At 35.1% G+C, this 72089-nt stretch overlaps 1 protein-coding gene and 1 long non-coding RNA gene across 2 annotated transcripts; one reads left to right on the top strand and one right to left on the bottom strand.

The window, feature by feature from the left end:
• Positions 1-18181: 18181 nt before the first annotated feature.
• On the top strand, positions 18182-46874 carry LOC142232773 (uncharacterized). The gene is made up of 3 exons (XM_075303443.1): positions 18182-18640; positions 37830-39887; positions 41378-46874. The coding sequence occupies exons 1-3, from the start codon at positions 18556-18558 to the stop codon at positions 43330-43332; spliced, it is 4098 nt and encodes a 1365-aa protein (XP_075159558.1). The 5' UTR covers positions 18182-18555; the 3' UTR covers positions 43333-46874.
• A 4390-nt stretch (positions 46875-51264) lies between these two features.
• LOC142232772 (uncharacterized) lies at positions 51265-51981 on the bottom strand. Its single transcript, XR_012721205.1, has 2 exons — positions 51776-51981; positions 51265-51720 (listed from the first exon to the last, which is right to left on the bottom strand). It is a non-coding gene; the product is annotated as an uncharacterized LOC142232772 (long non-coding RNA).
• Between the last annotated feature and the right edge of the window lie 20108 nt (positions 51982-72089).

The following is a 72089-nucleotide window of genomic DNA, read 5'->3' as shown; positions in this document are numbered from 1 at the left end:
GAGCTCCGCCCAATTGAGAAATACTGGGCTATTGTCAAGCGGAACCTAAAGAAGACCAAAAAAACTGCTAAGGACGAGCAACAGTTCAAGGCAAACTGGCTTTCTGCGGCGAAGAGGGTGGACAAAGTGGCTGTACAAAATCTGATGCCAAGTGTCAAGCGTAAGGCCCGGCAATTCGGATTTGGAAAAGCGAAAGCCTAACTGAATATTTTTCTTGAATTTTATACTAATTGAACTTGAAAAATAAATTTAATTTGATTTTTTAAATAAACGATTTCAACGATTTTCCCTTGACCAAATTTTGACCGTATCACCCTTTATGTTATTTAATGAACTAACAGCTTTCTAGATAGGATTTTTTTACTGACAGAAATGTGGCATAATAAAGATGGTATACATTTTTATACCCTCCACCATAGGATGGGGGTATATTAACTTTGTCATTCCGTTTGTAACACATCGAAATATTGCTCTAAGACCCCATAAAGTATATATATTCTGGGTCGTGGTGAAATTCTGAGTCGATCTGAGCATATCCGTCCGTCCGTCTGTTGAAATCACGCTAACTTCCGAACGAAACAAGCTATCGACTTGAAACTTGGCACAAGTAGTTGTTATTGATGTAGGTCGAATGGTATTGCAAATGGGCCATATCGGTCCACTTTAACGTATAGCCCCCATATAAAGGGACCCCCAAATTTGGCCTGTGATTGCTCTAAGACAAGCAAATTTCATCCGATCCGGCTGAAATTTGGTACATGGTGTTAGTATATGGTCTCTAACAACCATGCAAAAATTGGTCCATATCGGTCCACTTTTACGTATAGCCCCCATATAAACGGACCCCCAAATTTGGCTTGCGATTGCTTTGAAAGAAGCAAATTTTATCCGATCCGGCTGAAATTTGGTACATGGTGTTATTATATGGTCTCTAACAACCATGCAAAAATTGGTCCATATAGGTCCACTTTTACGTATAGCTCGAAGAAATAGGAACGAAGAAATGCTTTGTTTATCCTAAAGAAATTAGGATCAGTCGACCCAAACACGTTGTCGGCTAAGCAAAGCGATTCCTTAAAATGGGCTCAAGGAATTCTTGAAGCTGGAAAAAGGGAACGATCACCGGATGAGCTACCATCCTCTAAACGGGATCAAAGATCGTTTGCCTCAGTTGCAAAAGACAGCCTTGTGATGGCTATTATTAATAAAGGAGCATTGGACGGTATGATTCCAAGGCAAAAATGGGGGGAAATTGAGAACGCAATGTCTGGTGTCTACTCAGAGGTGCGAAAAAAGTTGCCCGGACCAAGTCCTCGACAGCAAGATGCTGGATGGTATCAAGGACGATATAAGTTAATAGCTTTTGCAGACCAGAGGTCTATGGATTGCTTTAAAGCTGCATTGATGCTAATTGGTGAAGTTTGGGAAGGAGCCGCTTTGGAGTTAGTCGATAAAAAAGACATACCGGCTAAACCTAGAGCACATGCATGGATACCGGCAAACCCTCCTGATCCTGAGTCAATATTAGAGAGACTAAAAGAATGTAACCCAGATCTTCCAACCGCCGATTGGAAGGTTGGTCGTTTGGATGAGGTGGATGGACCAAGACGACATGCGGTGTTTATATTAAACATAGAGTCGCTGCCACATCTAGCCCAGACCCAAGGACGCGTAAGTTATGGCTTTCATGATATCCATATGAAGGTATACAAAAGCGATCAGCCAAAGGATACCGAAACGGACAAGCCTCCGGTAGAGTCAGCAGTGAAAAAATCTCCTAGCGAAGCCGAAGGAGACATAAAACCTGCAGACTATGGCGAAATTCATATGCGGGAAGTTTCTACAGGCTCAAGCCTCACCAAAGCTGAACCGCGGATTGTTGCGAGAGTTACCGAGATCTGTGAAGAGGAAGCCCTTGATGACTCAATTGAAGCGGCTGATGTGACGGTGGTTGAAAATTTGGATGGTTCTACGGTTCCTCCAGATAAATCTTCACCATTGTAAGGCCGCTTGTGCTGCCTTAAAAGTTCTCCTGATGAAAGGAGACATAGATATAGTTCTTATTCAAGAACCATACATATATAAGAACAAGCTCTGTGAATTAAGCACTCCGGGTTTCAAACTTTTGCATAATACCGGTAACGATATAAATCGAGCATGTATAATTGCTAAAAACGAACTAAACTTGTTTCTGCTTCCTTCATTGAGCAATGCAGACACTGTCGTAGCCAGTCTAGAGATATCCACATGCAAATATTGGGTATCTTCGGTCTACATGGGACATGATAGGGATATGCCACCCTGTGCCGTTAAGACCTTAGTTGAGGAGTCACTAAAAACAAAGACAAAACTCATTATGGGATGCGATGCAAATACACATCATAGTATTTGGGGAAGTAGTGATACTAATGCAAGGGCAGAGTCGCTAATAGAGTTTATTTTGCGTAGTAACCTGGTAGTTTGCAATAAGGGAGATGCACCAACCTTCGTCACCAGGAACAGACAAGAGGGTTTGGACGTAACGTTGACCTCTCCGGAACTGAATGATAAGATATCTGAGTGGCAAGTTTTGAGGGAACATAGCTTCTCAGATCATCGCTACATCAGTTTCAGATTGGCTGTTCGTACTTCAAAGACCATATTTCCGCCAAATGTTAGGAAAGCTGATTGGAATAGGTATAGGGAATCGTTCAATATGATGATACCGGAAATAACAGAGACAAATATGAGAAATGTGCAAGATATCGAACACGCAGTGGAGCGGATTACGAAGGCCTTCAACATTTCACTGAAAGCTGCTTGCCCTAGAGGAAAGCCAAGGGGAAAAAATCGGCCGCCATGGTGGACTACGGAGTTAAGTAATATGAGAAAAATTCTGCAGGAAGCTCTTTAACAAAGCAAAGTCCACAAGAGCTCCGGAGGATTGGGACACTTAAAAGATGAATCTGAGAGAATATAAACGAGAACTGAGAAGGTCTCAACAAAACTCTTGGGATGATTACTGTAGCAGTATTGAGAATACGTCAGAGGCTTCCAGACTACGGAAGGTACTAGCATCCACTAACACCGCTCCAGGTTTCATTAAAACATCGGAGGGAATTTGGACAACGTCCAGTGAGGAGACGTTGGAGGTACTTTTGGACACACACTTCCCTGGAAATCAGACGGTTGAACCATGTTCCGGCGGTGTAACAGAGGCTCGGCGATCATTTCCTATCGAGGAAATTGTGTCGGAATCTAGAATAAAATGGGCTTTAAATAGCTTTGGACCATTCAAATCCCCCGGACCTGATGGAATTACTCCGGCGGAGTTACAGGCAGTGGTTGAAAGAATTATCCCCTGGTTGACGGTGATATATAAACAATGTGTAAACTTAGCATATATTCCAGAAAAGTGGAGGGAAACAAAAGTCGTCTTCATACCTAAAGCAGGAAAAGCCTCTCACTCGAGTGCGAAGGATTTCCGACCAATCAGCTTATCCTCATTCCTACTTAAGACCCTGGAGAGGATGATAGACATGTATCTTAGAACTAGCGTGGATTCAAGTTTGCTCTCGAAACGACAGCATGCATACTCGAAGGGCAGGTCTACTGAGACCGCATTGCATGAACTGGTCAGCTTTATTGAAAGCTCACTATCTGTCAAAGAATACACAATCGTGGCGTTTCTAGACATCGAAGGGGCGTTCAATAATGTCCATCCGAGCTCGATATTAAATGGACTGACAACTCTGAATGTTGATCCAGGTATACTTAGGCTGTTAGACGAACTTCTAATAAAGAGACGTATTTCAGCCACACTAGGGCAAGCAAACATACAAAGGTATGTGAACAGAGGCACTCCCCAAGGAGGAGTTCTATCACCTCTTCTTTGGAATGTTGCTATAAACAACCTTCTGGTTTCTCTAGAAAAAGAAAGGATAAAAGTGGTGGCATACGCAGATGATGTGGCGCTAGCAGTCAGGGGAAAATTCCCATCCACAATCAGAGATATTATACAGAGAGCTCTCCGGATGACTGAGAAATGGGCGAAAGATAATGGTCTTGGTGTAAATCCAGCAAAGACAGAAATAGTCATGTACTGCAAAGATCGCAAAACTCCCACGATTAGGCCCATTTCCTTAGGGGGTACTGAAATTCCCTTTGGTGAGTGTGCAAAATACCTTGGCGTTATTTTGGACAGGAAGCTGAATTTTAGGCTTAATATTGAAGAGAGGGCGAGAAAAGCCACGGTAGGTTTGTATTCGTGCAAAAAGGCAATAGGGAAAAAGTGGGGACTAAGACCAAAAATTGTGCATTGGCTATACACGGCAGTGGTTAGACCTATAATGCTATATGGTGTTGTAGTCTGGTGGCCGGCACTTCAGAAACCGACTTGTTTAGATAAAGTTCAGCGTATGGCGAGCTTATGTATCTCAGGCGCATTTAGTAAGACAGGAACAGACACCCTTAATGTCATGCTACATCTATTTCCTTTAGACATTTTGGCCAAGCAGTCAGCTGCAACAACGGCTGTGCGGTTGCGCGAGCTATCGCTGTGTCATAGTTCGGTCCTCAAAGTAATGCCAGATGTGCCTAACGTAGTGGATTACACCCTGGCAAAACCACTTTTCGACAAAAAGTTTGAAACTCTAATTCCCAACAGTGAGGCGTGGTGTACACAGACCCCGGGGAATAAAAGATATATAGATTTCTATACTGATGGCTCCAAATTGAATGGACAAGTGGGGTTCGGAGTATATTCTAAAGATCTGGAAATTCGAATAGCGAAAAGATTACCTAATCACTGTAGTGTTTTTCAGGCTGAAATATTGGCAATAAGAGAGGTGGTGAATTGGCTGAGAAGTAATGTTCCAACAAATATTGGCATTAATATATACTCAGACAGTCAACCTGCAATAAAATCCTTGGACTCTGTGTTCCTTAACTAAAAAACGGCCATAGACTGCCGCAAATCTCTCAACGAGATGGCTGAGCAGTACAATATTCACCTAATATGGGTGCCTGGTCATAGGAACATACCGGGGAACTGTGAAGCAGATGTGTTAGCAAGGCTAGGAACTACCTTACATATTCCAGGGGAACTAGAATCTGTTGGTATGCCTCTGGCCACCTGCAAGCTCTTACTGCGTGAGAAGGCTGTTATGATGGCCAATATTCGATGGGAAAATTGCAAGGGTTGTAACGACACCAAGCAAATATGGCCCCATTTAAACTTAAACCGCACACTAGATATGCTAGTGTTTTCAAGGCGTCAGATAGCACTCCTAATATCTGCTATAACGGGTCGCTGCCTGATAGGCGAATTTGCAAAAACTATAGGTGCGAAGTATAATGACTATTGTATAAGCTGTCATGACGTGGAGGAAAAAGAATCAATTAAACACCTCTTGTGTGAGTGTCCTGCTTTTTGTGTAAGGCGTAAGCGAATTTTAGGAGCATATAGCTTTAGATTACTGGCTGACCTGGAAAACGTTAACTTAAGCAGTTTGTTAATGTTTTTGGAGCAATCTGGTTGGTTCCACAAAAGTAAATAATAGAGAAGGTTCAGTGGTTAAGACTAGAAGTGCCCATATGTAATAGGTACTTTTAGTTAAATGTGGTATCACAATGGACTGAATAGTCTAAGTGAGCCTGAAATTTAGTCGGGCTGCCACTTTAACCTAACCTAACCTAACCTACGTATAGCTCCCATATAAACGGACCCCCAAATTTGGCTTGCGATTGCTCTAAGAGAGGCAAATTTCATCCGATCCGGCTGAAATTTGGTACATGATGTTAGTATATGGTCTCTAACAACCATGCAAAAATTGGTCCACATCGGTCCATAATTATATATAGCTCCCATATAAACCGATCTCCCGATTTGGCATGGGGAGCCTCTAAGAGAAGCAAATTTCATCCGATGTGGCTGAAATTAGTACATGGTGTTGGTATATGTTCTCTAATGACCATGCAAAAATTGGTCCACATCGACCCATAATTATATATAGCCCCCATATATGCCGATCCCCAGATTTGACCTCCGGAGCCTCTTGGAGGAGTAAAATTCATCCGATCCGGTTGAATTTTGGAACATGGTATTAGAATTTGGTCTCTAACAAACACGCAAGAATTGGTCCATATCGGTCCATAATTATATATAGCCCCCATATAAACCGTTCCCCAGATTTGATCTCCGGAGCCTCTTGGAGGAGTAAAATTCATCCGATCCGGTTGAAATTTGCAACGTGGTGTTAGTATAAGGCCGCTAATAACCATGCCAAAATTGGTCCATATCGGTCTATAGTTATATATAGCCGATCCCCAATCACACAAAAATTGGTCCATATCGGTTCATAATCATGGTTGCCACTCGAGCCAAAAATAATCTACCAAAATTTTATTTTTATAGAAAACATTGTCAAAATGTTATTTCTATAGAAAATTTTGTCAAAATTTTATTTTTATAGAAAATTTTGTCAAAATTTTATTTGTATAGAAAATTTTGACAAAATTTTATTTCTATAGAAAATTTTGTCAAAATTTTATTTCTATAGAAAATTTTTTCCAAATTTTATTTCTATAGAAAATTTTGTCAAAATTTTACTTCTATAGAAAATGTTGTCAAAATTTTATTTCTATAGAAACTTTAAACTTAATTATATACGTATTTAATCGGCCCTTTTGTAGTTTAATATATACCACGTATGGACTATGTGGTATATATTACGTTGTTAGGAAGTTTTATGATACCTTGCCATCGGCTTCAGTAGACGTTTCTACGCAATCCATGGTGGAGGGTACATAAGCTTCGGCCTGGCCGAACTTACGGCCGTATATACTTGTTTTTAGTTTTTATGTTGATTTTATCATATTTGGATTGTTAAATCAGTGTTTTAAATAATTAAAGCCATTTCCCGGCGTTCTTTAGCGGCTCCATACATAAACTCAACTTAACTTGAAACATCATCTTCAATACATGTTTAAATTGTATGCGAATTGATTCCAAATCGCCAAAATGTTGACAAAATCTTTCAAAATGTGTTGAAAATAATTGGAGGAAACTTTGAAAAAACACTACCCTTAAATAAAACGAAAAATTACATGGTTTTCAACACTTCTTTGTGTAATGAAATCCGTGAAAGAAATACAAATATACGAGACAATTTCTCGGTTTTTATTTGGTTATGGAAGTCATCAATAACCATAAGCGTAGGAAGGCCTCTTGCCTTAGACCCCCCAGTTTAATAACTAAAGCTCCTTTATTATTGTGTTTAGTTTGATTTTTAGTCAATTTAATTACAAAATAGTAATTGTTATTAAAATTATTCTTTCATAAATGCATATATTAATAATGCTGCAAAAAGCCGTCACCAAAAAATTAGCAAAAAAGTTATTTTTGGGTCCGGGAGTAGTGCAAAAAATTATTGATTTTTATAGAATGGATTTAGGATTTTTCCGGCAAAATTTGAATAATTTTACCATTTTATTAATTCTTTTTAACCTATTTATGAAAAAATTACACATTAAAATATGAAAAACGAGTTTTAAATAACTGAATTAAAAAATTTCCTGTGTAGTTAAAATAATTACCTTCTTTGTGAGGACATTTTTGGAAGTGATTTTAAAGTTGTGCCTTTAGAACAACTCCCAATTTTTTTTTGTAGTTCCCAAAAAGAGTGGAACTACTTTTAGTGGATTTATTAAAAATGAATTGCCTAGTTATGTTGATGTCAAATTTTTTATAAAATAAAACATTAATTAAACCTAATAAGTTCAGTCTATTAATTTTTAGCTAGGGGCCTAAGTAGTCTCGCCAAAGTGTAATCCACTACGTTAGGCACATATGGCATTATTTTGAGGACCGAACTGAGACCGTAACTTTTTTCCGACCACAGCGATGGCGCAACCGCACATCCGTTGTTGCAGCTGACTGTTTGGCAAAATGTCTAAAGGCAATAGATGCAGTATGACATTAAGGGAATTTGTTCCTGTCTTGCTGAATGCACCTGAGATACACAAGCACGCCATACGCTGAACTTTGTCTAAACTTGTCGGCTGGTGAAGTGCCGGCCACCAGACTACAATAGCATTATAGGTCTAAACACTGCCGTGTATAGCCAATGCACAATTTTTGGTTTTATTTCCCACTTTTTCCCTATTGCCTTTTTCACGAGTATAAAGCTACCGTTGATTTTCTCGCCCTTTCTTCAATATTAAGCTTAAAGTTCAGCTTCCTGTCCAAAATAACGCCAAGGTATTTTGCACACTCGCCAAAGGGAATTTCAATACGCAAAACTCCCATTTAGGCCAATTTCCTTAGGAATGGGCCTAAATGGGAGTTTTGCGATCCTTGCAGTACATCACTAGTTCTGTCTTTGCAGGATTTACCCCAAGACCAGTATCTTTCGCCCATTTCTCAGTCATCCGGAGGGCTCTCTGTATAACATCTCTAACTGTATAACATCTCTAACTGTTGATGACTGCTAGCGCCACATCATCTACGTATGCCACCACTTTTATCCTTTCTTTTTCTAGGGAAACCAGAAGGTTGTTTATAGCAACATTCCAAAGAAGAAGTGATAGAACTCCTCCTTGAGGAGTGCCTCTGTTCACATACCTTTGTATGTTTACTTGTCCTAGTGTGGCTGAAATGCGTCTCTTCCTTAGAAATTCGTTTAACAGCCTAAGTATACCTGGATCAACATTCAGAGTTGTCAGTCCATTTAATATCGAGCTCGGATGGACGTTATTGAACGCCACGATTGTGTATTCTTTGACAGATAGTAAGCTTTCAATAAAGCTGACTAGTTCATATAATGCGGTCTCAGTAGACCTTCCCTTCGAGTATGCATGTTGTCGTTTCGAGAGCAAACTTGAATCGATGATAGTTCTACGATAAATATCTATCATCCTCTCCAGAGTCTTAAGTAGGAATGATGATAAGCCCATTGGTCGGAAATTCTTCGCATTCGAGTGAGAGGCTTTTCCCGCTTAAAGTCTAGTACTAGGATCACGTTTTCGCACGAAAAACTGTTATACTCCATATAAAAAAACGTTAGCGCGGAATAAATGCGAAATCTTTGTTTTGAGCATTTTCAGACACATATTTATACAACCCTGGATTTTTCGCACGAAAAAATAGGCAGGCATATTATTTCGCATAAATAAGTTAACATTCCTGGTATTGAGACCCTATTTACGGAGATATACGAAGATATTCATTTTTCGCAGTATCGAACCTAGTACTAAGCATTAGGTATGAAAACGACTTTTGTTTCCCTCCACTTTCCTGGAATATATGCCAAGTTGATACATCCTATATATATCGCCGACAACCAGGGGATTATTCTGTCAGCCACCGCTTGTAACTCCGCCGGAGTAATTCCATCTGTTCCGGGGATTTGAATGGTCCAAAGCTATTTAACGCCCATTTATTCTAGATTCCGATACAATTTCCTCAATAGGAAACGACCGCTGAGCCACTGTGGCACCGCCAGTACATGGTTCAACCGTCTGATTTCCGGGAAAATGTGTGTCCAATAGTACCTCCAGCGTATCCTCACTGGACGTTGTTCAATTGCCCTCCGATGTTTTAATGAAACCTGGAGCGGAGTTGGTGGATGCTAGAACCTTCCGTAGTCTGGAAGCCTCGGACGTATTCTCAATACTGCTGCAGTAATCATTCCAAGAGTTAAGCTGAGCCTTTCTCAGTTCTCGCTTGTATCCTCTCAGATTCTTCTTGTAAGCGTCCCAATCCACAGGAACTCTGGTGGAATTTGTTTTGTTAAAGAGCTTTCTGGAGGATCCGTATGACCATCGAGATTTTCAACAACCGTCACATCAGCCGTTTCAATCGAGTCATCAAGAATGTCCTCTTCGGAGATCTCGGTGACTCTCGCAATAACCATAGGTTCAACTTTGGTGAGTTTTGAGGCAGTAGAAACCTCTTGTCGCATACGGTGTCTATCAATGTCTGCATCTTTGGTATCTCCCGCAGACTCGCAAGAGGATCCGCTTACTTCTGATTCAGACAGAGGTTTGTCCATTTCTGAATCCTTTACACCCTCAAAAAAAATCGCTTCTTTAACATATGTTCCAAACATATTTTGCAGGAAGCACATATATTATTGCATACTGCCGAAACATTAATATGTTTGTTTTATGTGAACATATTATATGTTTGGAAGCATTTTGAGCCAAAAATATTATATGCTTGGAAGAATTTGTCCCAAACACGATTGTGCTCATTCCCTAACATACTCGTAATTTTCACTTCCACGAAATTTTTTAGTTATTGGAACCTTTCTCTGTAATACAAATAATGTTGAAGAAATTATTCACTTTTATAAATTTTTTAAATTTTACCTTTCGCCTGCACGGAGAATCGAACCGAGGACCATACAGTTTGTAAGCCAACACACTATCCACTGGGCTACGTAGCTGTTATAGTCACCAGTAGATAATTATCGTTTTAAGTTACATTTATATAGCATAGTTTGCAGCGCCCACGAGCCCATGCAAACATAACATTATTTAACAGAAACATACATTTGTTTGCCACGTGGAGCAGTGGTTAGCATGTCTGCCTTGCATGCAAAGGGTCGTGGGTTCAATCCCTGCTCCGACCGAACATTTTTTTTTGTTTTTTTTGTTTTTTTTTTTAATTTACACATTTATATTTATACTATATTAATTTTTTTTAATGAAACTTCGAAATGTGCGTTATTAAAGATTTATAGTCAGTAACAGTGCTTGATATAAACGAAATTGATTGATTTTTGGATAAAATATTATTTTTTATTGCAAAAATAACAATCTTGTAATAAAAAACTGTTTTTGTACAAAACTTTAAAATGTGGAAGGAATTCAAAAACTAACAAAAGAAGAACGTGGAGTCGGGTATAAACATACATACATAATTTTATAATATAAACATAAATTTATTTAGAAGTGAACAGTTTTTTACTAGCATTTAACACCATCGCTCTAAAATTCCTTTTATTTTTCTTTAATAATTCATTTTAAAGAAAATAAACTTTTTAAATTGTTTTAGCTGTAAAACTCGAACTTAATGCCCGCTTTTATATTTGATGGTGTCCGTCAACTCCTCGTGGACTACTTTTTAATAAAGAGGAACTAAAGTTTGTTTCTTTACATTTTACTGTGTAATTTTTCACTATTTCCTCCTTATTTCATTTTACTGTCCCAACTCTAAAAAAAGTATAGTGCCCTTTCGTTATTTTTATGAAGACCCCTGATTTCTTTTAACGAACCAAGAAAAAAATTGTGCCCATAATGCCAAAATGATAAACAAAACACATGTCCACACATACATAAAATGCTGCTCTCAAGGCGAAAACATATGCTGTTTGTTTTTCAAATGTCTATTCTCTTGGTTCAGAATGTATATTCTCTTTATTCAAATTAAATAATATTTAGACTTCAACATATCAAATTTTTGGCCTTATCATAAAACAGTTTTCCGAAACAACATGCAAGCGGTTTCACAGAAATTGTTCTCTTTTGACTCTTTTGCTGTGTTATATTGATATCTTTCGTCAACTCTCCCGGTTTCCATCTCTATTTCTCTCTATATTCTCTCTGTCGCTTTGAATAAAATATCACAACATATGTATGTTTAGTCGAAATTTGTAAATTTTTATATGTTTGTATTCACACATATGATTTTTATGAAACATTGATGCCCCAAACATAATATATTCTAACATATTAACATAGATGTCCCAAACATTTAGTGTTAGTTTAGGAACATTACATGTTCGCACTTAAATATATTGTGGTTTAAAATCGTGCCCGAAACACATTTTGTTTATATCGGAACATATGAAAAACATATTTTTCTAACAGTGTAGCTGATCGCTTTTATATACCTTCGTTTGGATATAATGAAAGCCATAACATACACGGCCCTGAGACTTTGCTAGATGTGGCAAAGACTGAGTGTTCAATATAAACACAGCATGCCGCCTTGGTCCATCCACTTCATCCAAACGGCCAACCTTCCAATCAGCTGTTGGAAGACCTGGATTGCATCGTTTCAGTCTATTTAAAATAGATTCAGGGTCAGGAGGGTTTGCAAGTACCCACGCATGTGCTCTAGGTCTAGCCGGTATGTCTTTCTTCTCGACTAACTCTAGAGCAGCTCCTTCCCAAAATTCACCAATTAGTATCAGAGCAGCTTTAAAACATTCTATAGACCTCCGGTCCTCAAATGCGACTAACTTAAATCGTCCTTGATACCAATCAGCCTCTTGGTGTTGAGGATCTGGGCCTGGAAACTTTTCCAGCACCTGTGAGTAGACGCCAGACAAAGCATTCTCAATTTCCCCCCATTTTTGCTTTGGAACCATACCGCCCAATGCTCCTTTAGTAATGATAGCCATCACAAGGCTGTCTTTAGCAACTTTTTCCAGCCTCAAGAATTCCTCGAGCACATTTTAAGGAATCGCTTTGTTTAGCCTACAACGTGCTTGGATAGACTGATTCTAATTTCTTTAGGATAAACAAAGCATTTCTGCGTTCCTTGAATCTCTTTCGTGAGGGATTACCTCCCTTTGATGCCGTTACATTGGAAAAGGTTCGACTAGTCAAAGGGTCTCCACTTGTCGACCCGTCTACAGGTCGGCTAATTGGGCCTAACTTTGTGTCATTTACCAAATTTATAACTCCAGTCGATACCCGTCCACTGGGCTCTGAAGTTAGCAACCCAGTGGATGTCTTTGAATTTCGCTGCATGGTGGCTTAATATACCACCACACTTGAAATTCGTAGTAGGTACTTATTACGATGAGTTTATCCGCTATTAAAAAACACGTCCGTTCCGTTCGACGGTTGAATGAATCATGTAAGAGATCAACATTATATATATATATATATATATATATATATATATATATATATATATATATATATATATATATATATATATATATATATATATATATATATATATATATATATATATATATATATATATATATATATATATATATATATATATATATATAGACGATTTCTAATTTATTCAACTGTCTAAATGTATGCCACATCAAAGTTGGTTTCAGTTTGACCGAGATCCCAAGAAATTCGAAAAAAAATCCCGCTTTCCCGGGAATGGAAAAAGTCCGGGAAAAGGAAAACCCTAATTCCTAATTCCTTTTCCTTTTTCCCGATTATTGACTAATAATATGAGAAATTATTCCAAATCCAAATAAAATGAATGAAACGAAAAATTCTTACATTTACATTATAGCCAATGTTTGTCGTATTTAAGAAACATCCCGGCAAAAATAATTATAAATTAAAGTGTCCGTGCTGTAGGCACTACTATTCAGCGCAAAGTTGTAAGTGCAGAAACCAGCGCTACTCAAGGTAAGTTCTTTGGTTATAGCGGTCGACGCAATTAATAGTTTTTTTATTTAACGCCCGACAAAAATTAGTTAGAATATGGAAGTTCTGAAATTAGCGCAATTTCGTAGTAATGTTTTTTGTGTTTTTTTATCACGATTTCTTACGAACGATTTTGTACGAAGAGATTAGTAAAAATAATTTAGTTGTCGTCTTGTGTTTGAACGGTAAAAGACGTATTTTGCGGATGATTCAACTTTTTTTTCTATATTTTCTTGTTGTTTATTGTTTAATTTTATTCAAGATAAGAATAACTCTTGGGGCCAGCGGGTCCAGTTAGTATAATTGTAAAAAGGAAGACAGTTAAAAAATGAGTTCATTTAATAATTTTTAAAGGCAGTATTTTACCGCTATCTGACAGTACTTTACTTCCATGGTCCCAATATTCCATGCTATTATTTGCATTTTTAAACGCACTGAAGTTGCAATGATTTCCTCATGTTTATTTACTGCTTCTGAAATTGATACAAAGAAAAAGCGCATTGAAGTGGGACATTTCCTTATAAAATCATCAGTGAATTCCTTGCAAAGCTGCTGCAAATTCAGCAAGCTTTTTGCTGGGATTTAAATTCTTATTATCACTGCTTCTCACAAAGTCTTGTATTTGGCTTTTGCGACAATTAGGTACTGTAAAAAAGAATTGATTTCAAATTCGTTTTTCAAAAAACGTAAAATGTTTGATAACATATACACTATTGTGCAAACATAAAAAGAAACACCAGGTAGTGAATAGTCTACCACGAGTATCACACAATTCACACTTGGGTTATGTGCTATACACATTTAGTTCTCCAATCCATTTCTTTGTATTGGCTTGCTGCATCTTTTCCATAACTTCAGGTTTGTTGCTGCGGACCATAGCCGCATAACATCTGTAACCACAACCGAGTGACATTGCAACACAAATGCATTATAGGCATGCATAGGAATGCGAAATTAATAAATAAAGAAATGTTTAAATCCGAAAATTTATAAATAAAAAAAAAAAAATATAATCAATTTATGTAAGCAAAATCGATGATACATTTAAATAAAAAGAAAGAATATCTATTAACTGTTGAGTACTTATACCAATTTGAGATGCACACTTCTTTTTCGAGGTAATATAAATACTTGAATAGACAAGGCACAGCAGACAGACAGTCTATAAACTACCTCTCCTGGGTCCTGTTCGCTCCTGCTTTCGAAGGAAGTATATAAAAAAAAACTATGGGTCATGTGCATAAAATCACAAAATCTATTATATTTTTATTGTTAACATGTTTTATGCCGCGAATAAATGGAGTATCTCTAGGTAAGTTAAGAACAATGCTTGCGATTCTACTAACACAGCTATCTGGGAGAGCGGTATTTTATCTAACCATAATTTGGTATATGCTTGTATGGTAAAATGCATTCTTCTTGGTATTTCCCACTCTATCTCTATAAAAGTCATCTATGTAAGGCACATATCTACATGTTAGTTTGAAACAACAAAACTCGTAGACGATTTAAGCTGTGAATTGCATAACTCTTCCCTAGTACAACAATGGTACAATTTCAAAATAATTTTAGCTCTTTTTGAGTATTTGAATAGCCTTCTCAATTTGTGCGTACAAAACAGGCACCTTACCTTGCCTAATACAAAACTCAAAAAACCTACACTCTCTTCTACTGGACCAATTGTAAGAAAAAAAGAAGTAGGTGAGTCACAACATTATGGATAAAACTGGTGTGATGTGAAGGTCAAAGCAATATGGAAATAAAATCAAAACAAAAAACAAAGACAAGGCATTTTCAACGTCACATCTTCCGAAATGGAACAGGGCTTCTGCCGAAAATGCGCACGCAAAAAAAAAGAACAAACATTTTTTGCACAAACCTATCTTAAATTGTGGAAAACAGTCCTTTTTAACCAGCTTTTGGTGTATCTATGCAAAAAAAAAAAACAAAAAGTTGTTTGGCATGCCTGTTTAGCAAGTTGAAGAAATGAACAGTTGAAATCAAGGCAATAAAATGTTAATGCACTCAACGTTTGGCATATGAAGAAGTTAGCTTTAAAACGCAATTGCTAAACTATGGTTAACACAGACTAGAGACAAAGCAGAACTATTGCTAGAGCTCTGTTCAATATATAAAACCAAAGGGTTTTGAGATAAATTTGTTAATTTGGGAAATTATTATAAGATCTATACAAACTTGTTTTTATATGTTGGTTTTCACAAAAATATGTAATTGCAACAAATCACGATGTAATATATTAAAAGGGTGGTCCAACCAAATGCATGATGGGGAAAAAAGAGTTGTTTTTGCACGAAATATTTTAATATTTATATATACAGCCCCACGTAGTCAGAGAATCGTAACCATGATCTGTTTCAAAATATACCTATAGATTCTACGAAGAAGAAAAGGTTAAAGATTTTGTCTTTAACGATTTTGGTATCGATTCCAAAGTACAGAGTACATCTGAGGAAAATTCTAAAGCTGAAAACGAATTTTTTTGTTTGCAGTTTCACTTTGTTGCCATCTTTTGTAGTAATTATTATAGAATTGGAAAAACTGTATACCCTATTATTAGACCCAGATGGAAAATTTGCAATTGCAATTTTCTTGTGTGCGTTTCCTTCTTGAATTTGTCGAAAAATATGTATTTTCTTTTGTGATATAGGAGCTATAATACAGTTTAGTTAAAGTTTTTTTTTTTTGTTTTAAATTAACCTACACTTTACTGCCTGGAGTGTTAATGTTTTTTAGCGTGAATTTCAATATGTCGTACACATCGCTTCGTCTTTTTAATAATAGCCCTCTAATGTGGTGGTGTACGAGGGCAGTTCGGAAACTTCTTAGCCTAGCACAAAAAGAGCGGTATAAACAGAAAAAAGTTAAGTGTTTTGGAAACTTCCAACTCTGCTATGAACACATGCTAAATTTTGTTTCGATCTGCCAACTCCTTCATATAGAAACATGTGTTCAAAACAGACGCATCCACAATTTTTTTACAATGGAAAAATTAGAAATGCATTAAATACTTACATAAAATGGTTTATCGGGACAAGAAATTCATAATGATATAGTGAATATGTTAGGTGAAAGTGCTCCTTCATATGCAACAGTAAAAAAATTGGGTTGCTGAATTTAAACGTGGTCGTACAAGCATTGAAGATGAACACGTAGTGGACGTCCAAAAACAGCAACAACAACAGAAATTGTAGCCAAAGTGCATGATATGGTATTAAATGATCGACGAATAAAAGTGCCTGAAATTGCTAATATCATGGGTATCTCAAATGATGAGTCCATTTAATTTTGCATGAAGAACTACAGATGAAAAAGCTTTCTGCAAGATGCAAGATTTGTTAACAGTCGATCAAAAAAGCATAAGAATGAACATTTCTCAAGCTTGTTTGGATCGTTTTAAGCGAAATAAAATGGATTTTAAGCGTCGTTTCATAACTGTTGATGAGACATGGATCCACCACTATACTTCATATATATATATATATATATATATATATATATATATATATATATATATATATATATATTATATAGACGATTTCTAATTTATTCAACTGTCTAAATGTATGCCACATCAAAGTTGGTTTCAGTTTGACCGAGATCCCAAGAAATTCGAAAAAAAATCCCGCTTTCCCGGGAATGGAAAAAGTCCGGGAAAAGGAAAACCCTAATTCCTAATTCCTTTTCCTTTTTCCCGATTATTGACTAATAATATGAGAAATTATTCCAAATCCAAATAAAATGAATGAAACGAAAAATTCTTACATTTACATTATAGCCAATGTTTGTCGTATTTAAGAAACATCCCGGCAAAAATAATTATAAATTAAAGTGTCCGTGCTGTAGGCACTACTATTCAGCGCAAAGTTGTAAGTGCAGAAACCAGCGCTACTCAAGGTAAGTTCTTTGGTTATAGCGGTCGACGCAATTAATAGTTTTTTTATTTAACGCCCGACAAAAATTAGTTAGAATATGGAAGTTCTGAAATTAGCGCAATTTCGTAGTAATGTTTTTTGTGTTTTTTTATCACGATTTCTTACGAACGATTTTGTACGAAGAGATTAGTAAAAATAATTTAGTTGTCGTCTTGTGTTTGAACGGTAAAAGACGTATTTTGCGGATGATTCAACTTTTTTTTCTATATTTTCTTGTTGTTTATTGTTTAATTTTATTCAAGATAAGAATAACTCTTGGGGCCAGCGGGTCCAGTTAGTATAATTGTAAAAAGGAAGACAGTTAAAAAATGAGTTCATTTAATAATTTTTAAAGGCAGTATTTTACCGCTATCTGACAGTACTTTACTTCCATGGTCCCAATATTCCATGCTATTATTTGCATTTTTAAACGCACTGAAGTTGCAATGATTTCCTCATGTTTATTTACTGCTTCTGAAATTGATACAAAGAAAAAGCGCATTGAAGTGGGACATTTCCTTATAAAATCATCAGTGAATTCCTTGCAAAGCTGCTGCAAATTCAGCAAGCTTTTTGCTGGGATTTAAATTCTTATTATCACTGCTTCTCACAAAGTCTTGTATTTGGCTTTTGCGACAATTAGGTACTGTAAAAAAGAATTGATTTCAAATTCGTTTTTCAAAAAACGTAAAATGTTTGATAACATATACACTATTGTGCAAACATAAAAAGAAACACCAGGTAGTGAATAGTCTACCACGAGTATCACACAATTCACACTTGGGTTATGTGCTATACACATTTAGTTCTCCAATCCATTTCTTTGTATTGGCTTGCTGCATCTTTTCCATAACTTCAGGTTTGTTGCTGCGGACCATAGCCGCATAACATCTGTAACCACAACCGAGTGACATTGCAACACAAATGCATTATAGGCATGCATAGGAATGCGAAATTAATAAATAAAGAAATGTTTAAATCCGAAAATTTATAAATAAAAAAAAAAAAATATAATCAATTTATGTAAGCAAAATCGATGATACATTTAAATAAAAAGAAAGAATATCTATTAACTGTTGAGTACTTATACCAATTTGAGATGCACACTTCTTTTTCGAGGTAATATAAATACTTGAATAGACAAGGCACAGCAGACAGACAGTCTATAAACTACCTCTCCTGGGTCCTGTTCGCTCCTGCTTTCGAAGGAAGTATATAAAAAAAAACTATGGGTCATGTGCATAAAATCACAAAATCTATTATATTTTTATTGTTAACATGTTTTATGCCGCGAATAAATGGAGTATCTCTAGGTAAGTTAAGAACAATGCTTGCGATTCTACTAACACAGCTATCTGGGAGAGCGGTATTTTATCTAACCATAATTTGGTATATGCTTGTATGGTAAAATGCATTCTTCTTGGTATTTCCCACTCTATCTCTATAAAAGTCATCTATGTAAGGCACATATCTACATGTTAGTTTGAAACAACAAAACTCGTAGACGATTTAAGCTGTGAATTGCATAACTCTTCCCTAGTACAACAATGGTACAATTTCAAAATAATTTTAGCTCTTTTTGAGTATTTGAATAGCCTTCTCAATTTGTGCGTACAAAACAGGCACCTTACCTTGCCTAATACAAAACTCAAAAAACCTACACTCTCTTCTACTGGACCAATTGTAAGAAAAAAAGAAGTAGGTGAGTCACAACATTATGGATAAAACTGGTGTGATGTGAAGGTCAAAGCAATATGGAAATAAAATCAAAACAAAAAACAAAGACAAGGCATTTTCAACGTCACATCTTCCGAAATGGAACAGGGCTTCTGCCGAAAATGCGCACGCAAAAAAAAAGAACAAACATTTTTTGCACAAACCTATCTTAAATTGTGGAAAACAGTCCTTTTTAACCAGCTTTTGGTGTATCTATGCAAAAAAAAAAAACAAAAAGTTGTTTGGCATGCCTGTTTAGCAAGTTGAAGAAATGAACAGTTGAAATCAAGGCAATAAAATGTTAATGCACTCAACGTTTGGCATATGAAGAAGTTAGCTTTAAAACGCAATTGCTAAACTATGGTTAACACAGACTAGAGACAAAGCAGAACTATTGCTAGAGCTCTGTTCAATATATAAAACCAAAGGGTTTTGAGATAAATTTGTTAATTTGGGAAATTATTATAAGATCTATACAAACTTGTTTTTATATGTTGGTTTTCACAAAAATATGTAATTGCAACAAATCACGATGTAATATATTAAAAGGGTGGTCCAACCAAATGCATGATGGGGAAAAAAGAGTTGTTTTTGCACGAAATATTTTAATATTTATATATACAGCCCCACGTAGTCAGAGAATCGTAACCATGATCTGTTTCAAAATATACCTATAGATTCTACGAAGAAGAAAAGGTTAAAGATTTTGTCTTTAACGATTTTGGTATCGATTCCAAAGTACAGAGTACATCTGAGGAAAATTCTAAAGCTGAAAACGAATTTTTTTGTTTGCAGTTTCACTTTGTTGCCATCTTTTGTAGTAATTATTATAGAATTGGAAAAACTGTATACCCTATTATTAGACCCAGATGGAAAATTTGCAATTGCAATTTTCTTGTGTGCGTTTCCTTCTTGAATTTGTCGAAAAATATGTATTTTCTTTTGTGATATAGGAGCTATAATACAGTTTAGTTAAAGTTTTTTTTTTTTGTTTTAAATTAACCTACACTTTACTGCCTGGAGTGTTAATGTTTTTTAGCGTGAATTTCAATATGTCGTACACATCGCTTCGTCTTTTTAATAATAGCCCTCTAATGTGGTGGTGTACGAGGGCAGTTCGGAAACTTCTTAGCCTAGCACAAAAAGAGCGGTATAAACAGAAAAAAGTTAAGTGTTTTGGAAACTTCCAACTCTGCTATGAACACATGCTAAATTTTGTTTCGATCTGCCAACTCCTTCATATAGAAACATGTGTTCAAAACAGACGCATCCACAATTTTTTTACAATGGAAAAATTAGAAATGCATTAAATACTTACATAAAATGGTTTATCGGGACAAGAAATTCATAATGATATAGTGAATATGTTAGGTGAAAGTGCTCCTTCATATGCAACAGTAAAAAAATTGGGTTGCTGAATTTAAACGTGGTCGTACAAGCATTGAAGATGAACACGTAGTGGACGTCCAAAAACAGCAACAACAACAGAAATTGTAGCCAAAGTGCATGATATGGTATTAAATGATCGACGAATAAAAGTGCCTGAAATTGCTAATATCATGGGTATCTCAAATGATGAGTCCATTTAATTTTGCATGAAGAACTACAGATGAAAAAGCTTTCTGCAAGATGCAAGATTTGTTAACAGTCGATCAAAAAAGCATAAGAATGAACATTTCTCAAGCTTGTTTGGATCGTTTTAAGCGAAATAAAATGGATTTTAAGCGTCGTTTCATAACTGTTGATGAGACATGGATCCACCACTATACTTCAGAGACAAAAGAACAATCCAAACAATGAACTGAAGCTGGAGGAAGTGCTCCCAAAGAAGACAAAAACAATTCAAGCGGCTAGTAATGTTATGGCAACGGTTTTTTGGGACTTCAAAGGTATTTTATTGATTGACTATCTGCAAAAGGGTAAAACAATAAATTCAGAGTACTATTGCAACATTTTGGATCAATTAAATGTACAAATTCGAGAAAAACGTCGTGGCTTACAACACAAAAAAATTATTTTTTATCAAGACAACGCACCAGCGCACAATAGTGTTTTAACAATGGCCAAAATCAACGAATTAAAGTACGAGTTGCTTGACCACCCACCTTATTCTCCTGATTTAGCTCCCTGTGACTTACTTGTCCCCAAATCTAAACAATTCCTTGCTGGCAAGCGTTTTACCTCAAATGAAGATGCAATTACAGTTGTAAACCACTATTTTGAAGACTTTGAGGAAAACTATTTTAATTAAGGGATAGAATTGAAAGATTTCTTAGTACACCTAGTAACCTAACCTAACCTAAATTTTAGGATTTTATTTACAAAATATTAATAATGAGGTAGTATAATCCATTTCTGAGAGTTACAAAGCTTCTCTAAGTGGTTACACTGCAATGTGGAACGCCGTTCGGATTCGGCTATGAAAAGGAGGTCCCTTTGTCATTGAGCTTAACATAGAATCGGGCAGCAGTCAGTGATAAGAGAGAAGTACACCAATGTGGTATCACAATGGACTGAATAGTCTAAGTGAGCCTGCTACATCGGGCTGCCACCTAACCTAACCTAACCTTGGCTCGGAATCAATACCAAAATCTTTAAGGGAAGGTCAAGATCTTTGGATCCAAGTAAACTTTTTTTGAGTGTAGGTATTGCTTTAAGGATCAGTAGTTTCATGCCCTGTTCCTGTATATCGAACGAAAACCCATTCGAAAGATAGACAGTCACTCGAATCCGAATGAGTTTGGGTTTTTTTAATTTTGAAAGTTCGATTCGTTTGTATGAGAATACATTGATTATCAAAAATGAGCATATTAAAATTTTTGGCCTGAGAATTCATTCAAATGTTAACAATGTTTTAACTTTTTTATTGGCACATATTTTATATGCTCGTTTGTTACTCGACAACAAAATATGAAGTGACTTGCCTTTCGAAATATAGGAACCAACATCAATTTTCGTTTAGAATACGAATGAAAGCTTTCGTTCGATATACAGGAACAGAGCATCAATATTTTTAATTTTTTTTAATACAGTTCAACACTTTTTGTGCATATGTACAAATGAAAACGAAATAATAGAAAACAATACAGTGCAGATAAAATTTTATTTTATTTCATAACATTGTTTAGGCAATATTCCCTTAGCTAAATATCCCCTCAACATCGCGAATTAAGCTAATAAATGGCAGGATTAACACCTGAGGGAGCCACCGTGGTGCAATGGTTAGCATGCCCGCCTTGCATACACAAGGTCGTGGGTTCGATTCCTGCTTCGACCGAACACCAAAAATTTTTCAGCGGTGGATTATCCCACCTCAGTAATGCTGGTGCCAATTCTGAGGGTTTCAAAGCTTCTCTAAGTGGTTTCACTGCAATGTGGAACGCCGTTCGGACTCGGCTATAAAAAGGAGGTCCCTTGTCATTGAGCTTAACATGGAATCGGGCAGCGCTCAGTGATAAGAGAGAAGTTCACCAATGTGTTATCACAATGGACTGAATAGACTAAGTGAGCCTGATACATCGGGCTGCCACCTAACCGAACACCTGAGGAGTGTTTGTATTTTACATTTTCTGATCGTAATGCTCTATTGTCGCCCACGTTAACACCCTGAGTTTCAATCGGGTCGAATGAAATATGGGGTTCAAGTATGAACATTATATGTTTGCACTTAAAAATGTGACTTCCAAACATATAATTTTTACACTCAAACATATGAACAACAGTATTTTTCGTCCGTGTACATTCATAGAAAAAAATATGGCGAAATCAAAAATTTTAGATTTTATATTACCCAAGTATTGTTAAGAATCAATAAAAGTTGTTACCCAATATCCTTAAATCTTCTAAATGCGATCACCAAAATTTTGTTTGCCGTTATGCTTTATTACGTTGGGTAAATATAAGACATGTTCTTTCTTTCCTTTCACCCAAACTAAAACACATTGGAGTATAATAGAGTCGAAAAAATTAGCAGACAACGTTTGCCATTTCAACAAACAGAGACGGATTCCCAATCTTCAGCAGATTTATACATCTCCTATGGTGGAGGTATTATTAAAAATCAAGTACGTTTCTGCCCTAATTATCTACATGTATGCAAATGTTATTTCACATTATACACATAATATTTCATATACACGCAAAGAAAAAAAAAACGTGTACCGAAAACGTTTTTCTTTTGTTAGAGTTTTTTGAATTGCTTCGAAAAGTATACACTTTTATTACCAAAAAATTCGTTTGTTACAAAAATTTTCATTTTTTCGATTAAAAAAGTTATTTTTGAACCAACAAAACAGTCCATTTCGTTTATATCAAACACTGTTCTTTTCTGACTTTAGGTCTTTAATAAGACACATTTTACAGTTCATAGTACAAATTCTATATATAGCAGAATGTAATGTTGAACATTTTTTCGGAATCTTCCGACCATATCTGGAATATATGTAAAAAAAACTGTGGTCGAAGCAGGGATCGAACCCACGACCCTTGGCATGCAAGTCGGACGTAGCAACCACTGCTCCACGGTGCCCAACTAAATGTATTTTTCTGTTAAATAAACTTTGTTTATTCGGTTCGTGGGCTTTATGAAATTGTTTTTACATCCTGGAAAATAATAAACGTTTATCACAAAAAGTATATACTTTTCTTCCAAATACACTTCTTTACAGCGAAAAGAAAATGAGAAACGAACTTTGTCTAAATTTTGTTTGGGAGGAAATAATTATTTTTTTGCGTGTATGGACTGACAAATTAGACGGCATGTTAAGAAATAAAACTATGCCTTGTTATGGTCAACTGTTACCCATTAGCGTAGCTAGACAATATTCCCCTAGCTAAAAATTAATAGACTGAACTTATAAGTTCAATTATTGTTTTATTTTATAAAAATGAATAAAAACTCAGACATCAACATGAGAAAATTAATTTATTATGAAGCAACTAAAAGTAGTTCCACACTTTTCCCAGCAAAAAATTTGGCAGTTGTTCTAAAGGCAGAACTTTAAAAGTACTTCCAAAAATGTCCTCACAAAGAAGATCATTATTTTAACTACACAGGAAGTTATTTAATTAAACTTTTTACAACCGGTTTTTTCACATTTTAATGGGTACTTCTTTGTTTTGTTTTTTTTTTTTTTTTATAGGTCAAAAAAGAGTAATAAAATGGTACAAATTATTAAATTTTTGCCGCAAAAATGCTAAATCTATTCTAGAAAAATCGATAATTTTTGAAAATATTCGAGGACAAACGTTTCAGACAAGCGTTAGAAAATATAAAAATTATTTATTTGGGAAAAAATGAAGCACTGACCACAATGTGGTACAAGCTATAATTACGAGTTATGTGAATATTAAGTAAATATTAGGGCAACTGTAGATTTTCGAAATATTCGCGTATCTTCAATAAATGCTCCAAAATGTGTGCAATGTAAATTTTCCATACAATCTCATATCTTTCTCTATTATTTCGGTCTTTCTCCTCTTTTCGCACTGTATCTTTTCTGTCCCTTTGTGTTACTGTTAACAGTGGTTGTGCTGTTAACCTCATTTTAATGCATTTTAAGGATAATCGGGCCACCAAATATCGTAATTTCATTACAGACTGACTGGAAGCTAGAAAAATTTAATAAACGATGATTGTCCATAGTGGAGATGGCTAATTGGATTACAATAATCACAGTGGGTGGTACAGCTAGAGGTAATAATGAATGCACATTCATAGCCTTTTTATGCATGTTTAGGATCCAAACAGAAAAGCGATGAAAATTTAAATGAAAAAAATTTATTGCGTATATCTTAAGGTAATATTTCAAATTCCTATACCACTATTGACTTTTGATTATTTATTTGGAACAAAGTTTTAAATGAAATAAAGGAAAATATACAATTAATATATGGGTTTGTATTTAGTTGGTGGCTTGTTTCATTCCATAATTTAAATGGTGGTTTTTCAAAAGTAAGTATGCTATCGTGTTGGCTTTATTAGTTTATTACATTTCGCTTTCAGTTCCATGCAAATAACACTGATAATTCTTAAAATGCTACTTGTGCACGCAGAGAAGAAACATGATTGTCATCATCATATTCGAAGAGCAAAATTATATAATAGGAGCATTATTTGTGGCGACCATGTAACATGTTCACCTATAACCATCTTGGTCCGGTGGACATAGTGCTAGGAAAACTATCATGTTATGGTATTGATAAAAATAATTTTGTTTGAATTAAAATGTTATGGTATTCGGCAAAAATGTTTTTCTCCCACTTGAAAGAATATGGGCACAATCTGAAATGTTGTGATCCTTTTTTCTTCGGCGATAAAAGGACGCCATTTGAGAAAGGAATAAATGAAAATAACATGAAAGTAACAGGTTGGCTGATAAGTCCCCGGTCTAACAAAGAAAAACACATTTTTTTGTCAAAATTCGTTTTTATTATTCAACATAGTTCCCTTCAAGAGCGATACAACGATTATAACGACCTTCCAATTTTTTGATACCATTTTGGTAGTACTCCTTCGGTTTTGCCTCAAAATATGCCTCAGTTTCGGCGATCACCTCTTCATTGCAGCCAAATTTTTTCCCTGCGAGCATCCTTTTGAGGTCTGAGAACAAGAAAAAGTCGCTGGGGGCCAGATCTGGAGAATACGGTGGGTGGGGAAGCAATTCGAAGCCCAATTCATGAATTTTTGCCATCGTTCTCAATGACTTGTGGCACGGTGCGTTGTCTTGGTGGAACAACATTTTTTTCTTCTTAATATGGGGCCGTTTTGCCGTGATTTCGACCTTCAAACGCTCCAATGACGCCATATAATAGTCACTGTTGATGGTTTTTCCCTTCTCAAGATAATCGATAAAAATTATTCCATGCGCATCCCAAAAAACAGAGGCCATTACTTTGCCAGCGGTCTTTTGAGTCTTTCCACGCTTCGGAGACGGTTCACCGGTCGCTGTCCACTCAGCCGACTGTCGATTGGACTCAGGGGTGTAGTGATGTAGCCATGTTTCATCCATTGTCACATATCGATGGAAAAACTAGGGCGTATCATGAGTTAACAGCTGCAAATACCGCTCAGAATTATCAACACGTTGTTGTTTTTGGTCAAATGTGAGCTCGCGCGGCACCCATTTTGCACAGAGCTCCAGCATATCCAAATATTGATGAATGATATGACCAACACGTTCCTTTGATATCTTTAAGGCTCTGCTATCTCGATCAAATTCATTTTACGGTCATTCAAAATCATTTTGTGGATTTTTTGATGTTTTCGTCTGTAACCACCTCTTTCGGGCGTCCACTGCGTTCACCATCCTCCGTGCTCATTTCACCTCGCTTGAATTTTGTATACCAATCAATTATTGATGATTTCCCCTGGGGCAGAGTCCGGAAACTCATTATCGAGCCAAGTTTTTACTTCCACCGTATTTTTTCCCTTCAGAAAACAGTATTTTATCAAAACACGAAATTCCTTTTTTTCAATTTTTTTTTCACAATAACAAAAGTTGCCTCACAAAAGACGCTCTATCTCACAAACAAATTGACTTACAGACGTCAAATTTTGACACGAATCATTTGAAGGTTGGTACCATGGCTGAATAAGGAGGTTGAATCACGATAACAAAAACAAAAATTTCAATATGTTGTTTACAATTTTAAGAAGTCAAAATCTGCTGATAAAAGAATCGTATAGCATTGGTAAAAGTGACAATTATTTATTCTTTCAATTGTCCTGAAAAAATAATTCAAATCCAGAGAAAAATAAAGGTTCAAATTTAATTGCGTCACCTATGAGTGATTGTGAAGTGGATAATTCATCCGAGGAACGCCGATATGAGACAAATAAGACTATAATATCCACCAAAGTTAAGAATTGAAGTCAGTCAAATGGCTCTTCGACAGCTATTAACAAAAACAGTTCATGATGCAGTTTATAAACTGATGTGCGTGGTATTTTGGGCCTGGAATATGTTATCAAGATACTCAAGTCATCTTCGAATAATTCTCCAGCTATGAATGTGTGCTTTTGTTTGAGATGCATTTGCTATGCAGTGTCATTTGGAGAGCTGCAACCACCATAAACATATGATTTTGACATCTTAAAATTTTGTCGAAATAAAAAAATTGTAATCATATGGACCCATGATTTAACCTTCTTGTTCAGCCATGGTTGGTTCTATATAAAAATAATATGCATTTAATACTAGCGACGCCATCTATGTGTCATACCGGGGACTTATCAGCCAACTTGTTAACGTATTTTTTTTAAATAACTTCTTGTTTATTTGTATTTATAATAATGTGCAAGCACACCCTCAAAAACAATCGCTTCTGTAACATATACCCCAAACACATTTTGCTTCAAGCATATATGTTTCCAGGATTGGTGCAAACAAAATATCGTTTGTATTGTTCAAACATATTATGTTTCACCTTAGGTCGAGCTCTTCTAAAATATACGCTCACATCATGTAACTGCACTGAAAAAGTAAATTTTGAACTTCAATTTAGTTAACTTCTACCCAGTTTTATAAAACATAATGATATTTTTTCTGAAATGGTAGCAAAAATGTCCATGATTTGGTCCTTAAGACAGTTTTACCGTCAGTAAGTTCATTTTGTACTACGGTTCACGAAACTTTTACCTATTTTAAAGAAATTTTCTACGATTATTTCACAAAAGTATTACTATATTACACAAAACTATGGCTTATGATATACAATAAAGGAAATATTTTTATTCGCACATTAGATGCATTTACTTGTTTGTAGTTAGTAACATAATTGCTTCTTCAAAAGAATAATATTTTATGTTAGTAGGACTAAATTAATTAATTCCAATTTCCATGTTTTCTATCCACACGGACGAAAAAGACTGTTTTTCATATGGTTGGGTGTAAAAATGATATGTTTGGAACTCAAATTTGTAAACACAATATTTTGTAAGTGGAAGCATATAATGTTCATAAACTAGCATAACATGTTTGGGACATATATGTTAATATGTTAGAACATATTATGTTTGGGACATAAAATGTTTGTAAATATAATATGCTTGGATGCAAACATATATTAATTTAGAAATAGACTATAAACATATATGTGTTTAGAAAGAGAGACATAAAATGCGTGCTGGAAGTAAAATCATGAAAGTAAGAAATTGGCGCCTTAAAAATATATATACACAAAGAAAATTCAATTAAAGATTGGTTTTTGAATTTCTTCGAAAATTTCAAACTTGTCTACAAACCCTTTTTTGTTACAAAACTTTTATTTTTGCAATAAAAAATAATATATGATTTGAACTCAGTCCATTTCGTTTATATCAAGCACTGTTGTTTTCTGACTTTAAGTCTTTTATAAGACACACTTTACAGTTTCGTAGTAAAAATTTAATATAGTAGTATATAATGTTGAACACCTTTTCGGGATTATCCGAACGTATCTGGAATATACGTAAAAAAATATATGTAAAAAAATAAAAAAATGGTGTCGGTCGAAGCAGGGATCGAACCCAGGACCCTTGGCATGCAAGGCGGACGTACCAACCACTGATCCACGCCGCCAACAAATAATGTTTAACAACATACATTTGTTGGCGGCTCGTGGGCGCCGCAAGCTATGCTATATAAATATGACTTATAACGATAATTATCTCTTGATGACCACAACAGCTACGTAGCCCAGTGGTTAGTGTGCTGGCTTACAAACTGTGTGGTCCGCTGTTCGAATCCCCGTTCGGCAAAAGGTAAAACTGAAAAAAAATTATAAAATTTAATAAGTTCTCCTACAATGTTTGTATTACAGAAAAAGGTGCTATGAACTAAAAAACTCGTGGAAGTGAGAAAAATGTGAGGGAATATATAATTAGGCAGAAAAAAAATTTGAGCACAATCTTCTATGGGAGAAAATTCTTCTACGCATATAATATTTTTGGGTTCAAAATGTTTCCAAACATATTATATGTTCACAAAATAACATATAGTTTTTTGGAAGACAACATTATTGAATTCGGATAGAAAAATACATAATGTTTGGAACTTAGACTACCCAAACATATTATATTGTTTAGACCAATATGCTTTCAAACATATTATATATTGGAAGAAATCAAATATATAAATGTTTGGGCAATACCCAAAAATATATATGCTTCAAGCAAAATGTGTTTGGGAGTATATGTTACAGAAGCGATTTTTTTTTGAGGGTGCATATGAAAGATATATGGCATAAGTTGCTATATTCATTGAATTGTCAAATTTCATCGATTTGGCTAGTTTTTATTTTGTGTGCTTTATAAGCATCTGAAATTGTACAGCTATACAAAATAAAAAAAAAAACAAATTCTATCGTACATATTGATTTTTGACTTGCGGTTTTCAAGAGTGTTTTCTTAGAGCCAAAGATATCAGCGTAGTTAGCATTAAACAGTAAGAATATTTTAAAAATTACCATTAGAAGGCATGTCTACCTGCAAATTAAAATAATTATTTATAATAAGTTAAATTTTGGTTTTATTACAAACGGACGAAATATCGCTTATGGAAAAACTTACCACATTAACCCTTTCACTACCGAAATAAACCTAATGTTAAAAACTTAACATTTTCTTCTCTTTTTACTTGTACTAACAGCATGTAGAACAAACATTGTCATTTTGAGAACCTACCTCAATTAGTTCAAGAGCTATATGAGCTTGTTCTGAAAATTTGATTCTTGAATTGTGACCAAATGGCCTTACGAAAATAAGCCCTATTTGGCCTATAATATCTTTCAAAGTGTGAGAAAAAATACAAAAAAGAACACGAAGAAGTATCAGCTATAGTTTTTGTATAAATGTCCATTTACTAGAAACACACAATAGGAAAATTTTCTGAAATTTTCATATTTTTCGTTTATTTTTAAAGAAGTTTATAAAAATGTATTTTAGTGCTCACCAATATGGAAAATATTTATAGATTATTTAGATTAAGGTCACTACTTTAAAATAACATCGAGAAAAAAATCGAAACTAAGTGGGAAAATAGAATTTGGTGTCTTTTTCGAATGTCCTTCTAAGTGGACATCGGTAGTGAAAGGGTTAAAAACAAAAATCCATCCAGTAGGTACATTAGTGGAATCATATCCATGAGCTAATGGGACATTTTAAAATTATTTTCAGAATATTTTTGAAATAACAAATATTATAAAATGAGACACAATTTCCACTTACCAGTATAGTATTTAGTATTTAAGGTGAGTATTAAGTTCGAGTTTAGCCGCTAAAATCGCCAGTTGTTCACGATTATTTTTCTTTAATAATCTATTATAAATAATATAAACTTTGTGAAAAGTTGCTTTGGGGTATTCCCCATCAAGTTTTACTAAAATAGGCATTCCTATGGTGTAGGTAGCCATCATACGAATCGGTAGTGTGGTTAAGTTAATTTTTAGTAGAGCATTTTTTTTCATAAAAAAAAATCTTAGCAAATTGTCCACATTTCGTAGTAAATTTTTTTTATTACCTATGTATTTTTAAAATATCGGGTGATTTGTTAAGAGCTTGATAACTTTAAAAAAAAAAAAAACGCATAAAATTTGCAAAATCTCATCGGTTCTTTATTTGAAACGTTAGATTGGTCCATGACATTTACTTTTTGAAGATAATTGCATTTAAATGTTGACCGCGGCTGCGTCTTAGGTGGTCCATTCGGAAAGTCCAATTTTGGGCAACTTTTTCGAGCATTTCGGCCGGAATAGCCCGAATTTCTTCGGAAATGTTGTCTTCCAAAGCTGGAATAGTTGCTGGCTTATTTCTGTAGACTTTAGACTTGACGTAGCCCCACAAAAAATAGTCTAAAGGCGTCAAATCGCATGATCTTGGTGGCCAACTTACCGGTCCATTTCTTGAGATGAATTGTTCTCCGAAGTTTTCCCTCAAAATGGCCATAGAATCGCGAGCTGTGTGGCATGTAGCGCCATCTTGTTGAAACCACATGTCAACCAAGTTCAGTTCTTCCATTTTTGGCAACAAAAAGTTTGTTAGCATCGAACGATAGCGATCGCCATTCACCGTAACGTTGCGTCCAACAGCATCTTTGAAAAAATACGGTCCAATGATTCCACCAGCGTACAAACCACACCAAACAGTGCATTTTTCGGGATGCATGGGCAGTTCTTGAACGGCTTCTGGTTGCTCTTCACTCCAAATGCGGCAATTTTGCTTATTTACGTAGCCATTCAACCAGAAAAGAGCCTCATCGCTGAACAAAATTTGTCGATAAAAAAGCGGATTTTCTGCCAACTTTTCTAGGGCCCATTCACGGAAAATTCGACGTTGTGGCTCGTTAGTAAGTCTATTCATGATGAAATGTCAAAGCATACTGAGCATCTTTCTCTTTGACACCATGTCTGAAATCCCACGGGATCTGTCAAATACTAATGCATGAAAATCCTAACCTCAAAAGAATCACCCTTTACAATCAACGATGCATTAACTACAGCGTTGGATAATTATTTAAGGAAAATCCTTTCCATTTCGTAGTTAGTGAACTAGGTTAGGTTAAAGTGGCAGCCCGATTAAGTTTCACTTCACTTAGACTAAAATATTCAGTCCATTGTGATACCACATTTAACTAAAAGTACCTATTACATATGGGCACTTCTAGTTTTAACCACTGAACCTTCTCTATTATTTTCTTTTGTTGAACCAACCAGATTGTTCCAGAAACATTAACAGACTGGTTAACTTAACGTTTTCCAGGTCCGCCAGTAATCTAAAACTATATGCCCCTAAAATTTGCTTACGCCTTACACCAAATGCAGGACACTCACACAAGAGGTGTTTAATTGATTCCTTTTCCTCCGCATCATGACAGCACATACAATAGTCATTATACTTCGCGCCAATAGTTTTTGCAAAATCGCCTATCAGGCAGCGACCCGTTATAGCAGATATCAGGAGTGATATCTGACGTCTCGAGAACATTAGCATATCTAGTGTGCGGTTTAAGTTGAAATGGGGCCATATTTGCTTGGTGTCGTTACAACCCTTGCAATTCTCTCATCGAACATTTGCCATCATGACAGCTTTCTCACGCAGTAGGTTAGGTCAGGTTAGGTAAAAGTGGCAGCCCGATTAAATTTCAGACTCACTTAGACTATTCAGTCCATTGCGATACCACATTTAACTAAAAATACCTATTACATATGGGAACTTCTAGTCTTAACTCACGCAGTAAGAGCTTACAGGTAGCCAGAGACATACCAACAGATTCGAGTTCCCCTGGAATATGTAGGGTAGTTCCTAGCCTTGCTAACTCATCCGCTTCGCAGTTCCCCGGTATGTTCCTATGGTCAGGCACCCATATTAGGTGAATATTGTACTGCTCAGCCATCTCGTTGAGAGATTTGGGGCAGTCGATGGCCGTTTTTGAGTTAAGGAACACAGAGTCCAAGGATTTTACTGCAGGTTGACTGTCTGAGTATATATTAATGCCAACAATTTTTGGAACCTTATTTCTCATTCTCAGCCAAGCTGAAATATTATTGCTAATATTTCAGCCTGAAAAAACACTACAGTGATTAGGTAATGTTTTCGCTATTCGAAGTTCTAGATCTTTAGAATATACTCCGAAACCCACTTGTCCATCCAATTTGGAGCCATCGATAGGAAATGACCGCTGAGCCACGGTAGCACCGCCAGAACCTGGTTCAACCGTCCAGGAAAATGTGTGTCCAATAGTACCTCCTGCGTCTCCTCACTGGACGTTGTCCAATTCCCCTCCGATGTTTTAATGAAACCTGGAGCGGAGTTAGTGGATGCTAGTACCTTCCGTAGTCTGGAAGCCTCTGATGTATTCTCAATACTGCTGCAGTAAACATTCCAAGACTTATGCTGAGCCTTTCTCAGTTCTCGCTTGTATCCTCTCAGATTCTTCTTGTAAGCGTCCCAATCCTCAGGAGCTCTGCTGTGACGTCCAATGTGACGTCCAAAACCTCTTGCCTGTTTTTGGTGACGAAGGTTGGTGCATCGCCATTATTGCAAACTACCAGGTTACTACGCAAAATAAGCTCTACTAGCGACTCTCCCCTTGCATTAGTATCACTACTTCCCCAAATACTATGATGTGCATTTGCATCGGATCCCTTAGTGAGTTTTGTCTTCGTTTTTAGTGACTCCTCAACTAAGGTCTTAACGGCACATGGAGGCATCTCCCTATCATGTCCCATGTAGACCGAAGATACCCAGTATTTGCATTTGGATATCTCTAGACTGGATACGACAGTGTATGCAGTGCCCAATGAACGAAGCAGAAACAAGTTTAGTTCGTTTTTAGCAATTATACATGCTCGATTCATATCTTTACCGGTATTATGCAAAAGTTTGAAACCCGGAGTGCCTAATTCACAGATCTTGTTCTTATATATGTATGGTTCTTGAATAAGAACTATATCTATGTCTCCTTTCATCAGGAGAACTTTTAAGGCAGCACAAGCGACCTTACAATGGTGAAGATTTATCTGGAGGAACCGTAGAACCATCCAAATTTTCAACCACCGTCACATCAGCCGCTTCAATTGTGTCATCAAGTAACTTAACGCATACGATGTTCGTCAATGTTTGCAGTTCTTTTGACTCTACCGGAGGCTTGTCCGTTTCGGAATCTTTTGGCTGATCGCTTTTGTATACCTTCATATGGATATCATGAAAGCCATAACAGACACGTCCTTCGGTCCGGGCTAGATGTGGCAGCGACTCAATGTTCAATATAAACATCGCATGTCGTCTTGGTCCATCCACCTCATCCAAACGACCAACCTTCCAATCGGCGGTTGGAAGATCAGGGTTACATTTCTTTAGTCTGTTTAGTATCGACTGAGGATCAGGAGGGTTTGCAGGTATCCATGCATGTGTTTTAGGTTTAGCCGGTATGTCCTTTTTATCAACTAACTCCAAAGCGGCTCCTTCCCAAACTTCACCAATTGGCATCAAAGCAGCTTTAAAGCAATCCATAGACCTCTGGTCCGCAAATACTGTTAACTTATATCGTCCTTGATACCTCCAGAATCTTCCCGTCGAGGACTTGGCCCGGGGCAATTTTTTTTCGCACCTCTGAGTATACACCAGACATCGCGTTCTCAATTTTGCTCATTTTTGCTGTGGAACCTTACTGTCCAATGCTCCTTTATTAACCATCACAAGGCTGTCTTTTGCAAACGATCTTTGATCCCGTTTAGAGGATGAACTGCCATCCTCTAAACGGGATCCGGTGATCTTTCCCTTTTTCCAGCTTTAAGAATTCCTTGAGCCCATTTTAAGGAATCGCTTTGCTTAGCCGACAACGTGCTTGGGTCGACAGATACTAATTTCTTTAGGATAAACAAAGCATTTCTGCGTTCTTTGAATATCTTTCGTGAGGGATTACCTCCTTTTGATGTCATTACCTTAGAAAAGGTTTGACTTGACAAAGTGTCGCCACCTGCCCAAATTCATAGTGAACTAAAAAACATTTACTGAATTTTTATAAGTTTTCCATTAGCTAAGTTTATTATCGTTGTGGTTACGGTAATTAAAGTACATTTTTTGAACTATGTGGAAGTTAAAATGGTCATTAAATTAACAAAGCACTTATTTCTGTCTACCAAGATCGTTCGACATACAGAAACAGGCTGTCAGTCTCTAGTCGAAATAGTGTTGAAATCTTCTTCGATGTCAATACGTACATATAAAGTGTATACACCATCTTCCCTCAGAAAAATGTCAACGAAAAATTTTTTAACTTTAGGTAATAGAAATTTGTTGATTTTAGCTGAATTTTGCCAAATGTGAGCAAATTTTACTACATTTGAAAAATAGTTCATATTTTCCTAAAATGTGTGAAGTTTACTTAAATTGCATTCATAAGTTTCTCAAATGAGCATTTTTTTAAATTGTATATAGCGCTAAGGCCATTTTAACAATTTTTAACTCCAATTTTTTCCTTCAAAATATGAAATTTTCTTAAACAACAGAAACAAATTATTATTTTAATAAATTTAAAAAAAATTGTAAATTTATCTGTATCACGTTGGAATTAGTAAAACATGTTAGTTAAAATTTTCTAAAATAAACCTAAATCTTCTTTCCTGGTGTGTTTACTTCTTTCTGGGTGTTATACCCCTTACCTTAAGGTTCAAAATGGTTAAAGTGGCAGCCCAATTTGGTTCAGGCTAACTTAGACTATTCAGTCCATTGTGATTATGGTACCTTATTCCAGTGTTGCCAGGTGATTTTTGATTCATCCCCCCAAATCTTAAGAAAAAACCCCCTAAATTGGTCTAGACTTTTTCAAAAACCCCTAAAAATTTTTATTTATTTATTTACATCTACCGAGCTATGCTCTTACAGATTAAATTAAATTTTCATAATAATGTTGAAATATGATTTATACATTGCAAACAAATTATACAAAATTTACGTTTCATTATCAAACAAAATTCTAAGCATTCTCTTGAAAATGTGTCGTTCTGTGTGATAATCGGTTGGCAATGGAATTAAATAAATTGAGGCATCGTGTTAAGGGTTCATTTATCCCGTAGCTTGTTCTATGAAAAGGAACATTAAATAAATGATATTCCCTTAAAAATCGATTAGGAACGTTGAATGGCAAGAAAGACAATAAATCTGAGCAATCTATATTCGTATCCATAATATCTTTTATAAAAACAATACCTTGGAGCTTTCTCCTAGGTATTGTTTTTATAAAAGATATTATGGATACGAATTTAAGAATGTTAATAAGCCAAAAAGGTGTCCCAAATTTCGTTAAAAAATCCTGCAGTGATACACTTTACAAATTAAATTTAACACAAATATATATACTGAAAGATGTTTTTTTCTGGAGAACAAAATTTCTTTTGAAGTAAATAAAAATCAGTAGATAACGTCATTATACCACTATTCACAAATTCGGGTTTATTTGTCTAAAATTTCGTTCATGAGGAAAGTAATTTCTCTATAGGTATAATAATAAAATGTATATCAATATAAAGGGCAGAAAAAACAATATCATTCAACGTATAAATCTTTCAAATCAAATTAATTAAAACAACGGTTTATAAAATATAAATAATATAAATAAAAAATAAACAAAAATTAAAGTTCAGTAAATATATACATTATTCGCCAAAATTGTAGGCGTGAAATTATGAGACCAATAATTTAATGTTACAATACCATTTCTTAATTTGTTTTAATTGTATCAAATATTAAAAACGCCCCTTCAACAGATGCGTTTAAAACAGAATGTCATTGCTTAACATACTTGCTTGTATTTAAGAACATGGGTTGACTTCCCTCATTTTTTTTTTCAAAATTCATGCCAGAATTGTAATAAATTTTGTTGAGAATAGCTCCACTTTATAGGGTCTAAACAAATTTTTTACCCCCAAAAATCCCCCCAAATAAATGTTACCCCTAAAAATCCCCCTAAACGTGTAAAAAACCCCTAAATTTGGGGGGAAAACCCCAACCTGGCAACACTGCCTTATTCAAATATAAAACTATATTCTTTGTTATACACACAGAATTAAGCCGGCGAATATATCAGCCACCGTCTCTCCTTAGCCTGTGGCTCCCTTGCCATACATATCGGACTCACAAAAGTTTTCATGATGTTAATTGAGAATCAAAAAAAATTTATAGTTTAAAAAAAATTAATCAAGAATTAAAAAAAAATATCCATAACTTTTTTAATTGTCTTAGTCTTCCGAGTTTGATTAAAAAGTTATTTGCATCAATTAATTTTTTGATTTAAAATTTCAAAATTGACTTAATGTTTCTAGTTTGATTAAAAAATTAATAATATCAATTAATTTTTTAATTGAAAAACTGCAATCAACGTTTTAATTGGGAATATTTTGGTGATATTTTTTTCTGTGTAGTTCTCGTCCGGAACATTATTAACTCTAATTCGCACATAAAGTAAAATTCAAATTATAGTGACTCAACGGTGAGCCACGGTACAGTAACTAAAAAAGGTTCTCCTCCCCGACCAAATATAGAAAAATAAAGTAGCGGATCTTAACCTAGACGATATCCTTCCCTGAAAATTTTAAGAAAATCGGAAAACTTTGATCCAATTTTCAAAAAGTCGGGCAAGGGGATGTCCTCTTGCCCGAGCTATCTTCTCTGAAAATTTCAAATAAATCGGTTAGGCCGTTTTCTAGCTTACCCGGAACAGTTTTCCCAGTGTATGTTCGGATCCAAAGATTTTGTCTTTAAACTAGTGAAAAACTTGTCCCATTTTTGAACACTTTTTTGCTTTGGTAATTCAATTAATTTTTCTTTCAGACTTTCTCTGAATTATTAAAGTCAAGTTGACCTTGGTCAAAAAAAAAAAAATTCTTTCATGTTATGATACCCATTTTCAAATCGAATCACATAACTATATAAGGACAAAACGACTTCATTGAAAAGTTTATCGACTTTACTCAAACGGATATAATTTAGTAGCCCTTTATGCTAAGCCGGACACCTATATAATTAGTCGTTGGCAACAATAAATCTATGGCCACATAAATTTAGCTTCCATGAATCAAGGAAACTCCACTTTATCAAAATACTATCTCGATATATCGATAACGATATTCGCGACAGCTTATACGTAAATTATATCCAGCACCAAAACAGCCGCAAAATTTTCACTTTAGCTTGTAATAAGATTTCACAATTGGATTAAATTCAAAATCTCAAAAATGTTTTTTCATTATAAATTGTGAAGAGCAATAAATATTTGTTCATTATAAGTATGTCTGTATTTGTATTTGCAGCTTCAACAGCAAGAACTTTTATTCAAGATGGAAGTACAACAGAATATGCAGAATATGTCACAAAAAAAAGTTCGAGAGTTCTCTATGGTACAACGGCCTCATCGGATCCTCGTATTTTTTCAGAGATGTACACTTTGGCCAATTACATAAAGCCGGAGAGAATTTATGATTCGAACAACAGTCCGTCCATATATCCTAAAGGTAGTGCTGAAGAAAATTTACCAAATGTGGAAGTAGTCACAAAACCCAAAAAGATAGGCTGTAAGGCTTACGCAAATTGTACTGCAGAACCTACGCCTTCTTTTGCGTTCCACAGGAATTTCTCCACTGTCATATACTATGGATTTGCTGATTTCACAACAATGGTGGGCGATAGTGTAATCATTTATTCCCCTAGCGAAATGAATCCATTATATGAATCTAGTCTTCTCGACATTAATTACTATGATGCTTCCGAATCGGTTAAATTAACTGGAAAAATTGAAAATGAAATGCAAACTTCATCGGTTACGCTTAGCAATTTCCTGGGGTCAGGAAATGTAGAGCAAAACAATGAAGATTGGAAAGGATTGTCCTCCATCGATGGCCAACACAAAGAAAGCGACGATTCTACAATGTCTGAAGGCAACAATCGGAATGATATTATAGATTCGAGAACAAATGGTCAAATAGAAAACAATGTGGTATTGAATTTAATAAATCCATCAAAAGTTTCCAATAATTTAGATCCCTCAGGATTAGGCGAAGTTTCATCTCTAAATATCATAAACAATAGTTTGGAATCAAAGAAAGAAGTAGAAGAACTAAATAATTCCGAAAACGACTTGCTAATGATGACACATCCAGTTGAGGCAACAGTATCATCACAACCATTTGTAGAAATCGAGGGAGAACTCAGGAAGCATAATGTATCAACCAATTCAACCGAAGAAGAAGTGGAAAGTAATTATTACCAAACCTTGAGTGTAACAAATGTGGATGAAGTGGCCACGCATGCCACTTCAACAATTACCACTGGTGGCAGTGTATCAAGTTCTAAACGCGATATGGAAATTATTTATAAAACCTTCTACACTGTATACACATATTTTACAACTTTGTTCCAAAGCAAAACATCTACTCTGTTTAGTCAAACCGATATCCTCTCAACTATAGTCATTTCGGATAATAATGGGAGCAATTCCAGTTTAGTCCTTCAAAATTCCCCTGATTTGAACAACGATGATTTTTTGCAAACGCTCAGGTTAGGCTCAAATGAAATTGATCAGGTGGGAAATAATTTGATTCAATGCACTACCTGTTATCTCTCATACAATTCGACGAATGGTTCCGATGATGAGGACCTTACCCGACTACTGACCACATATACCTTCTACACGACAATTTATTCGGGTTCAGACACCAAAGTCGTTGCTCACAGTGCCGTCATAGGACAAACTATAAACAATACAGTTTCCCATAAAGCGAAAAATACTACAATACACAGTGAGCAAACAAATATGGAAGCGAATGTGCAAGACATAAATGATTCAATAGATATGAAACAAATTGCTGCTAGCCAAGTGGACGACAGTCCAATAACATCGACAACGATACCAGCTATTATATTGCCCCATCCAGAAACTATACAATCGTCAAATGTTGAGATCGAAAAACCGGATAGTGTGGATATGATGACAATTTCCCCCTCAGTGCTAATGAGTGAAGCACCTTCGGCCACCGTACTTGTTCAAACTGGCTTCACAACACAAACATTCTTTACAACCGTTTATTCAGGAGAAAAGTCGGATGTTTTCAGTCATTTAGAAACAGTCACTACTACATTGACAGAAACGTACACGAATCCCCTCGAAACGGATCTGTTGACAAATCAACCTTCACCCATAACATACTATACCACATTCACGTTTTGGACTAAGCTTGCAGTAAAAGGTCAAATTACTACAATAAGTCGCGAGGAGATAACATCTAGTGTATTTATACCCAACACCATGATGAGTGGAATCGTGGAAGGACACACTCTACTGCCTGAAAATAATAGGATATCCTCCGTACCAGGTACACTGTCAACATAATAGATTCTTAATTTCCATAGATAATTGTATACTCAGTACATTTTCAGTCAGTCGAATTTCGCCTCTAATAATAGGCTAGTGTTGAACTTTAATGGTAGACAGTGATTACAGGGGATTTTCGAAAATTCCCTACGCAAATTCAAAAAATTCCCTTTTATTCCCTACGTCCAAAAAGGTTTTCCCTACAATTTTACCTACGTCAATAAAATTATTTTGAAATCCAACTTCGTTCAAAATAACTATATAAAGTTAAATTCGGGAATTGAATAAACCGTTATGGAATGCAGTCTATTATACTAGGTTAGGTTAAAGTGGCAGCCCGATTAAATTTCAGGCTCACTTAGACTATTCAGCCCATTGTGATACCACATTTAACTAAAAGTACCTATTACATATGGGCACTTCTAGTTTTAACCACTGAACCTTCTCTATTATTTACTTTTGTGGAACCAACCAGATTCCTCCAAAAACATTAACAAACTGCTTAAGTTAACGTTTTCCAGGTCCGCCAGTAATCTAAAGCTATATACTCCTAAAATTCGCTTACGCCTTACACAAAAAGCAGGACACTCACACAAGAGGGTTTTAATTGATTCCTTTTCCTCCACATCATGACAGCTTATACAATAGTCATTATACTTCGCACCTATAGTTTTTGCAAATTCGCCTATCAGGCAGCGACCCGTTATAGCAGATATCCGGAGTGCTATCTGACGCCTTGAGAACACTAGCATATCTAGTGTGCGGTTTAAGTTTAAATGGGGCCATATTTGCTTGGTGTCGTTACAACCCTTGCAATTCTCCCATCGAATATTGGCCATCATAACAGCCTTCTCACGCAGTAAGAGCTTGCAGGTGGCCAGAGGCATACCAACAGATTCTAGTTCCCCTGCAATATGTAAGGTAGCTCCTAGCCTTGCTAACACATCTGCTTCGCAGTTCCCCGGTATGTTCCTATTATACTAACTAAGGAAACTTTTGAAAAATTGCAAATTCCTTCGATTGTACAAATTAACATTGATTTATATTTTTCATCTTCTGGGTTCTTACATCGCTGACGGCAGAACATATTTGTTCGGCCAAGATGATAGGGCTAATTTACACCCTAAACCATCCAAATGACAACAAATAAGAAAAGTAAAACGTAGAAACAAGCCAGAAAAGCGAGCAAGTTGCATCTTTCGTTGCCAAGGTAACATTTATCAATAAACTTCATTTTAAATTCTGACTTTTTAAGGAGATTGTGCCTTATTTGAAATAAAGCTTTTACCATCATATATGGTGGGTCTTCAAATCCCCAAAAATTAACCGAATATATTATTTTTTTAATCTGTGCAAACAGAAAAATTCCCTACTTTTGTAATGAGAATAAAAAATTTGCCCTATTTCCCTACGTTTGTAATTCTAGGAAAAAACCCCTACACAATTACTACTAAACTACTATTTTGTAACCAACTTTATTTGTGCTTTCAGAGGATCCCATCGACAGTTCAATTGAGTATGCGGAATATGACACATTCGATAACGTCACTGCAACAAACTTGAAAAGAAACCGAAGGAGCACAGACATTGAAATCGAAGTCGAGGATTCAATGAGTAATCCGCGAAAATCGAGAGAGACGCCAAAAAGTCGCTTTAGAAGACCCAGACCTATACCAGAAACTCGAGAGGAACCTTCCACTAAGGCACCCCCTCCACCAACAAGCAAACTAAGAGGCCGCGCTGACCATAGAGCAAAACAATCTGACACTTCAACTAGCAATTCAAGTGGTTCAAACAAAAGAGTCATAAGACCTTCTCACGTATCCTCAAATGCGAATTCTAGATCAAAATTTACATTACGCGAAAAGGAAGTAACAGCAACAACTGAGAGGAGCATTTCGACCCCAAAACGAGCCCCTTTTCGCAAGCCTCAAACAGTAGGTGGGATAAAAAGCAAACGGCCATCATCAACTCCATCTTCGCAGTTGCTATCAGGAAAAAGAAGATTGAACAATCATTCCAATAATAATGAAGCAACGTCCTCACGCAATACTGTATCTCAGAGGAATAGAAGCTCTCCAGGTCGATCGCGCGGCAGCTCATTCAGGGACTCTGAGGCAAGAAACCGAAACCGCAACACACACGAAAGCAGCAATGACGTTGTGGAATTGGATAAGAGTGGAATTATAACAGCAACTCATATAATACCCGGCGAAACCTATTTGCCAATAATTAATGGCAAGTCCACCGAACTGAAACTCATTGTGACTGCACGAACCAGCACTGAAGTCTTAGGTCCTCAACAATACACAAAGTCTCTTGGTGCTAATGGACAGATTACATTGGGTTTAACGTCTGAGAGTTCATCGGTTAATTCCAATGGGGCTACTGAAATTACACATTTCCTATTGCGAGAATTTCCAACAACAACCATTACTTTTACCCCAACTACTATCAGAGGTAGAAAAACATCATTTTCCTTGGTACTACCATCGACTGCCTACACGGTAGATCCAGTAGTTTCAACAATTCAGCCACAAATCCAGGCAGATACACCCCTAGCCAATATCTTATTGTCTCAATTATTGTTGGGAAATGCGGGCTTCCCCTCGAATCTGTTGTATGGGTTGTATAGCTCAACGCCAGCCCAGCCAACTGTTGAATACGTGACACGAACATCCACATATGTGACAACCCTATTTGAGGGGAAATCAACAGTTCTGCCAATCACATTTCAGGGAAAGAAAATTCTGACAACAATTTATGATACGACAGCGGAAACTATTACGGCAACCGAGTTTATAACCGACACAATTGTATCAACGCCAACTGTTCAAACTCAAGCTCCCTCTCCCGCGGTAAATAGTTTGTTGCTACAACAGTTGCTCTTTCAACAGCTGCATGATCAGCCTGCTAAACATGAAAGCCTCAATATAAATGAAGCCCCTCTACCACAACAATTTGTTAATGATCCTTTCCCCTCAGTTAGTGATACTGGTCGCGATTTTGGGCAACACGATTCGGACGATTCCAATGGAATCCTCAATTCAGATGTCATAATTGAAACATCGCCGGAGAGACCGAAATCTCGTAGAGTTGGTAAAAAACACAAGCGCAAGCATAAAGAGGGTTCACACTCGCAAGATATGAGTGTGATAACCTTATATGTCTCAGGCAAAAGACCTGGCGAATTCAGCACTATCCTCTCAACCTTACAATCTGATCATTCCGTCCACAAGAGATCCTTACACACAGCCTTTGAAACCAGCATCGATACCAATTTTGTGGACCACACTCTATTCGAATACGAAAATATTGGTGTTCAATTAAAAGAAGCTACCCAATCGCTTACAAGTATAGTTGGCGATGTTAATAAATGGTACGTTGAGAAGGAATCAACCTTTTCTGCCCCCATAATGCCGACATTCACTGCCGAATTTAGTTAATATCACAATTTAAAATCTGCTTATTAATTGACACGAAATATCGATTTTATTGTTAAGATATTTTAGTTTACATTTACCATAAAGGTGGGTATTAAGTTCGAGTTTAACCGCTAAAATCGTCATATTTTCCCGATTATTTTTCTTTAATAATCCATTTTAAGGAATATAAACTTTATTAAAATTTGTTTTGGGCTATTCCCCTTCAAGTTATAATGAAATATGCAATAAATATGTATAATTTTATGCATTTTTTACTGATTTAGTTTTCACTTTAGTGAAAAAATTACGATTTTAGCGGCTAAACTCGAACTTAATACTCACCTTAAGCCAGTAGTGGGATTCTGAAGTGCGAGAGATAGAAATATGAAATTTAATTTTGGGCGTATTTGCTCTTTACGAACAACACAAAGCAAATGCCGTAAGTTTAGTATTTGCAGCAGTCCCTTAAAGTTAGGTTAGGTATTGTGGCAGTCTGATATATCAGGCTCAATTAGACTACTCAGTCTATTGTGATTCCACATTGGTGAAATTCTCTTATCACTGAGTACTGTCCGATTCCATGTGTAGCTCGAACAGCTTTTCACATTGCAATGAAGCCACACACAGCGAACGAATATGATCACCTCAAACATGTTTCAAGAAAAAATGTTATTTTTGGACAGTGAAAATGTAACATGTTTGTCGCCACCATGTTGTTTTCTCGTAAGTTATATAACTGATTTCGGCAACCATGTATATGTTTGCCGAGAAAACAACATTTTTGAAACAAAAATGTTCCATATTTTTCTCTTGAAACCTGTTTAAGGTGACCATACTCCTTCTACCGCTGAAAAACGACTATAGTTAGAAAAGAATACAGAATCACACTACAGGTGTAATTAGAAGTCAGTGTATGTTTTTAAATAACTAGCCACACTTGTAAAAAAATCGTGCACCACGTTCCAATTTCCAACTTTTCACCACGGATAGAAAAGCGGAAAGAGACTTTTCTATTAATTTTCTATTAAAATTGTGTCAAAAAAATATGGACTTCGAATGTCGTCTTCTTAAATAATTCAAATTTCTACTGATAAAAAAGCATGAAAAACAAACATTTATGCCCATATATATGTAAAACAATTTATTGACAGTTTATCGAACGAATTTATATGGCAAAAGTAGGCTTGAAGTTTTCTGTAACTTTATTGTATATGGGGGTTAGTGTCTATGAAAAAGATGATTAAAGTTTTTTAGTGTTCTCTTTTCCAAACGTCAACTAGAAAATAAGGCAATACTATCTTTGCGGACAGAATTATAATTTTAATAAGGAAGAAGAGTAATATACATAAATTTCTTTATGATAAATAGCTTATACAAACAAACTCTTCTTCATTGTTGGTAGAGTAACCACTTGTTTTTGACATTAGAGAATAGAAAGGCTATCCTTGTAGAACTGGCACTACCTCTTTTTTTACTTTTGACTATGGATAAAAACGATAATTTTTAATGATTTTCAAATCGATTAAAATAAGTTAATCGTCTTTTTATGTTGCCCAAACTCAAACCCAAATCACAATCAAAATTTTTTCCAGACCAAACGTTTTCTACTAAAAAAACAACAGAAATTACAAAGACCAAATTCGTCTTTTTCGAAACTTTTAAAAACTTTACTTTCTTTTATAAAACCTTAAATTTTGACTTCTTTAACATCCATGTTCCGATATCCACTTCACTTCCACTATTCACGTCAAATCCACGAACGTGAAAATTTGGTGTTCTTAATTCCACGTTCTTTTTTGAACTTTTCTGTAACCAGCTGGGTTGCACAAATCACCCAAAAATTCACTAAGGCGGAAATCAAAATAAGTGGAATCAATAGACTTATTACAATTTATTATTTTTTTTTTTTAAATTAAAAATGACGCAGTTTTAATAAAACTCATATATTAAATATAAAACTTTTTTACGCGAGTACTTTTTTTTAACCGGAAATACACCCATCTTGGACATAATTCAACTTTCACCAAGACTTTTGCAAGTGAATTGTGGATTGTAGGACACGAAAATCGTGGAATTGATTCACATTCACCTGAAAGTGGATTTGGGAACATGGGCATAAATTTGTTATTTATGTTATGAGCATATGTTATGTTATTATCTAAATACGATTTATTCATAGTTCACAAAGTTCTAAAAACGATCTTGGGATTTGACTCCAATCTCTAGTACCATAATTTAATTTTTGGGGATTTTTATTATTATTGAATAGCTTTAACAACTCCAAACTAACTCACCAACACTAATGCTACTAAACCATTAATTCCTATTATTTATGATGGGTGCATTTAAATTTACAACCAGCGATTATATTATTTTTCAACGAGGAATTGTAAAAGGCGATTTTTTGATTCTTTTCACCACAATCCATATTTTTACGAAATAGTAGCACCGAGAAATACCGCCGCCACTACTCCCAATATTTTATGTTGCATTTTTACGTAGCTAAGACACTGTATGGATTTGCGGTGTTTACTAAACTTTTGAACTAAGTTGCTTCCTAGAAAACGGATTTTATTGGGTTTATGAAGAACTATAAATGTCAGTATCTAAGTTTCCCATGACATTTCTGTGAAATTTTTATTTCTGTGAACCATTAAGTTGATATTGTTTCTTTGCTAATTCGACTAAATACATCAACTTAATCTGAACATAACCCTAATATCCATATTTTTTGAATTTATTATTTCCCTATTACTTCTGATAGCCTCTATTTGCTTGTTTCCATATACATAAATTCGTTATAGTTTGTTCAAATTAAATTGATTGCAGCGGATTAATTAGTGTGGCTATTTTTGATATCAACTATTTAGTGTACCTATTAGCATTCAGGTTATTGCATTTTATTTTATTTGTAATCTTTGTATGCGAATTGTGTTCGTCAAGTGTTCTAAGTCCTCTTTTGTATAAATAAACCAATACGAACAAATATGTATATTATACAAAAAAAAAAAAAAACTTTTAGATATATAACATATGATTCAACTTTGTAATTTTCAGCTTCTAAATTTGTAAATAATGAGACAAATTGTAAAATACTATATATAAAACGAGAAAAAAGCGTTATTATTATATTTTTAGATTTCTTCCCAATGTTACCTATACAATTTTTACTAGTTTTATAATACGATTTATACCATACGATGATATTAAACCTTTGATTTGAAGTTTTCGAGGTCCATTCAACTAAATTGAATGCGTGATCTCGAATATAAAGAGAATTACACATCAAATTTGCAAAATGAAAAACATGTATATTATATATTATTAATCAATAAAATAACTTTACAATATTACGTCAGTAATTTCATTCAACCGTGCAATGTTGTTGCAACTGCTCTTAAAATAATTTATCTTGGATCCGAAGGTATTGACTTTAATCTAATTATTATTCCCGATCCCTTGGACAAACAAACTTACAGAATAAGTTTTATATGCAGTCGAATACTTTTATAAATTATCCCAGATATAACGATGATAATAAAGTTTTATGTAGCCTTCTCCTATGAATTGCGTACAAAATTCTACTAAAGATTGTCATTCACAATCGAATTACTTGGGTTGTGGTAACAGTTACCAACGGCAAGGGACACTAAACCTTCTTAATATTACCTTCTAAATTGTAAGTTAGAAAGAAGATAATATACCTACACCCAGAAAAAATGCTTTCGGAACTAAAGGAAAAAATGTTCATTAATTTAGTTTAGCCAATTTATTTCCATTAAATTTTTGGTTAAAATAATAAAATTTACTTGCTTCAGTAAAAAAAATCATAAACTGAAAGCAGTTAGGAATAGTTCATGAACTAGAAAAAGGCATGGAATTTTACTAATACTGATTTCTTCGTTGGGTATAAGAATTTACTAATAAACAAGAAAACTTTATTCACTGATAACAAATCATTCGTAAAAATAAACAAAATATGAACTAAAACCAAGTTTCCTCAAATTTAGTAAAAATTTCTTATAAAATGATAATTCTGACTTCCTTTATTATAGAAAGCTTATCATACATACGAATAACACTTGGCATAGAAAAATATTTTAGTTCATTCGTACTAAAAAGTATTCAATCCTTTCAAAACTTAAGGAAACAAACTTGTTAGAATATAGGAAATTTCCCTATATTTCTTTTATCTACCTGTAATCGATACCTGTCATCGATGTAATCGATATGTTTGCGCGTGGGTTGTTTTTTTAGTTGGAATCGTGTTGTTATGGTATACGGAGGGATTGTTAAAAAATAATATAATAAATAACAAATAAAATATATAAAATATTTGTTATTTTACACTGAAAAAACAGTGAACCCACCAGGAAAGAAAATTTTCGTTAATTGTTGAAAATTTTGATTAATTGTAGAAAATTTTAACTAAACAGTATTATAAACGCAGATGTCGCTCCGACTTCGCAAAAACAAGTAAAAATTTTTCGACAAATTTGAGAAGATTTATCAGACAAAATTATTATTTTTCAATTATTAAAGAAAATTTCGTAGTTTGAAGGAAAAAATTGGAGTTCAACATTGCAAAAATGTCTTTAGTGCCATATGAAGTTCATGATGGACGCATTATTGGTAAAATTTACAAATATTATTGCAAAAATGTCTTTAGTGCCATATGAAGTTCATGATGGGCGCATTATTGGTAAAATTTACAAATATTAAGAATTCTAAACTATTTTGTGGGAGACACGAATTTAGTTCATCTTTATACTTCAATTGTGTATAATTTTTTCTTCTGCATTAGTTAAGTTAACTTACGTACGCAAAAAATTGTTAATGACATGGCAACTTTCTTAAAACGTAATAATTCCATGAACTAAAAGAGAATTAAATCAGCTTTAGTGAAATATAGGGTTCACTTTTTTTGAGTGTAAATTAGTGAGAAAAAATTATGTTCGTGGTGGTATATTAAGAAAGAAAACAGAATAACAACCCCCTCATTCGTCTTCATTTTGAAATCTTCAATTAACAGGTAACATTCAGTGACGCTAACCTTTTGGGAAAAAATTGGTTTATGATTTTTTATATTTGTAGGTATTGAAAATGAAAGGTACAAGAAAGTGAAAGGTACAAGAAGAAGAAGAAGAAAAAATGGGTTTTACAGTAGATGACATTACATGGAAATTGGAAATAGTGGAATAATAAACTAATATTTCAAGGCCAGTCGATACTGTTGATTCTTAATAAATATATTTAATATATTAATAAAACGTGTATTTTATTGAAGAAAAATTGCCTATATAAATAAATAAATAAAATTGTATTTAAAAACGAAGGTAAGCAGTTCTAAGTTTGAAGTAAAAAGGTTTACCACAAATAAGTAAGATTTGTTCCAATGAATGAAAAAAGTTCAATAAAATCATTCCATATATGAATTCAATTCAGTTAAATTTTTTCATTCTGTAGTATAGTGGTACATAAATAAAGGAAAATGTTAACTAATATATGGAATGCATTCTACCTAATTTCAACGAAAATCACATCGTTCAAAAAAATAAAAATGTCTTTGGCGCTATACGAAGTTTAACTTTCTTCACAATGAGTTAATTTTAACTTAAAGAAGGGGTCACTCTTTTCTGGGTGTATGTATATACACCTCTTTAGTTTTTGATCGTTTTATAAGAGAGAAGTTTTACCATGGTAATTGAAATACAGCGTGGACTAATTGGCACTCGCATGTCCGTCACTGCCCTCGTTTTTATACCCAGGGGGATGGGGGTATATTAACTTTGTCATTCCGTTTGTAACACATCGAAATATTGTTCTAAGACCCCATAAAGTATATATATTCTGGGTCGTGGTGAAATTCTGAGTCGATCTGAGCATGTCCGTCCGTCCGTCTGTTGAAATCACGCTAACTTCCGAACGAAACAAGCTATCGACTTGAAACTTGGCACAAGTAGTTGTTATTGATGTAGGTCGGATGGTATTGCAAATGGGCCATATCGGTCCACTTTTACGTATAGCCCCCATATAAACGGACCCCCAAATTTGGCTTGCGATTGCTCTAAGAGAAGCAAATTTCATCCGATCCGGGTGAAATTCGGTATATGGTGTTAGTATATGGTCTCTAAAAACCGTGCAGAAATTGGTCCATATCGGTCCATAATTACATATAGCCCCCATATAAACCGATCCCCCGATTTGGCTTGCGGAGCCTCTAAGAGAACCAAATTTCATCCGATCCGGCTGAAATTTGGTACATGGTGTTAGTATATGGTCTCTAACAACCATGCAAAAATTGGTCCACATCGGTCCATAATTATATATAGCCCCATATAAACCGATCCCCAGATTTGACCTCCGGATCCTCTTAGAGGAGCAAAAGTCATCCGATCCGATTGAAATTTGGTACGTGGTGTTGGTATATGTTATCTAATGACCATGCAAAAATTGGTCCACATCGGCCCATAATTATATATAGCCCCCATATAAACCGATCCCCAGATTTGACCTCCGGAGCCTCTTAGAGGAGCAAAAGTCATCCGATCCGATTGAAATTTGGTACGTGGTGTTAGTATATTGCCTCTAACAACCATGCCAAAATTGGTCCATAATTATATATAGCCCCCATATAAGCCGATCCCCAGATTTGACCTCCGGAGCCTCTTAGAGGAGCAAAATTCATCCGATCCGGTTGAAATTTAGTATGTGGTGTTAGTATATGGTCTCTAACAACCATGCAAGAATTGGTCCACATCGGTCCATAATTATAAATAGCCGATCCCCAATCACACAAAAATTGGTCCATATCGGTTCATAATCATGGTTGCCACTCGAGCCAAAAATAATCTACCAAAATTTTATTTTTATAGAAAACATTGTCAAAATGTTATTTCTATAGAAAAAATTTTCCAAATTTTATTTCTATAGAAAATTTTGTCAAAATTTTATTTCTATAGAATTTTTTTTCCAAATTTTATTTCTATAGAAAATTTTGTCAATATTTTACTTCTATAGAAAATGTTGTCAAAATTTTATTTCTATAGAAACTTTAAACTTAATTATAAACGTATTTAATCGGCCTTTTTAGTTTAATATATATACCACGTATGGACTATGTGGTATATATTACGGTGTTAGGAAGTTTTAAGATACCTTGCCATCGGCAAGTGTTACCGCAACCCAAGGCTTCAGTAGAAGTTTCTACGCAATCCATGGTGGAGGGTACATAAGCTTCGGCCTGGCCGAACTTACGGCCGTATATACTTGTTTTTTTTTTTTTTTTTAACTTACAAGGTGAGAATGTTTGATTTTATTTTATTTATATTTTTTTTATTATTCTCTCACATATAAAAATATTTTTTTAATAAATTATAAATTGTTTGTCTTTCACTGAGATAAGTGATAATCTATACTGAAAAAATACATGTACGGTTCCTAATCTAACCTACATGATTTTATATAATCTACAGTAATGATTTATGTATTGATGATTGAAGTAAGGACAATTCTAAGACGCTTTTAAATTTGAGTTTTGCGTACTTCAATTAAGCAAATTTTAATTTATTCGTTTTCAGACAACTTAAATTTTCAAATTCAGACTCGACTTCAACTAGAAATTATGCTATGTGTCAAGTAATAAATGTCTTTAAAATAAAATGTTGAAAGTCATTTCCAATTTTTGTAACTCTTGTAGTCAAGGCACAAAAATATCAACAAATTTAAAGACGATTTCATAAATTTTGAAGAATTTTTCATAATTATTGGACTTTCGTGTTTTTTATTGTGGGTTTGTACTTCAATCATATTTGTTGTTTTGATCTCAGCTTTAAAACCATTGTGTTGACTAAACTACAAAAGTAGCTTAACCAACAGAGGAAAAGAATGTTTGTCAAATTTATTTGGGCAAAGCCCTATACACAGCACCCAAAATAAAATTGCAAATTAATGTCGTTTTCGCAAAGTATTGTATTTTATTTAAAAATGCTTATATATGTTACATTGATAGAGTAAATAAAATTATTATAACTAAATACAATACATTAATAGCAATCAAAACAATGATACCTTTAAACATTTATGTATCTGATATGGTTTTAGATGAAGCTCACACAGCAATCAGCATTGATTGTAGAATGAATGGGCAACGCGGTAACTGGTAACTTTGAATTCTTCAGTATATGCATACAAGGTTGTCCACAATTGAGCACATAGTGGTAAACCATAATAGCCCGCATTTAGGAAATTTTGCACGTAGAAAATTAGTATGGAAAAGTAAAACTCCGCTTTAAATTTTTACGTGTGTCAATAAAAAGGCGATTTACTCCGACCATGTCTTTCTCTTTGTCAAGATGCTATGAGAAAGCATTACACTCAAAATTTTGCAATTCTGGAAAGGAAAGCAGTCTGAAAAGGAATAAATATCAGTGAATTTTGCAGCAGTTTGGTCATACAAATTTACCTCTATAATGATACCAATACTATGTGTCTTATTTCACCAAATCTTGACTATTATTTGATTTTAAGAACTACGTTTACGTTCAATACTCATCATAATCATTCGGTTGCACAAACCGAATGTTATTTGAAATACTTTTGATTGTCAATTAATTATTTGTCAAAGAAAAAAATTTATATTTGGCATCGAGAAAAAATAAAAGAACTACGTTTTAGTTTTATTTTTTCTCGATGCCAAATGTAATTTTTTTTCTTTGACAAATAATTAATTGACAATCAAAAGTATTTCAAATAACATTCGGTTTGTGCAACCGAATGATTATGATGAGTATTGAATGAAAGTTGCAAAATGTTTTCTTGTTAGATTCTACCCACCAATTTCCAATAAAATTATTCACAGTAGAGACATTTGGTTAACTCAATCATTTGTCTATTGCCATAAGCAACTTTTTTGTGTAATCGCTCCCAGATGGTCTTAAGAATAGAATAAATACAGAATATTTGTTGATACACTTGATATTTTGTTGTATAATCGGAATGTTCATTATTACAACCGATTTCCAACCAATCCCTTCTCTGTGTGTAGACTGCAAGATGGTTGGATGGACGCACGTTTCGGAATTACCACAGTCCTCATCAGCATCCTCTACTTCCTGAATTTATTCTGATAATTGGTTGATAGTTTTGCTGCAAGTAGAAGATGCTGATGAGGAATGTGGTAATTCCGAAACGTGCGTCCATCCAACCATCTTGCAGTCTATAGGGCTTTACCCAAATAAATTTGACAAACATTCTTTCCTCTGTTGGTTATGCTACTCTTGTAGTTTAGTTAACACAATGGTTTTAAAGCTGAGATCAAAACAACAAATATGATTATTGGTCTTATTCAAACTAAATTTGCTTTCTTGTGAAAATACCCTGTATTAAGTCGAATCTCATACTTATAAGGACAAACAGACTTCTTTACAATGTTTATCGACTTTTATAGAAAACAGAAAAAAAAACTTTATATCAGCGAAACGAGTCTTCTATGCTAAAGCAAAATACGCATTACTATGTTAAGGACATAAAAACTTTGGCCTCACGACAATATTTCTTGAGTGTAACTACACCAACAATTGCGAACTTTTGAGAGCAGTCGTCTTTTTAAAATGTCAACGTGTGAGTATGTCTCTAATAGAGGTCTGCACAATTCCATATGTAAATGCAGAGTACACGTGTACTTGCTACATGAGTACATCTATTTGAGAGAGTCGCAAAACTATTGGTACACATTTTGATGAACACTAAAAGCCACGAGTAACTTCTTGTTGCTACTCTGATGACTTCACTACAAACAAACACATATTCCTCTTTCTCTGTTATTGAAGTGTACTCAGAGTGATCACGTCGAGTATGTTGCGAGAACAAAACTTCATAGAGTACTCCATGTACCACGTGCAGTTTCAGAAATACAAAAAAACAGTTACTCTCCATAATATATATTTTGGTTTGTTATAAAGAACGACAAACGTTAAGGTAAGTGTGTGACATACATAAATATATGAAATATGTGACATACATACACATCTATGATTAATAATAATGGAAAGTTTTGCTTCGCACATAACTGAGAAATACTTGTGGTACCACGTGAAGTGAAGAGAATCCATGTTGTACTTTTTCTCAAGTACTTACATTTTTATTGTTCCTTTTTTTCGGAACACATATTGTTTCGGATAAGTACTTGGTGGTATTTGACAAGCAAGTGTTCTCTTCACTTCACTACTTGTGCTCTGAGAGATAGACAGTGTATGTACTATATTCGACAGCGAATTGCATACATGTAGTGAAAAGTTATTCGATGCAGACCTCTAGTCTCTATGATATTATTGCCAACCTAAGAAAAAATGGTATACAGTAGCAATTTCTCTTGATGTTGAAAAGGCCTTTGATAGGACTTACCATAATGGAGTAATATTTAAAAATGATCAGATTAGGATTCTCCCCTAGTATTATAAAGATTTTCCATAGTTTTTTCACAGATAGGAAATTTTACGTCCAATTAGAAAATCATAAATCATCACCAAGTCGAGTATCATGTGGAGTGCCTCAAGGGTCTATCCTATCTCCACACTTATTCAATATATATATGTATGATTTTCCACATATACATGAGGGTTCCGTAAGTGTATTATACGCTGACGATTGTCTTCTGTATGTACATGCTGAATCTGCTAGAGAAGCTCTGAATTTGGTATCAAATCACTTGCAAACAGTGGACACATTCTATTCAACATGGGGAATTAAAATAAACACATCTAAAAGTGAAGCAATGTGCTTGAGAAATGCCTGGGGGAGTGTAAGAGATGGGTTGTTCCTCAAAGCAAGTCATTGAAGTTGGTTTTAAATAATACTGAGATACCTTTCAAAAATAATTTCAAATACTTAGGTATTTATTTTACCAAATTAGAATAATTCAATAAACATGCGCGATTAGCTTTGTCAAAAGCATATAAAATCAAATCAAATCCATTATTATACGAACATTTTCTATAGTAAGTCATTACCAATCCCTACAAAAATATTGTTATATAAGACAATCATAAGACCGGCCCTTCTTTATGCTTTTCCCATATGGTTTATCATTTCACCCACAGTTATGAACGAATTCGGAATATTAGAACGTAAAATCCTTCGGTCTTGTATCGGGAAAAATTACAGAACAATAAACAGACGCTTCTCGAATAGATATATCTATGAAAATATCGCTCCAATGCCGATCTATACAATGGATATGATGAAGAAATATGTAAATAGATTGGAATTGCATAATAATGTATCAATCAAAAAGGTTATGAAGGCAGAAACAAATGTCAACTGGAACAATACAAATTACCTTACAGCACTAGGCATAAATTTAACAATATATCTGACTTCTTCCTTGTGTTCTGATTTTTACACACAAGTTATAAGGGGAATGCATAGGGGATAACAAACTTTTCCTAGAATACGTATATAATTTGAATTTGGAAAATAATTTTTGGTAGTTACGCTAGACATGGACTGGGTTCTAAATCAGTGCATTCTGTATTTATTTTGAACTGGGTCCATAACTAGCATCGCTTAGTAATTTAAAAACTAGTTGTAAGAATAACATATTTGAGGCATGCTCTCATAATATGGAAGTGTCGGGAGCAAACACGAAAGCACATATGATAATAACACTATGAACATTTAAAAATCAAACCCGATGTTGTATAATACTCTATGTATAATTAAGACAATACATTATAGTCTTAAGAATTTCCTGTTAACCTTTGATTGTACCATTTACGTAAAAAAAAAGACTCAATAAAAATAAAACATCAAAAACATCTAATTAGAAAATAGTTTTGAGTTTAGCCCTAGCGCCATATTGTTTTTGAATATAAAACTGTGAAGTCACGAGAAAAAGTATTACATTTATAAATTTATATATTGCAAAACAAAAACCTTTGAAAAAATAAATACTGTATTTGTAAACGGAAATTGATAGTGCATTGTGGTGTATTTATTTGGTGAACCATTGTGAAATTACTCCTTGGGAGAGTAATTGTAAGAGGTTTGTCAATGAAAGAATTGTTTTCTGCCTTAGGGGCAAGTGAATAAAACCAAAAGCCCCCAGAAATAAGTGCGAGACAATAATTTTTAATCATCTCATCGGACAACACAGTTGAACATTACCACCAGAGGTGGGACGTCTCTATTAACTAGTTCTACAGTGCAGACAAGCGAGGTGGTAAGGAATTTGGAAATTCTTGTGACCAACCTCTGGTAAGTTGGCGAGTGGCGACAACATGGAGCTATATGTAAGTATGGACCGATATGAAGAAGTGTTTGCACTTTTGTTAGATCACATATATTAATATCACGTATCAAATTTCAATCGGATCGAATTTAATTTGCTCCTCCGAAGGTCAAATCTGGGGATTGGTTTATATACGGGTTATATATAATTGTAGACCGACATCGACGAAGTTTTGCATGGTTGTTAGAGGGCATATACTAAGATTACGTATCAAATTTCAACCGGATTGGGGGCTATACTTAACAGTGGTCCAATATGTTCCATTTGCAATACCATCCGACCTACATCAATAGCAACTACTTATACCAAGTTTCAAGTCGATAGCTCGTTTCGTTCGGAAGTTAGCGTGATTTCCACAGACGTACGGATATCGCTAGATCGGCACAGAATTTCACCACAACCCAGAATATATATACTTTATGGGGTTTTGAGACCAATATTTATTTCGATGTGTTACAAAAGGAATGACAAGTTAGTTACCTCCCATCCTATGGTGGATGATATAAAAACGAATGTATCATTAACCACCGACGCCTAAAACTATACCTTGAACAATCAAAGTAAAATGATTGTTATTAATTTTCCAAGGTACTCATGTTCATCCTACAGTTATGCTAAGCTTTTTTTGGTGAAACTATCACCTTAGCGACACCTTTTAACGCAAAGGTTTTGTCAAATTTTCAATGTTGTGGCAAACAAATATGTGTATGACAAGATGTGGCACTTACATTGTATGCAAATCACAATAGAGGTCATCGTTGAGTATTAGCCCAATCTTTCAGTCATTGGAAAAGTTCATTCTGAACTTGCACTCAAAATAGTATTCCGAATGTGATATTTCTAGATTTAAGTTTATTTAAATTACTTTCCGTTAATTTAAATTTCAAATTGTAACGATAAAATTAAGTCATAACTTGATAGAGTCATTTCTTTATTTTTCTAGTACTTTCTAAACATCTTTAGTGTTCTTAGTTTTCCAATCGTTCAATGTAAAAGTAACGCCTTATGTTTTACTTATTGTTATAATTGTAGTAATATGACCATAACCACTTATGTTATGCCGGCACGACATCTACCAGATAGTAGAATGCAATAGATTATTAGCCAAGACAATGAGAATAAGCATAAAAGTATGTGTGCCAAATCACCTGTACAATAACATGTTCTAGATAGCCAAGACAATGAACATAAGCCGATAAATATGTGCGTAGCAAATAGTAGAAGATTAATCTAGAAGGTTGCTTGCTCTTTACACAAAATGCAGGACACTCACACAAGAGATGTTTAATTGATTCCTTTTCCTCCGCATCATGACAGCTCATACAATAGTCATTATACTTCGCGCCTATAGTTTTTGCAAAATCGCCTATCAGGCAGCGACCCGTTATAGCAGATATCAGGAGTGATATCTGACGTCTCGAGAACACTAGCATATCTAGTGGGCGGTTTAAGTTTAAATGGGGCCATATTTGCTTGGTGTCGTTACAGCCCTTGCAATTGTCCCATCGAACATTTGCCATCATGACAGCCTTCTCACGCAGCATGAGCTTGCAGGTAGCCAGGGGATTCTAGGTCCCCTGGAATATGTAAGGTAGTCCCTAGCCTTGCCAACTCATCCGCTTCGCAGTTCCCCGGTATGTTCCTATGGCCAGGCACCCATATTAGGTGAATATTGTACTGCTCAGCCATCTCATTGAGAGATTTGCGGCAGTCGATGGCCGTTTTCGAGTTGAGGAACACAGAGTCCAAGGATTTTATTGCAGGTTGACTGTCTGAGAATATATTAAATATTGCCCACATTTTTTGGAACATTACTTCTCAGCCACTTCGCCACCTCTCTTATTGCTAATATTTCAGCCTGAGAAAACACTACAGTGATTAGGTGATCTTTTCGCTATTCGAAGTTCGAGATCATTAGAATATACTCCGAAACCCAATTGTCCATCCAATTTGGAGGCATCAGTGTAGAAATCTATATATTCTTTATTCCCCTGGGTACGTGTGCACCACGTCTCACTGTTGGGGATTAGAGTCTCAAACTTTTTGTCGAAAAGTGGTCTCGCCAAAGTGTAATCCACTACGTTAGGAACATCTGGCATTATTTTGAGGACCGAACTGTGACCGTAACTTTTTTCCGACCACAGCGATAGCTCGCGCAACCGCACAGCCGTTGTTGCAGCTGACTGTTTGGTCAAAATGTCTAAAGGCAATAGATGCAGCATGACATTAAGGGAAGTTTTTCCTGTCTTGCTGAATGCGCCTGAGATTCACAAACACGCTGAACTTTGTCTAAGCTTGTTGACTGGTGAATAGATCTAACCACTGCCGCGTATAACCAATGCACAATTTTTGGTTTTAGTCCCCACTTTTTTCCTATTGCCTTTTTGCACGAGTACAAAGCTACCATTGCTTTTCTCGCCATTTCTTCAAGATTAAGCTTAAAGTTCAGCTTCCTGTCCAAAATAACGCCAAGGTATTTTGCAGACTCACCAAAGGGAATTTCAATACCCCCTAAGGATACCCCCTAACCGTGGGAGTTTTGCGATCTTTGCAGTACATGACTGTGTTTGTAGGATTTACCCCAAGACCATTGTCTTTCGCCCATTTCTCAGTCATCCGGAGGGCCCTCTGAATAATATCTCTGATTTTGATGGGATTTTTTCCCCTGACTGCTAGAGCCACATCATCTGCGTATGCCATCACTTGTATCCTTTCTTTTTCTAGGGTAACCAGAAGGTTATTTATAGCAACATTCCAAAGAAGAGGCGATAGAACTCCTCATTGGGGAGTGCCTCTGTTCACATACCTTTGTATGTTTGCTTGTCCTAGTGTGGCTGAAATACGTCTCTTCATTAGAAGTTCGTCTAACAGCCTAAGTATACATGGGTCAACATTCAGAGTTGTAAGTCCATTTAATATCAAGCTCGGATGGACATTATTGAACGCCCCTTCGATGTCTAGAAACGCCACGATTGTATATTCTTTGACAGATAGTGATCTTTCAATAAAGCTGACTAGTTCATGTAATGCGGTCTCAGTAGACCTGCCCTTCGAGTATGCATGCTGTCGTTTTGAGAACAAACTTGAATCGATGATAGTTCTAAGATAAATATCTATCATCCTCTCCAGAGTCTTAAGTAGGAATGAGGATAAGCTGATTGGTCGGAAATCCTTCGCCCTCGAGTGAGAGGCTTTTCCCGCTTTAGGTATGAAAACGACTTTTGTTTCCCTCCATTTTCCTGGGATATATGATAAGTTGATACATCCTTTATATCTCGCATACAACCAGGGGATAATTTTGTCAGTCACTGATTGTAACTCCACCGGAGTAATTCCATCAGGTCCGGGGGATTTGAATGGTCCAAAGCTATTTAACGCCCATCTTATTCTAAATTCCGATACAATTTCCTCGATAGGAAACGACCGCTTAGCCACTGTGGCACCGCCAGAACCTGGTTCCAGGAAAATGTGTGTCCAATAGTACGTCCAGCGTCTTCTCACTGGACGTTGTCCAATTCTCCTCCGATGTTTTAATGAAACCTGGAGCGGAGTTGGTGGATGCTAGAACCTTACCTAGTCTGGAAGCCTCGGACGTATTCTCAATACTGCTGCAGTAATCATTCCAAGAGTTATGCTGAGCATTTCTCAGTTCTCGCTTGTATCCTCTCAGATTCTTCTTGTAAGCGTCCCAATCCTCAGGGGCTCTAGTGGACTTTGCCTTGTTAAAGAGCTTCCTGCAGGATTTCCTCATTTTACTTAATTCCGTAGACCACCATGGTGGTCGATTTTCCCCCCTTGACTTCCCTCTAGGGCATGCAGCTTTCAGTGAGATGTTGAAGGCCTTAGTAATCCGTAACATTTGGTGTCGGAAGTGAATAACGAAAAAAATCTACAATGAAGTTTAATCAGCTTCGAGTGGAAGACTTGAAGAAGGAATTGAGCAAAATGGAGCAGCCGACTACAGGAAATAAGGCTCAATTACAAAAGCGACTACTGGAAAAGTTCGAGCGACGCAGTATTGATATCGAAACACATGAGTTCGATTATAAGGAAGATATTGACGAATCAGTAGTAGCCAGCGCCTTGGAAACTCCATCTGTAGCTTCTATTGTTGTTAATTACACATCGATGGTCAATATTTTGAGCAAAATGATGGAAGAAAATTCTCTAAAAATGCAAGAGAATTCTAGAAAAATGATGGAAGCTAATTCTAGAAAAATTGAAGAAAAAGTCGACGAAAATTAAAAAAAGATGGACGAAAATTCTAGAATTCTAAATGAGAATCTTCAACAAATTGCTGAAGGCATGGAAAAACGTGTGGACCATATCGAAAGCCAAATTGGGGAGCTGGATAAGAATATTATTTCTGTGGATGAGAAAATTATGGTCCATGATGAGAAGTTTCTACACATTGAAAGAAAAATGTTAGAGCTGGAAATTAAAGGTGGACCAGTGCCCGTTATCGAGGGCTCGAAAACCAAATCTCCCGTTTTCGATGCCTCAACTTCATTTGATGTATTCAACTTCCAATAATGGTTGCTTCTAGAAATTTATGGAACGACAATGACAAATCAATAATGAAGTAATAGCGGCACTTCAACGTAAGTACGGCGGAGAACATAAGCAAGACATATTCAGAATGGAATTAAGAGGAAGAGTCCAGAAGTCAAATGAGACTCTTCAAGACTTTGCAACAGAGGTTGAGCGGTTGGTGCTTTTGACATATCCAGGAGAAAGTCAAGCACTTGTGGACCGCATCAAGATCGAGATCTTTGTGAATGGAATTAGAGACCCTGATATAAAATTTGCAACATATGCGTCACAAAAGGCTACATTCGCAGAAACAGTAACATTTGCACTTGCACCAGAAACTGCGAGATTGTTGGCACTACCTCAAATTCACAAGGTACGCAAAGTGGGGACCGAGCAAGATGAATCAAATTCCGTGATTGACTCAGTAAAAGAAGCTGTTAAGCAGGCAATGCAAGAAATGAAGCAGGAGAAAACTAAATCCAGAATAAAGTGATATAACTGTGATAAGCCTGGCATGTTGCTCGTGTATGTAAAGAACGTCGTAAGCGATCAAAATCGAAATCGCCTTCACCACCAAACAATAGCCATATGTGGGTGAACCCATAGTCCAGTGATTCACATTTAAACTAAATCGAGCTAGTTCAATGAGGCAAGAGCTGGCTCCCACATGTGATGGCCCCACAATCTCTATAGCAATAGTTCAACAGAAAAATAACAATTTGACTATTGCGGGTGGTATTAATGGATACAAGCGAACTTTGACGTTGGATACTGGTGCATCGAAATCTATCATTAGATCCGATTTAGTAAGAGGAAAAGTTACACCACTAATTGGAGTCAGACTACGCACGGCTGGCTCCCACAGACGATGGCCCTACAATCTCCATAGCAATAGGTCAACAGAAAAATAACAATTTAACTATTGCGGGTGTTATTAATGGCAACAAGCGTACTTTGAAATTGGATACTGGTGCAGCAAAGTCTATCATCAGATCTGATTTAGTAAAAGGAAAAGTTACACCACTGATTAGAGTCAGGCTACGCAGGGCTACAGGGGAAAGGTCGCCGTAAAGTTATCTATTGCTAACAAATCCGTTAATTATGAGTTCATCGTGTCCGATATAGTAGATGAAGTTATAATTGGAGAGGATTTCTTGATTGCTTTTGGTCTCAATCTGGATATGAAGCGTCGTGTAATGGCATGGTGTGATACCGAAATAGCGGTAAACGTGGGATACGGCGAGGTTACACTTATCAGACGTTCGTCAGAGTCAATACCACCGAATTTTATTTGACATTTCTCTATTTCAGACTTACCCAATTTCAACCATGAGAGATACACAATCCAACAACGTGTTAGATGGTTCCAAGAAATGGCAACATTGGATGATCAATTTTCGAAGAAAATCATCTTCAGTGATGAGGCACATTTTCACCTCAGTGGATTCGTCAATAAACAGAATTGCCGCATTTGGGCGAATGAGAATCCAAGAGTGATTGTCGAAAAACCAATGCACCCACAAAGAGTGACTGTTTGGTGCGGTTTATGGGCTGGCGGCATCATCGAGCCGTATTTTTTCCAAAATGAGGCCGGTCAGGCAGTTACTGTGAATGGTGTTCGCTATCGTGAGATGATAACGAACTTTTTATGGCCCGAATTGGAAGATATGGATGTGGACGATATGTGGTCACAGCCAACGAAACAATGGCTCTTGTGCGCAACAAATTCAATGGCCGTGTTATCTCACGTAATGGCGATGTCAATTGGCCGCCAAGATCGTGTCATTTGACACCGTTGGACTTTTTTCTTTGGGGTTATTTGAAAGAAAAGGTGTACGCCGATAAGCCAACAACAATTTTGTCACCAAGAAAGACAGTTATCCACTTCCACGCATTGATGACACGTTGGACACACTAGCCGGAACAACATGTTTTTTTGTATTTATTTAACCTATAGATACAAATATCCTTACAAACTACTCTATACAAATATATATAAATACTTTTATAATAATTTTACAATTCAAATAGAGTTTAGATGTATAATAAGTTTTCGTTTTAAAGAGTGTTTATTGTCAGAGAAATCAAATATATGATAGTGTGAATTAAAATCATAACAAATTCGTCGGAGGGGATCATTATTTGCAAAAACTTTTTGATAGTATTGAATAGTTAGAAATTGAAAATTCCTAGTTGGTCTAATAGGAACACTAATTAGGAGGCGGTTAAGGATAAAATCGGAATTGATATAACCCTGCAAGGTTTTCATTATGAAAGTAATGTTCAACACTTTTCGACGACTACTAAGGGTAGGAAGTTTAATCATATTGAGCCTAAACGCATATGAAGGAAGTGTATTGAAATTCCATCCGTGACTACGAAGGTGAAACAAAAGAAACTGTTTTTGAACAGATTCAATTTTATTTGAATAAATGGTGTATGCTGGATCCCAAATAACAGATCCATATTCAAGATTACTCCGAACAAGGGATATGTATAAATTCTTAGTTATGGAAGGATCACAAAATTTCTTACTCCATCGTTTCATAAATCCGAGAGAACTAAGAGCTTTGTTAACCATTATACATATAAAGTTGCCTAAAGTTTAATCTACGATCCAACATGATACCAAGATCATGAAAAAAATCTACTATTTCAAGTTTATGGCTATTATGTTTGTATGAAATTGGGAAATGTTTGATTCTATAACAAGTATATACGGCCGTAAGTTCGGCCAGGCCGAAGCTTATGTACCCTCCACCATGGATTGCGTAGAAACTTCTTCTAAACACTGCCATCCACAATCGAATTACTTAAGTTGCGGTAACGCTTGCCGATGGCAAGGTATCTTAAAAACACCTAACACCGCCTTCTAAATTGTATGTAAGTTCATACATGGTATATATTAAATCAAAAAAGATCGATTAATTACGTATATAATTCAGTTTGACAAAATTTTCTATAGAAATAAAATTTTGACAAAATTTTCTATACACCCAGAAAAAAGTAACCACTTCTTTAAGTTAAAATGAACTCATTGTGAAGAAAGTTGAACTTCGTATAGCGCCAAAGACATTTTTATTTGTTTGAACGATGTGATTTTCGTAGAAATTAGGTAGAATGTATTCCATATATTAGTTAACATTTTCCTATTATTATGTACCACTATACTACAGAATGAAAAAAATTAACTGAATTGAATTCATATATGGAATGATTTTATTGAACTTTTTTCATTCATTTGGACAAATCTTACATATTTGTGGTAAACCTTTTACTTCAAAATTAGAACTGCTTACCTTCGTTTTTAAACACAGTTTTATTTATTTATATAGACATTTTTTCTTCAATGAAAGACATGTTTTATTAATATATTAAATATATTTATTAAAAATTAACAGCATCGACTGGCCTTGAAATATTATTATTCCACTATTTCCAATTTCCATGTAAAGTTACCAACTGTAAAACATAATGCTTTTCTTCTTCTTGTTCCTTTCACTTTTAATAAGATGCTGCGTAGCGATTTTGTCCTCCTTTTGCAATTTCAATACCTACAAATATAAAAAATCATAAACCATTTTTTTTTTCACAAAAGGTTAGCGTCGCTGTATGAATGTTACCTGATAATTGAAGATTCCAAAATGAAGACGAATGAAGGGCTTGTTATTCTGTTGCTGTTTTCTTTCATTATACACCATCACGAACATTGATAGATTTATTTATAAACTTATTGTTTGTTATTTCAATAATTTTGAAAAAAACGAAACATTTTCTCACTAATTTAAAATAGCAAATATTTCACTTGTTATTTATTATATTATTTTACTATATTATTTTTTAACAATCTCCCCGTATACCATAACAACGCGATTCCAACTAAAAAAACAACCCACGCGCAAACATATCGATTACATCGATGACAGGTATCGATTACAGGTAGATAAAAGAAATATAGGAAAATTTCCTATATTCTAACAAGTTTGTTTCCTTAAAGGTGGAATTACATACCATGCGGTCATGCGTGCGTACGTTATATGCTTTTGTCAAAAAAAGTTAAAATGTTATAACTATAATTGTTTGAGTTACACTACAAAAGTAACGTATGCATATGACGCATAAAGTTGACGAACTTTTAACTTTTCAATGCGTCGGGTGCGTTGACAACATTAAACAACATGTAAACAAATCAAGAAACGAAAAACAATTTAAAATATTGACGAGAAATTATTGATTGAATTTAAAATACATAAAGTCCTATACTTTAAAAAGTGTGTGGAATACAAAAACATAACAAAAAGCGCAGAGGCAAGGAATGTAATCAGCAAATTCATTGGTATTCCGACGCATACTGTGTAACTCAATTGAAGAATCGTATTCGTCAACGCATTCGAATACAACGTACGCACGCATGATCGCATGGTATGTAATTCCACCTTAAGTTTTGAAAGGATTGAATACTTTTTAGTACGAATGAACTAAAATATTTTCCTATGCCAAGTGTTATTCGTATGTATGATAAGCTTTCTATAATAAAGGAAGTCAGTGTTATCGTTTTATAAGAAATTTGACTAAATTTGAGGAAACTTGGTTTTTTGTTCGGTTTTTCTTTATTTTTACGAATGCTTTGTTATCAGTGAATAAAATTTTCTTGTTCAGTAGTAAATTCTTACACCCAGCGAAGAAAACAGTATTAGCAAAATTCCATGCCTTATTCTAGTTAAAGAACTATTCCTAACTGCTTTCATTTTAGGATTTTTTTACTGAAACAAGTAAATTTTATTATTTCACACAAAAATTTAACTTAATAGAAATAAAATGGCTAAACTAAATTGATAAACATTTTTTCCTTTAGTTTCGAAGGCACTTTTTTCTGGGTGTAGTAAAATTTTAACAAAATTTTCTATAGAAATAAAATTTTGACAAAATTTTCTATAGAAATAAAATTTTGACAAAATTTTCTATAGAAATAAAGTTTTGACAAAAATTTTTATAGAAATTAAATTTTAACAAACTTTTCTATAGAAATAAAATGTTAATAAAAATTTTCTATAGAAATAAAATTTTGACAAAATTTTCTATAGAAATAAAATTTTGACAAAATTTTCTATAAAAATAAAATTTTTGGCAAAATTTTCTATAGAAATAAAATTTTGACAAAATTTTCTATAGAAATAAAATTTTGGTAGATTATTTTTGGCTCGAGTGACAACCATGATTATGAACCGATATGGACAAATTTTTGTGTGATTGTGGACCAATTTTTGCATGGTTGTTAGAGACTACACGGACGAAAAAGACTGTTTTTCATATGTTTGGGTATAAACATTATATGTTTGGAACTCAAATTTTTAAACACAATATTTTTGAGTGCAAACATATAATGTTCATAAACTAGCATAATATGTTTGGGACATATATGTTAATATGTTAGAACATATTACGTTTGGGACATAAAATGTTTGTAAATATAATATGCTTGGATGCAAACATATATTAATTTAGAAATAGTCCATAAACATATATGTATTTACAAAGAGAGACAAAGTGTATGCTGGAAATAAAATAATGAAAGTAACCAATTGGCGCATTGCAAATATATATACACAAAGAAAATTTCATTAAATATAGGAAAAATACTATGTGTGAATATAAACAAGCATAAATTTACATATTATGAGTAAAAATATATATGTTGTGATATAAGACTTCGCCAAAAATTGTATATGCTTAAGTAAAATATTAAAATGAGTATTCGGAAAGAAAATTCATTCGGAACCAAGATAAAATATATTTGAAAAAAGAGCATGAGTTTTGTTTATCATTTTCGCATTACGGGCACAATTTTTTTGTTTCGTCAAAACAAATCGGAACGTAGGACGATAAGTCAAAATATTCAAACAAAGGTAATTAAAGGGATCTTCATAAAAACTGTCGAAAAGGCACTATAAACTGAACAAAAAGAATGTCCGGTTCCAAAGATTGTGTCTCCACTTTAAAAATTTTGATATTGATTCCGAACCAAAGAAGCGGAGAATGCAAGTAAGGATGCTTTTAAGACACAATTCTCTTTTAAATGGGGTTTTGTGTACTTGACTCTACGAAGCACATTTCAATTTTTCGCTTTTTCAGCTTTTTTTCATATGCTATAAAATGTCCGTTAAAAACCAGACTTCCAGTAGAAATTATGCTATGTTTCAAGTAAAAAATGTCTTTAAAATAAAGTATTGAAAAACATATTCTATTTTTTAATGATTTTTGCCTTGTAGTCAAAATGCAAAAATGCAACAAATTTAAAGACAGTTTCATTAATTTTAAAGAATTTTTCTGAATTATTAAAGTCAAGTTGACCTTAGTCCAAAATTTATTCTTTCATGTTATGATACCCATTTTTAAGTCAAATCACTTAATTATAACGACAACACGACTTCATTGAAAGTATCGACCTTTGAAGATCTATAAAAACAAAGATTAGTTCCTCTTTATTAATGAGTAGTCCAAGAGGAGTTGACGGATTTTTTCGAAAATAAAAGTGGGCATTGAGTTCGAGTTTTGCCGCTAAAATTACTTCTCATTTTAGCGACAAAACCAGAATAACATTACAACTTTTTCCGGTAAATTGTATTATAACATGGTGGGGAAAGATCCAAAGCAACAATTGAATAAGTTTATTTTCTTTAAAAGAAATTATTAAAGAAAAGTAAAAGGGTAAAAATGGCAATTTTAACGTGATAATTCTAATTTATACCGCCCTTAAGAATTAAATTAAGTACAAAATTATTCGTTAATAAAAATTCATATTTATTTGTATTTCTAAATTAATGGTGTAACATGCTACCAAACAATTGTTCACACCAAAATAAATTTATGTGCTGTTTTAAAATTACTGTTTAGAATTTAAGTATAATGTGCTTTTGAATGGTTATCGTTAACCTTAGGATTCGATGGAAAAATATTTATATATACTCGACTTCACGTTCTTCTTTTGTACGAGTTTTTGAATTTCTTCGAAAATTTTAAACTTGTATACAAAAACCTTTATTTGTTACACAATTTTAATTGTTGCAATACAAAAATAATATTTGATTTGAACTCAGTCTATTTCGTTTATATCAAGCACTTTTCTTTTCTGACTTTAAGTCTTTTATAAAACACACTTTACAATTTCGTAGTAAAAATTTAATATAATAGTATGTAATGCTGAACACCTTTTCGGGAACTTCCGAACGTATCTGGATTATATGTTAAAAAATATATTAAAAAAAAATGGTGTTGGTCGAAGCAGGGATCGAACCCAGGTCCCCTGTCACGCAAGGCGGACGACCAACCACTGCTCCACGCTGCCAACAAATGTATTTTTAACAATGTTATGTTGTTAAACAATGTTATGTTTGCATCGGCTCGTGGCCGCCGCAAGCTATGCTATATAAATATAACTTATAACGATAATTATCTTTTGATTACCATAACAGCTACGTAGGCCAGTGGTTAGTGTGCTGGCTTACAAACTGTGTGGTCCGCTGTTCGAATCCCCGTCCGGCAATAGGTAAAATTAAAACAAGTAAGAAAGTCTAAAGTTATGTTGTTAAACAATGTTATGTTTGCATCGGCTCGTGGGCGCCGCAAGCTATGCTATATAAATATAACTTATAACGATAATTATCTTTTGATTACCATAACAGCTACGGAGGCCAGTGGTTAGTGTGCTGGCTTACAAACTGTGTGGTCCGCTGTTCGAATCCCCGTCCGGCAATAGGTAAAATTATAACAAGTAAGAAAGTCTAAAGTCGGGCGGGGCCGACTATATTATAGCCTGCACCACTTTGTAAATGTAAATTTTAGATACCATATCACATCCGTCAAATGTGTTGGGGGCTATATATAAAGGTTTGTCCCAAATACATACATTTAAATATCACCCGATCTGGACAGAATTTGATAGGCTTCTACAAAATCTATAGACTCAAAATTTAAGTCGGCTAATACACTAGGGTGGAACACAATGTTAGTAAAAAATATGGGAAACGTTTAAATCTGAAGCAATTTAAAGGAAACTTCAAAAAATTTTATTTATGATTTATTGCTCGATATATATGTATTCAAAGTTTAGGAAGATTAGAGTTAGTTTTACAACTTTTCGACTAAACAGTGGCGATTTTACAAGGAAAATGTTGGTATTTTGACCATTTTTGTCGAAATCAGAAAAGAATATATATGGGAGCTATATCTACATCTGTATCGATTTCAACCAAATTTGGCACGCATAGCTACAATGCTAATTCTACTCCTTGTGCAAAATTTCAACTAAATCGGAGCAAAAAATTGGCCTCTGTGGTCATATGAGTGTAAATCGGGCGAAAACTATATATTTCATATATTGCAACCAAATTTGGCACGCATAGCAACAATGCTACTTCTACTCCCTGTGCAAAATTTCAACTAAATCGGAGTTAAAAATTGGCCTCTGTGGTCATATGAGTGTAAATCGGGCGAAAGCTATATATGGGAGATATATCTAAATCTGAACCGATTTCAACCAAATTTGGCACGCATAGCTACAATGCTAATTCTACTCCCTGTGCAAAATTTCAACGAACTCGGAGCAAAAAATTGGCCTCTGTGGTCATATGAGTGTAAATCGGGCGAAAGCTATATATGGGAGCTATATCTAAATCTGAACCGATTTCAACCAAATTTGGCACGCATAGCTACAATGCTAATTCTACTCCCTGTGCAAAATTTCAACCAAATTGTGCTAAAACTCTGGCTTTTAGGACCATATTAGTCCATATCGGGCAAAAGATATATATGGGAGCTATATCTAAATCTGAACCGATTTCAAGCAAATCTTGCACACTTGACTATACTACTAATTGTACTCCTAGTGCAAAATTTCAACCAAATTCGGCCAAAAATCTGGCTTCTGGGGCCATATAAGTCCATACCGGGTGAAAGATATATATGGGAGCTATATCTAAATCTGAACCGATTTCTTCCAAAATCAATAGGGTTCTATTCTGACCCAAATTAGGAACATGTGTCACATTTGAAGGCGATTGGACTTAAATTGCGACCTAGACTTTGATCACAAAAATGTATTCACAGACAGACGGACGGACGGACATGGTTATATCGACTCAGGGACCCACCCTGAGCAATATTGCCAAAGACATCATGTGTCTATCTCGTCTCCTTCTGGATGTTACAAACATATGCGCCACAGTGTGGCGCAGGGAATAAATATGGGAAACGTTTAAATCTGAAGCAATTTTAAGGAATCTTCGAAAAAGTTTATTTATGATTTATCGCTCGTTATATGTGTATTAGAAGTTTAGGAAAATTAGAGTCATTTTTACAACTTTTCGACTAAGCAGTGGCGATTTTACAAGGAAAATGTTGGTATTTTGACCATTTTTGTCGAAATCAGAAAAACATATATATGGGAGCTATATCTAAATCTGAACCGATTTCAACCAAATTCGGCACGCATAGCAACAATGCTTATTCTACTCCCTGTGCAAAATTTCAACTAAATCGGAGTTAAAAATTGGCCTCTGTGGCCATATGAGTGTAAATCGTGCGAAAGCTATATATGGGAGATATATCCAAATCTGAACCGATTTTTTCCAAAATCAATAGGGATCGTCTTTGAGCCGAAACAGGACCCTACAAATTTGGCACGCATAGTTACAATGCTAATTCTACTCCCTGTGCAAAATTTCAACTAAATCGGAGCAAAAAATTGGCCTCTGTGGGCAAATGAGTGTAAATCGGGCGAAAGCTATATATGGGAGCTAAATATTCGGATTTACGGAATTTGAGGAAGATCGGTTGATATACACGCCAATTATGACCAGATCGGTGAAAAATATATATGGCAGCTATATCTAAATCTGAACCGATTTTTTCCAAAATCAATAGGGATCGTCTTTGAGCCGAAACAGGACCCTATACCAAATTTTAGGACAATCGGACTAAAACTGAGAGCTGTACTTTGCACACAAAAATACATCAACAGACAGACGGACAGACGGACAGACAGACAGACAGACAGACAGACAGACGGACATCGCTACAAAAAATATAAAATATAATAATTTCTTCTAAAATGTTTGTATTACAGAAAAAGTGAGAAAAATGTGAGGGAGTATACAATTAGGCAGAAAAAAAAAATTGAGCACAATCTTCTTTGGGAGAAAATTCTTCTAAGCATATAATATTTTTGGGTTCAAAATGTTTCCAAACATATTATATGTTCACATAAGAACATATAGTTTTTTGGAAGATAACATTATTGAATTTTGATGGAAAAATACAAAATGTTTGGAACTTAGATTACCCCAACATATTATTTTGTTTAGACCAATATGCTTTCAAACAAACATATAAATGTTTGGGCAATACCCAAAAATTTATATACTTGAAGCAAAATATGTTTGGGAGTATATGTTACAGAAGCGATTTTTTTGAGGGTGTATATACTACCACGATGTACCAAATTTCAGCAAGATCGGATGAAATTTGCTTCTCTTTGAGGCTCCGCAAGCCAAATCTGGGGATCGGTTTATATGGGGGCTATATATAATTATGGACCGATATGGACCAATTTTTGCATGGTTGTTAGAGACCATATACTAATACCATGTACCAAATTTCAGCCGTATCGGATAAAATTTGCTTCTCTTAGAGGATTCACAAACCAAACCTGGGAATCGGTTTATATGGGGGCTATATATAATTATGGACCGATATGGACCAATTTTTGCATGATTGTTAGAGACCATAACACCTACCAAATTTCAACCGGATCGGATGAATTTTGCTCCTATTAGAGGCTCCGGAGTTCAAATCTGGGGATCGGTTTATATGGGGGCTATATATAATTATGGACCGATATAGACCAATTTTGGCATGGTTGTTAGAGACCATATACCAACACCATGTGCCAAATTTAAGCCGAATCTGATGAAATTTGCTTCTCTTTGAGGCTCCGCAAGCCAAATCTGGGGATCGGTTTATATAGGGGCTATATATAATTATGGACCGATGTGGACCAATTTTTGCATGGTTGTTAAATACCATATACTAACATAATGTACCAAATTTCAGCCGGATCGGATGAAATTTGCTTCTCTTAGAGGCTTCGAAAGCCAAATCGGGGGATCGGCTTATATAGGGGGTATATATAATTATGGACCGATATGGACCAATTTTTGCATGAGTGTTAGAGACCATATACCAACATCATGTACCAAATTTTAGCCAGATCGGATGAAATATGCTTCTCTTAGAGGCTCTGCAAACCAAATTTGGGGGTCCGTTTATATGGGGGGCTATACGTAAAAGTGGACCGATATGACCCATTTGCATTACCATCCGACCTACATCAATAACAACTACTTGTGCCAAGTTTCAAGTCGATAGCTTGTTTTGTTCGGAAGTTAGCGTGATTTCAACAGACGGACGGACGGACATGCTCAGATCGACTCAGAATTTCACCACGACCCAGAATATATACAATATTTCGATGTGTTACAAACGGAATGACAAAGTTAATATACCCCCCATCCTATGGTGGAGGGTATAAAAAGACATTAATTCAGATTTCTTAATATTTAGCTGCATTAAATTCACATCACACCAGAAAGAGAAGCTTGCAAGATCATGTTGCAACAAAACTTGCTCAATGGGATCAGAGAACGATCTAAAGATTTCCACGTCGTCAGCATACATTAAAACAAAAGAATGTTTGATAACATTTGGTAAATCATGTATAAAAAGATTAAAAAGAATGGGAACCAAATGGCTACCCTGCGGAACCCCTGATTTAACTGAAATCTTCTTAGATAGGGTGTCACCAAATTTAACCTGTTGGACACGCCCAGATAAGTAAGATCTAATCCAATTTAATAACAAAGGACAGAAGCCAAACTTATCAAGATTCAACATGAGGAAC

The sequence above is a fragment of the Haematobia irritans genome, chromosome 4 (genome assembly GCF_050003625.1).
Source record: "Haematobia irritans isolate KBUSLIRL chromosome 4, ASM5000362v1, whole genome shotgun sequence".
Taxonomy (NCBI): Eukaryota; Metazoa; Arthropoda; class Insecta; order Diptera; family Muscidae; genus Haematobia; species Haematobia irritans.
This window is presented reverse-complemented; position numbering and strand designations above follow the sequence as displayed.

Bases quoted from the DNA above. Each gene is read 5' to 3' on its own strand.
- LOC142232773 (XM_075303443.1), top strand. From the start codon at position 18,556: ATGGGTCATGTGCATAAAATCACAAAATCTATTATATTTTTATTGTTA. The intron at 18,641-37,829 runs GTAAGTTAAGAA...TTGTATTTGCAG, and splicing joins AATAAATGGAGTATCTCTAG to CTTCAACAGCAAGAACTTTT. The intron at 39,888-41,377 runs GTACACTGTCAA...TTGTGCTTTCAG, and splicing joins TAGGATATCCTCCGTACCAG to AGGATCCCATCGACAGTTCA.